Raw genomic sequence first — 72089 nt, forward strand, 5'->3', positions numbered from 1 at the left:
ACATGGATAATTTGGGTGGATGTCCATATATGAGAACCTTGCTCTAATACCATATTAAATTGGGTTAGAGGCCCTATCCCAAAATGACTAACCACTTAGGAAACCTCTTCTACCAACTAATAAGCACAAGATCTTTGTACTCACTAATGTATGTGGAACTATCTTTAACATAATGGTAGTCTAATTGTAATTGGACTCTACTACTTTCCTCTATTATAAATAGAGGTGCATGTACTCTTATTTGTTGGAAGAGTACAAGAGTGTTGGGATGTACGTTACTACTTCCTTTGAAAGTGTTTGGATGTACGTGTTTTGTTCATGTTACATCCCCACATAAAAATAAACTTGATCCTCGGTCTATGAAGTGCATTTTTTTGGGATACTCTCGCACCCAGAAAGGTTATGTTTGTTACAATCCTACCCTTTGGAGGATGTTTATCTCTAGGAATGTGACTTTCTTTGAGGACACTCCCTTCTACTCCTCCCATGATGCTCCTCCAGGATGGACTTGCCCTTCTACTACTCCTTGTCCGCTTGTGCCGTTCAATCTTGAAGTGGATCCATCCCCTGATGCACCGGCCATACCTTCACCTGTGGAGTTGTCGGATCCACCTGAGGTAAGTCCTTCTCCTCCTATGTATGGGCTTGAATTTTATACTCGACCTATTTCTTTAAGAAAAGAACGTCGCTCCTATACTACTTCGCATCCTATCTCAAATTTTATGTCCCACCATCGCTTGTCTTCCGAGTGTTTTCAGTTTCTTGCATCCCTTTCTTCTACTTCCGTTCCGCAGTCGTATCAGGAGGCCCTGAGACATCCAGGATGGAAGGCGGCTATGGAAGAAGAAATGCACACGTTATACGAAAACCAAACCTAGTACTTAACATCACTCCCGAAAGGTAAAAGACCGGTTGGTTGTCGATGGGTTTTTTCGGTTAAACATAATCCGGATGGATCGGTTACTCGTCTTAAAGCTCGACTAGTTGCTAAGGGCTATACGCAGTGCTATGGGATAGATTATGAGGAGACCTTCTCTCTTGTTGCAAAATTGAATTCGGTATGCATCACATTATCTATTGATGCTAACTCCTCATGGCCCGTCTATCAGTTGGATGTTAAAAATATTTTTTTAAATGGTGATATCAGTGAGGAAATTTATATGGTTCAACCACCTAGTTAAAAAAGTCTTTTTATGGGCTTAAGCAGTCCCCTCGGACTTGGTTTGATAAATTTAGTCAAATACTCATACGGTTTGGTTTTCATCGATGCTCAGTTGATCATTCCGTATATTATAAAGATACGGTCAAAGGGAAAATATTATTGGCCGTATACGTGGATGATATTATCTTAACCGGTGATGATGCTTTGAGCATACAAGAGGTGAAGCAGATGATATGCCAGGAATTCAAGACTAAAGACCTTGGTATGCTTAAATATTTTTTGGGTATAGAAGTTCTTCAATCCAAACATGGGATAATATTGTCTCAAAGAAAATATGTCTTGGATCTCCTTGAAGAAACATGAATGAAGGGTTGTAGACCAGTTGACACACCTATGGATACAAATGTAAAATTATGTGCCACAAATGAAGAAGATATTGATATTGGCAAATATCAAAGACTTGTGGGAAAAATAATTTATCTCACGGTAACTAGGCCAGACATATCATATGCTGTAAGTGTGGTGAGTCAATTCATGCACAAACCACAAATTACCCACTGGCAGGCTTTAGAGAGAATATTACGTTATCTAAAAGGAGCTCCAGGAAGAGGATTGATGTATAAAAAACATGGGCACTTCAACATAGAAGGCTTCTCAGATGCAGATTGTGCTGGATCTCCTGATGATAGAAAATCTACATCAGGATATTGTACTCTGGTTAGGGAAAACTTGGTTACATGGAAAAGTAAGAAGCAAAATGTGGTTGCAAGATCTAGCGCCAAAGCAGAATACAGAGCTATGGCCCATACCGTTAGTGGACTTTTATGGATCAGGACCCTTCTTACCGAACTAGGTTTTTATAAAAAGGGGTCCATGAATTTGCATTGTGATAATCAAGCAGCTATTCATGTCACTTCAAATCCAGTTTTTCATGAAAGAACTAAACATATTGAGGTGGATTGTCATTTTATACGGGAGAAGTTTCAAGCAGGAATAATCTCTCTCAAACATGTGTTATCTCAAGAGCAAGTAGTTGATATTCTCACTAAACCCATTACATCTAAAATCCTATCATTTATATGTGGCAAGCTGGGTATTTATGATGTCTTTTCTCCTCCAGCTTGAGGGGGAGTGTTGGAAGATGGGTTCAAGCCCACGAGCTCAAGACAAGAAGCCCATACGTCAAAGGAGTGGCATAAGTGTAAAATATGGTACTTTCCATAAAGATGGCATAAAAGTGTAAATATGTGTTCCTTTTATGTCTTTTATTTTATCAAGTTGTAGCCCTAAGGGCATTGGCTAAGAGGTAGGGCATTGAAGCACTCTCCTCTCTTTCCACAAATTCGTCCAGCCCTCATTTTTCTTTTTGACACAACCCTCTTCTCCCTTAATCCAAACTCTATCCTTCCACGTTCTTCTTCTTCTCTTCTCCTTCTCTCTTCTTCTTCTTCTTCTTTCTTGTTGATCTAAAGTTTATTTCATGAGATCCTAAATTCTACATTATTATAATAAGTCAATGAAGTATTTCTTTTTTCCATAAATTCAACATCGTATCAGAGCAGGTTCTTTGAGTTAACTCGGTCAACCCAGAGAGATAGTGTGATCCTTTTTCTGATCTATTATCTCTAGCAGCTTAGGTTCGTATTTATCTACTTTTCAATCCCTATATCCATTATTTGTTTTACATTTTCACCTCTATAATGAGCTTTTTATATTGAAAATTATATATTTAAGGAAAGATATTCGTGTCTAATTTCCAAGGAAAAAATATTTTTATCTAATTGAAGTTATCTATAAAGAGAAATCAATATTTGAATCAATGAAGGTCAGATTGCAAAAGAGGTTCTAGCAGCAGTAGAAAATTTTAACTTCCAAGCTATTTTATGCTATCAAGAACAAGACTTTATATGGAGAATTATATATCACAAGAAATATTTGTAAGTATATTTTCTTACCTATTCAACCAATTCTCAATCTGAGTTTTTTTATATGAATATATTGATCTTAGAAGAGTCAATTGTCATGCTAGAAAAAAGAGAAAAAATACTTAGTTCGACAAAGACCGAAATCTATGAGATTATATATGTCAATAGAAGCATATTTTATGAAGAGAATTTATACTTGGATGAAAGGTATTTAAGTCTAGTTTCAAAAGGAGAAAATTTCATGTCAATTTGATCTATATTTAAGGATATATTCTTATTGGCAGAAACAAAGGTCATACCGGTATCCTATTGCATTGAAAAATCCGAATTTAAGCCGATTATTTTTCGTTACTTTTTGAGTTGCTATTATTGATCAACTGTATCAGGAAAATATTTCACTTACCCCTTTTACGGTTACTACATCTATGTTATTTGGTTCAAGCTGGGAACACTGCCATTACCTCCCAGCTTGAGGGGGAGAAGTAGAAGAAGTACAAGAAAGAGGAATTTTATTCCATATGTTGTGCAAAGAAAATTGAAGATCAAGAATCTTGACTCGGCTCGACTCGATTCTATTTCTCTGGCTGGATTATTATTTTGAGGTATTCACAACATATTCCTTGGTCAACATATTATTTGGTGCAGATACTCGCATCTAGTTATTTCATGGGTCCTTTTACAAGGAATTTATTATTTTGGTTCGTGTTATATGGGCCCAGGCGCATCTCAATTGCAGTTATTGTATCTCTTTGGATGAGACATTATTATTGAAGAAGTAGTGGCCTCAACATCCTATCTTCCTCTTTACTCATTACCCATTGGTTATTTGGCAGCCTTTCTCCTACCATCTTTTATTTGACTCTCACATACATCTTTGGGCTAACCTTTTGCGTGTTGCTTCGGTTGGGAGTTTAAGTCCCTCATGTATATGGGTGTTTTAAGTCCATTGAGACTTATATATACATACCCATGGTCCCACTTGTCACGTCTTTTATCGCCGTCTTGTGAATTATAAGCATTTATAATGTATCACGTCGTCGTCTTGTGAATGACAGACATTTATCACCCATTTTTACTTGTGAGAGTCAATGCTCGGGTTAGGACACCGTGATGGAGGAACTTATTACTACATATATGTTACCCCCCTTAATTGGCAACTATTAACCCTACCACTTGAGAGTCGTTGTCCTATGGAGGGACATGGTGATGGAGATTTTTTTACTACACTTCTGAGCATTACGTATAGACCCACTACCTACGAAAGATACGAGTGTCACTACCTGAGAATGATAGGAGTGTGACCTACATCCTACATGGGTTATGACTGGAGTACGAAGAGATGTCATACGGCTTGAGTGATTTTACGTTCACTTATCTTATGCCAATTGTGCCTCATGGAAGAGAACACCAGCGTGAGGGGGAGTGTTGGAAGTTATGGAGGACTGCCATTTTATACGGGAAGATCCTAGACATCATTGGTAGCATGCTAGGAGTTCATGATGTTCTCTCACCCCTAGGTTGAGGGGGAGTGTTGGAAGATGGGCCCAAGCCCATAAGATAAGGAACCACCATGATCACGTGAAGTGGCATAAGTAGTTTTACAGAATAAGAAGTCTAACAGAGCCACAATTATTATGGAAGTAGGTCTCACAGAAAAGTTTCAGTTTAAAGGTGTTTTAGTCATGTTAGTCTCATGTTTATATTGGGTAATTTAATTATGCTAGGACATATCTTTAAGTGCTAGAGTTTGGGTGTAATTGGGGCAAAGGTAATTTAATTTTAATTGGACTCTGCTACTTTTCTCTATTATAAATAGAGGTGCATGTACTCTGATTATAATAAGATAGTGAAGTATTTATCTTTTTCATGAATTCAACAAAATAGTATAAATAGGGGTCTTGGTTGAAGAGTGTTGGAAGATGGGCCCAAGCCCATAAGATATGGAACCCATCATGATCACGTGAGGTGGCATAAGAAGTCTTACAGAATAAGAAGTCTAACAGAGTCACAATTATTATGGAAGCAGGCCTCACAGAAAATTTCCAGTTTAAATGTGTTTTAGTCATGTTAGTCTCCTATTTATATTGGGTTATTTAATTATGCTAGGATTTATCTTTAAGTGTTAGAGTTTGGGTGTAATTGGGGCAAAGGTAATTTAATTATAATTGGACTCTACTACTTTCCTCTATTATAAATAGAGGTGCATGTACTCTAATTATAATAAGTAAGTGAAGTATTTATCTTTTTCATAAATTCAAAAAAATAGTATAAATAGGGGTCTTGGTTGAAGAGTTCAATCAAGTTCTCCACTTCTCAACACGTGAAGAATCTCTCTCTAGCCTAAACTATTTTTACCTCTTTTCTCTTTTCTCCTCTCTACTCGAGTTGTCTCTCTCTCTTTGCTCTTTTTCTTCTCCCTCTTCATCATGTTCGAGGTTTCAATCATGGGGTCCTAAATTCAATAATGCATGAGTCAAGCATAATGTCACCTAGTTTACATATAGACAGGGGTGGCATCGAACCAAGCCGGTTCGCGAATAGATCGAGCTCGGATCGGTCCCTGCTCGATTTGGCTTGATAAATCCCAAACTCGAAGTGAATTTAAGTTCAGGCTCGGGCTCGTTTAAGTAAACGAGTCGAGCTCGAGCGAACTGCAGTTCTGTTCAGCGGCTCGTGAGCCGGCTCCTTACTTAACGATCAATTTCGGAGAATCAACATGATTTTTTAAGGCTATCTGTCTTCGGGTTTCAATTTCGGGGAATCCACGACAAAATCATAGGAAAATTAGAAGGAAATGGAAATGAAATCACTGATGGCGATGCGAAGTTTACTCAGCTGGATCTTTCCCAAATCTAAACAAAGAAAGAAGAGGTATGCAGTTAGCCCCTTTAAGTTAGTTTTTTAGTTTTTATTTGATTTCTTCCTCTATTTCTACGATTTCTTCCTCAATCTCTTCGTTCTTCAATATCAATTGATTTTTTGTAATCGAGGAACAAATTACTGAGGTGATTAGTTGAGTAACGCTCTCAGATATCTGTCAAAGGATGATTTTGGGGTTCTAAACTTCGTTGAGATGGGAAAGAGATTTGTAAATGCGGAAAAATTTTACCTTTTCCATAGTTTGTATGTTGGGTAATCCCTTTCGAGTTCCTTAACAGTAAGATGCCATTGTACTTTATCTAGATTGATGTTTTCAAATTTATGCATTTGATTCGTTTCTTCACAATTCGTTCTTTGAATTGTAGCATAAATTATTCCTGCTAAACTAGTTGATTGCATCACTGAACTAAAGTAGATTCAGTAACTCAACCAGTCCTTGTTCCTTTCTTCTTCTTTTATTTTTTATTATTTTTATTCGAGTGCTCGTTAGTCACTGACATTGCCTTCAAAAAATTTCCCCCCTAAGACCATATGGGAACTCGATTGATCTGTTCTCTGTTAAGAGAGCTAGTGGTAAGTATCATGGCAGAAGTCGGGTAACTTATGCCGAGTCAAAAGAGTAATTTATACTCTCTTTTTCTGAGGAAAGGGTAGTGAAAGCCTTTCTAAGTCGGCTAGTTTTCTCGAAACAAAACTTAGATGAAAAGATAATAGAGTAAAGAAAACAATAAACGGATCTGGGACTTTAAAAAAGACTAATTTTGTTGTCTAACCAACTCTATTGATTTTATAAAATTTTACCTTCCCTTTATTTCACCAAAGATCTGGAGTTCTACTCCTAGCAAGCATATAGGACTTGCACTGAGGGATGGATAAAGGATATGAAAGTTGTTCTGTAAATAACTAACATTTGGACTTATGCTGTGAATCTTTAAATTCACATATTCAATTTCATGAAAGACCATCTGTCCATGATCATTGTCATCATTGTTAAATCAGTCAGATTACATATTGATTGGTGGCTCAAATTACACCATTTCGATATCGTGATTTGCTCATTCTAACTAGCCTACTATATGCCAAGATGTTTCATTCTTTTGCCTCTTAGTTTTGTGTTAGATAACATGGATTCCCTCTTAAAATACTTTTTTTGCCTCTCTAGTTATGTCTTTAGTTTACATGGATTCCCTCTTAAAATGCAAGTACATACACTCACATGCATTTTTTTAATCTAAGTTGATACTGACTCTTTCTAAATTCAGGCATGGAGACACATACAAGGTGTTGAAGAATTTTCTCAAACACAAGTTGGTGCATCATGACTCTTCAAAATGTGGTTCTCTGCATTTGTTTGGTACTTAATTGTATTTTTAGAAGCGTGATATTGTTATCTCATGACTATACTTTTGGTATATCTACATATGATGGATTGCGATTGACCTATCTAGGATATGATTTTCTTGCAATAAAAACTTTGGTTAATAGGGGCGTATTTGCAGCTGTTGTTCGTCAAATAGGTGTTGGAAAAGAGTCAGGTGACCATGACTTAAGGTCTTATTGATGTTGTCTAGTTTCTTTCCATTCATTCAATTTCTCTTCTTCTATCTTGCTCAAAATAATTCCTATGTTTTTATCTGTTGCATAACCTTGACCTTTTTTTTCTCTTTGAAGACATTTTTGAGGTTGCAACAGAATATGGTATAGTTTTGGCAATGAAACCATCGAATGCATATCCGACTAGTTGCCTAAGTGTCCATCTTTCTGGACGAGTTCATCTTCCACAAAAGAAACATTAAAAGTAAGAGCTAGTTGGGGTTTGCGATTTCGTCAAGTTGGATTATGATCCTTTTTAGTAATACGCTTTCCTTTCATGATACGATCCTTCTATTTACCAAAAGTACGAACCCGTACAATGGAAGAACCGGTTTCAGCAACCCCATTTCTGCACCGATCGCTATCCGTGTTTGGTATATCCACTTCTGGGAAACTTTCACAGACCCCGATCGTAATCACCATAAAGCTGCTACAGATTCAGCCAGATATTGCTGCAAACTTCCACGGATTATAAAAACAGCAGTTAATTTCTGTCACTCAACCGCTTTTACAGAAATGGCTTTACCCAGAATTGAACTTTTCAAAAGGTTTTCAACCAGAAACTAACAGAGATTATATGATCACTGGTTCAAAACAACTTCCTCGGTTCGATCAGATCGATGAAGGAAACCCCACATGGAGATAGCTTCCCCTACTTCGCACCGTTTTGTGTGTTATTCCCTTTTAGGGACCGTCGCTTTGGAGAAGAGAATCTTATCAAGTTCACATATCGGGGGATTTACTTGCCGTTCTGGAACTCGTAACCTTCCTTACCCGCCGGAAACTGTGATATTTACTGCTAAGAGTTACGTTAGGGAAAAACCTTACTATGTGGGAAATGAAGTTCACTCGTCAGATGTGAAACATGGGAAGAAAAAAACAAAATTTGGAATGAGACATTTGAAAGAGCTCGATTCGAGTAATGATGCATCAGCTTAAAGGCTACCAATATCTGCAAGAAAAGATAACGTGGAATGCAGCCACTGGCACAGGTAAGCAATGACATGGGTCTCTCTGGTTAGGTTTGCAATGGTCTGGCTATCATCAAATGGATCACCAATGGTTGACATTTAGTTGCGATGATCACAGTTAACCACATTCTTTCATTGGAGTTATCCGGTTCATGAAGCATCTTTTAGAGTTCCCGTCCTGTACATTTTCGTCACAAGATTGCTTGTCATTGCCATACGTGCGAGCTGTGAACGATATGCCGTCGTAACAGAAGCAGAAGACCGGTTAGCCAAGAGGAGAAAAACTCGATCAACAATTGTAAATTTTATGTATAAATTCCAATGTAAACTCTGGTTATAGTTCGTGGTGAATAAAGAGATTTTTAACAAAATCTTACACGGTATCACGAGCATCTGAAGCACATATTTGAAGGCTATGGTCTTCTTTTAGTAAATATTTCGAACACGAGAAGAGGATAAGAAAGGTTCAAATAAGTTGTTGCCAGTTTGACCTGATGCTCAGTATCTGCTTTCAACGAGAAGATTGAAGCTAAGAGAAGATGATGAAACCGCTTGAATCATTTTAAGTCCAAGGTCCTCCTTCAAGGAAACCAAGTTGAAGAAGGAAGCCATAGAAAAATGAAACGGAGGAGGTGGGAAGTTCTGAGTTTGGTAAGTAGTTGAATAGATTAACAAGGGGTTTGTTAAAAGGAAGACGCTTGTAAATGGATCGAATGAGGTAAGGAAAGAAGAAAAACACAAAGCGAATGCATCTTTTTGAACACGCCATTTGACCTCAGGAAGGGTCTGATGTCACTGTATACGCTGGTGCAGAAAATACCCAGAGAGAGCCGCTGCTGGAACGAACCCAACAAGTTTCAAAACCAAATCAATCAATAGAAAACAAAGCAACAGTTAATAGAAAAACATTGTTCAGTAATGTTTAGTAGATGGTTTTTTGGACTATTTCATATCTTTTTATTCCCAGCAAAGCAATGATACGATGACAACCCACAAGGATTCTCGTTGAAAATGTCGATCGATCTAGGAGACCAAATTCTTTTTGTCGATTTTATTAGTGCTTATAATCTATTGTTATAGATTATGTATTTTAAGAAAAGAATAAGTAGTTTCATGATGAACATTGTTCAATATGGAATGCAATTAGGGAGACAGGAGATCGACAAGAACTCTGATACCATGTAAGATTTAATTTAAATCTTTGTAATCACCACAAATTGATGGTGAGGATTTACATTTAATTTATACAGGTTTTACAATGGAAAAATTACAACAGTAATCGGTTTTTCTGCTTCTCGGCTAACTGGTCTTCTGCCTCTAATTCCATTAAGGAAACCTGCTCTTCGGGCTTCTGTTATGGCTTGATATCCTTCACACGGGGTTCTTTAGGACACGTTACATGAATGGATGACTCTGATTATCATCTCATGCAAAGACGTAGGTCCCAGAAAAGCTCAAAAGACTATTGAAACATGAGTTATGTTATTCTCCCTTGGTTTAATGGTGAGACTAACAACTTGCCCTATTCCAGGTATGTCCTAATACCTGAGAGGCTCAACTTAAAATATCTTTTCTTTTAGTAAGGGATTACTCTCAACAAAATGGTACAGGTGAGAACAAGTTTTTTTTTTCTTATAGGCATAAAAGCAAAATTGTTTGCCTTCAATCTTGAGGCAAACAGAGCTAGCCTTACATAGATTTGACCCTAAACTAGATGGTGTTAACAGTTATCTATTTTTAGGTTGAGCCATGGGCAATTGTAACAACCCCTTCTTTTGATGGGAAAATAGTTTGTGACTTATCCATTATGGAGTTTCTAACAAGACAAGACATTCTTCTGCAACTTCTGGAATTTGATCGTCATAGCTAAAGGTAAGCGTTCATGCTTCCATTTACATTCTGATTATGAATTTCATGTTGTATGAAAGAAATTAGTTTTCTAACAAATGGTGGATGATCGTACCCTCGTGCAAGGTAGGACAAGGCTGTCCTCAGCATTCCTCCTATTATGTTTGGTGGACTTATCTGGGACCTCCTTTCCTTTTTACTCAATCTATACTAAACAATATGATACATGAACGACAAGACATCGATTGTAAACAATAATAGTTGTGCATGTTATAAAACAAAGTCTAACCAACCGCTATCAGCTTTCAGGTTTAATATCCCAGTTTCATCGTTACATATTTTTTATTGCTGCACGAATCCCTTTTTATATTCTTCAGTTGCTGAAAAAAGTAGGGCTTTAAATTGCATGGTCAGAGCTCGTGAGCTCTGCTCATTGATGTTGGCAGCCATTATCTTATACTCAGTTTGGTGCAGGGGGCTGAACTGTAGTATCCGTGTGCAAATGCCAATAAGAAAATTTGTAACTTTAGAATCAAGAATGTGAAATCGAAGCTAATATTCTGCTAAACTTACCTCAAATAAGCAAATCTCCTGTTTGACTGAAAATGGTTTTTCACTAATCTCTCCTAATCAACTATAACCCAAGAAGATGATTATGATTTTCATTCTCTTTCTTTATCATAAGCTTGATGCAGGAAGAAAGAGAGAACCGAATGCCTGCTTTGCTTATTTACAGAGAAAGAGAAACAAACGAATCTGTGAATACTCGACCTGCTCTAGACTTGATTAATGACATCTTTCTGAGGGATCTTTCCAAACAAACTACTAACATTTGATCCTAAGATTATTACTTCAGCTATTGTTTCTGAGATTTTACTGTGAATCCAACAGTTTGCCTCTTAAGAGTTTTTTGTTTTTGTTTTGCTTATTAGAGTGTAAAGGAAGAGAAAGTAAGCATTCTTGTTCTTCGGGAAAAGACGTTTTGTTGATCATAATGACGAAGATCTTCGCAGGTTTCTTCTATGGGAGGGAACTACTCCCTCAGTTCAATGTGATTGATCAGTTTTGACTTTGATAATATATTTTGACATCAGAATCTATAATTTCTTTCAAGTATTCAGTTTTGCTGGTTAATAGAAAACCGTGAGATGTTTTGAGCCGCCTCTAATTATCAAATGGAATCAAAGTGTTTATCTGGAATCAGCAAAAATGGACGATCCTGAAAAACCTTGTAAAACAACCATTAACATTGATTTACCCAGGAAATCAATAGACACGATTTATTCTAATTAATATTAAACAGTTTCCATATCTGACCCATCATCGTCCGGTGGTTTCTCTGGATGATGGTGTAGTTGTCGGTTGTAACTGGTAGCAGTTATAACCTCTCCTCTTCGATAGAAAAGAGGAGTTTAAGTAAATGATCTGGTCTAGCAGAGGGTCCATCAAATAGACGAGACGAGACATTCTGATCATCACGGGAAATTGAGATATATTTTCCGTTTACAATTTAATGAATTTCATTTCATTCAAAGCTTTCAATTAAAACCCATCTAACTTGAATTTTTCTTCTGAAAAATCATATTCAGTCTCTAGTTTAATCAAATTGAAAGTAATCATCGAAAGGAAAGAACAGAGCCACGTCCTCTCGGTTTGATTGGGGTCCCACGGAAGACTGCCAGACTTTTGCGTGTCTTCCTGCCTAGTTCTTACCAAGAAAAAATGCAAGGAAATTAAGGTTTCGCCTTTCTTCTTCTTCAGCCTTTCCACTGCAAATTCAAACCTTTTGACCCTGTAACTTTTTGCCACGTGGCACCACTCGACCTAAGCTGGTTCTACTCGTAGTGCCGTGTCTCACCTCGTCCTCAAAACCCCTACACATAGCTACGTTCCCTTGTTCAAGAAGGGAGACCGTTTACTGCAAATAGTCGCTAATACCCCTTAACCAAGAAAGCTGTAATATGGAATCAGTTTAATAAGTTATAGTTGTTAATGTTGATAAAATACAATGAATTTCTAAACACAATGAAATTCATAAACTATAAACGGAAAAATTTACCTCCAATCATGTCGATCAATTTCTAGATATCAGAGATCAATTCGTCTATTCAAAGGCTCGTTGATGGAAAACACAGACATTCTACTAAACCAGATTCCGTAACCTTAAACTCCTCGTGAGAATCCATACAGTCACGTTCTGGTTCTGGTTCTTCAATTAAGATAGTTGAGCTTTGTTTCGTCTTTTCATCATTTTATGCCAAGAAACTCAGGCCAGTGGGTAGAAAATGGTGCTAAATCACTTCTCCTACTGAAACCAAATGCGGTTTGTAACTCTCAAAGATGGTACCCCTCTGTTTAATTATGACATGGGTAAACTGGAGAAAGCAGAGCATGGATTCTTAATCTGGAATAAGATAATGGAGAAAGGAGGGACAAGAGAAATGAGTATCCCATACACAAACTTCCCTTATCTAACTGCCTGCAGAACCTATAAATACTCGTGGAGCTCAAGTGATTCTGCCGATCTGATTCTTGCTTCCCTCTATCCAGATCCTCAGGGTCATCACAGCTTTGTGGCCTTTGATTAAGGTTCGTCCCGGAAAAGCTAAGCTGAAGATGATTGATGATTTCTTTCTGTTTTGGAGAATTTTTCAGTACCTTAATCTGTGTCCGGTTTTGTAGGAATAATGGGCAGGTCTCCTTGCTGTGACATAAATGGCTTGAAGAAAGGTCCGTGGACTCCTGAAGAAGACGAAAAGCTTGTGGAGTACATCAGACAGCATGGTCATGGGAGTTGGAGAGCTCTTCCGAAACTTGCTGGGCTCAACCGCTGCGGGAAGAGCTGCCGCCTTCGGTGGACAAATTATCTGCGGCCTGACATCAAGAGGGGCAAATTTTCTGAAGACGAAGAACGAACAATTATCAATCTTCATTCTGTTCTCGGGAACAAGTAAACTTTCGCCACCGCTTTATACTGATTTCTTTGCTTCCTTTAAGAAAGTGGTGCTGATTAGAGTTTGTTCCTGTGCTGCAGGTGGTCGGCGATAGCGACTCGTCTCCCAGGAAGGACAGATAACGAAATCAAGAATCACTGGAACACCCATCTGAAGAAGAAGCTTCTTCAAATGGGAATTGATCCCGTAACCCACCGGCCGAGAGCAGATCTTAATTTCCTAGGAAGTCTAACCCAGTTGCTCGTCTCTGCTAATTTGGGCAATCTGATCAATAATCCCTTGGAGAATGCTTTAAGACTTCAGGCTGATACTGCACAGTTGGCCAGATTGCAGTTGACACAGAACCTGCTTCAAATGATATCTGCAACTTCTCATCCAAACGTGGAAGGACTTAATCACTTGGGTTCACCGGCATTGCTTGACTCTCGTCTTGACGAGTTCTTCCGCTGCAGCCGCCAATTCGCCGGGCAAGTCAATGGCTCTCTCGACCCCCTCGCCCCTCTGTCCAACAATTCACATTTAGGAGTTTCACAACCAGTTGATGACTTCGGAACTCTGCTTGAATCGTGTGTATGTGAAGGACTGGAAGATGTTCGACGCGATGGCTGCTATGGTCATGACTGTATCGCTACAAACAATAACGTCGAAAACTTCAATTCTTATGCCCAGGAAACTTCAAATGCTGTTCCTGCACTGGTTTCGGCCTCTCCAGAGCATCCCAGTGCTGATCAAATAAACCCAACAGGCACTACTCATTCATCAGCTTCAACCAGTTTTGAGCCCTGGGCGGAGTTCAATTTAGACTATCAAGGAAACGACTGCTACTGGAAAGAGATAGAGTAAGAAAATTATCCTTCCTCTTTAACGTATAAAATTAATGTTCTTTTTTATGTTTGGTTCTTACCCTTTCTTCGTCTCTGGCTCAATCTCACCTTGCTTCGTTTAATCATTCTCAGCAGGCAAGTGTCTTCATCTTCATGGCCGATCGAATCGTAAAACCATCTTCAGGTTAACGTTAGAGTACTGAAGGAGACTATTGTAAATTCAAAACTGTTCAATATTCATGAATATTTGTTTATTATAAGATTTCTCTTCTGGTATTGTTAATTACAATAATATTTGCGAGTTTCACAGAATGAAACGCTTCATGTTCGCCGTGTTTCAAAATCCCGTGCCGGGTTCTATTTCTCCCATTTCGTTTCAGAAACCGTAACTCCATTAGCTGTTTTGTTATCATTAACACACGAAATGGCCATCGAAAGATGGGTAGAAAGTGAGATGAAACATGAAAACCGGATTATTATTTGAAAATTGGTTTGTTGTGGGCTCTGACACGGAAGAGAAGCTGAAAAAGACCAGTTTCTAGAATAAGAAGGTTTTCATAAATGAGTAAAGGGAGGTCTGACCTGAGGCAAGAAGACAAATCTTAAAGATGGACAGTTTGAAAACCATAAGGTATCAAATCTCCTGTGTGTTTGAGATATTCCTCTCCTAAATCCTAATTCTCCAATAAGACGATTTTGCAAGCAGAGGAAGATCCAATAGAAAAACCTGTTAAAGAGCTGCTCTTTTTTTATGTTATTTGCGCTTTACAAGTCAGATTATTTGTTACTTAGTAGGTGAGGATGTTCACTTAGATCACAAGCCATTGACTGTTGCAGAGGCTTCTGTCTACCTAACAGCCTAACATCTCTATAACACGATCTAGAGAGGGAGTCTCCTTCTCGATCTTGACTACAGTTTGCCGACACTTGCTACAGATAAGTTTCGGCTGGAGCATTTGGGAGCTTTTCTTACAATTCAGAAAATATTTCTGCTGATAACTAACTGCGACGAGGTCGAAGTTTTCGAGTCCAAATCTACATAAAACCACAAAACTGGAAAACGATTCTCAGTTATATTACGTTTGCGATTCACGGCTCTCATCGTTGCGGATCGTGTAAATCCCATATATGAAAGCGCTTTATATCGTGATTTTCCGATTTACAGATCCAATTAGAACGATAAAGTTGAGAAATTGAGCGAAAGAGAGAGAGAGAGAGAGAGAGAGAAACTTGGTTGTGCATGCTCTATAAAGTAGGCAAAAAATGGTTGGAAGCTGCTTTGGATTGGGAAAGAAAGTCCCAACAAAAGGGAACAACCGTTGGAGAAGAAGAAGATGTTCTTCCATTTTTCTAATAGTATTTCAATTGGCTTCTTCTCCTTGCTCTAACAACCTTGGCTGCCTTCTATCTTTCTCTTCCTTAGAAAATTTATTTTATTGACATGAATGTCATTTCCTGCATCATATTCACAACAATACTACAATCTTTATTTTATTAATATAAATAAAAATTTAAATGAATATAAAAATAAAAACATGTGATAATAAATAAATATAGAATAAGAATAAAATAAAATTATAAATGAGAAAATTGAAAATTGAGTGCACCTATGCTTATATGGATTCAAGACCATACTCCTTTTTTTCATATAGAAAAATTGAATGAAGTGTGACTCAGAAGGCAACTCTTACTTCATTTGTTAGAATTAGTAAAGTGTATTTTATGTTCAATTTATCGATTCATCGCTCGTGGGTAAACAAGTAAATCAAATATTTGAGAATTAAATCTAAAAAATAAAAAAAAAACTTACATGTTAAAAATCATATAAAGTTGTTAAAGCTTTTATGCAGATGCAATTAGGTCATCTTTAGCTAGATATCGTAATATCAACTGAGGTATCACATAAAATAAAATACAATATAGTTAAACCTACCTTCATGGAGACCAAATTACTATCAATATAAGTTTAAGTTATAAACAAGGCAACCATATTAAGATTATCAAATTAATTAGTTAAAAAATATTTTTTTACCAATTCTATAAAATTTCATTGACCCAAAGAAATGACCATGTCTAGTACAACTAGGTCAACTAGGTCCTCCCCCTCTTTTGGTGGTCCTTGTCTTCATAGAGATACAAACTGAGGGGGAAGCATAGACTAGTGCTGCCCTTTCCAGCCACCCTTTTTGCATTTACAAGGGGAGGAAACCCCAATATCCTTTGTCATTTGATTAATGAGATGGTGGATCCTCCTCTTTGACAACATGTCATCTTATGTTTCTTAAACTTTCTTTTTAGAGAAACTAAATTCACACTTTCACACATTCTTTTGGGTTGCTCACTTTGTGTTATTGATACTAACAACAAGTGAAAAGGTGAACAACATTTCTTTATGGTCTATCTTATATATTTTTTATTTTGTTAAGAAAGTGATTTTTTTTATCAGCTTTCACTTTGCATTACTCATATCAAGAAACTAATTACCCAATCAAGCCTCTCCATATAGTCTTTAGTATTTGAGTACCTGATCACCTAGCAATATTTTGTCTAAGAAGGAAATAGAGTTAACCTTGTTTGACCAAAATCAACATAAGCACAAACAACTTGAAAAAAAAATTGAACATATTATTTTTGAGAAAAATATGTGAAATTGAACGTATAAAGAATAAAAGTCACAAGGGAATTTTATGTGGTTCTGCCCTAGGAGCCTAATCTCTCTCTCTCTCTCTCTCGAGAGAGAGAGAGAGAGAAAGAGAGAGAGAAAGAGTGAGAGAGGAAAAATAGGAGATTCTGAATCTCTAAATCAATTATTTAATGTGCTTAATTTATATAATTTTCACTAATCTCTTGATTGATTGAGAGAGAGAGAGAGAGAGAAAGAGAGAGAGAAAGAGTGAGAGAGGAAAAATAGCAGATTCTGAATCTCTAAATCAATTATTTAATGTGCTTAATTTATATAATTTTCACTAATCTCTTGATTGATCGATTGTCATTGATTTGAAAATTTATTTTATTTCTAATTTTTAAAATATTTAAAAAAATATGTCTCTTAACTTCCCCCCTAAAGTTGAATTGGGGTAAGAGTAAATTCAACTTTCAATTTTTTAGGATAAGAACTCCAACTTATGAAGGGGAGCTTCTTGTGCCTAGCATTATTGATGGCACGATAAAATGACATATGAGGTATCGAAGAATGCTTGATGATGGGGAAATGATGGTAGAGTAGCCCATCTGACTAGCACGTCCTATCTTCATCTTATGGAAGAAAACTTTATACAAGAAAATGACACAAATAAAAGGTGAGAGAAAAATTTAGGTGAAATAATGATGAAAGTATTTGTTGTATGGATATTTGTTTTTTTGAAAAAAAAAAAAGGTATAGGATGTGAGGTTGTGTACCTCACACAAGGTATAAGCACCTATTCAATGTGACCGCTATTTGAAATAAGAAATATTTATTTTTTAGAAATTAAATGGTGAAAACTGCATAAAAATAAAATGAGGTTAACCGACTAGTTTTTATTTGAACCAAATTGCATCGATTCAGGTTAGAAAATGGCCAAGAATTACACTAAACATTAAGAATATAGGAAGAATAGGTCGAATCCATTATGTGGATCATGTCGTGAACCTACAAGTCAGATCCAAATCCATAAGTTGGTATGCCGTCACAAATAGTAGAGTCAGATGCAGGTAAGAATCGGTTTTTGTGGTAGATTACTGATGTAGATCCAGAATTATACATCAGATTGTGCTGTGGATTAATGACTTGGATACAAATTTACTCGTTGGATCAACCTGTAGTTGAGGATCGTGGACAAGGTACCCTCCTATCGAGTCTATGCGCAACTCCTACACCAGGGCTAGTTTTTTAAACCAGATGCGCCAACGTGGCTATTAGGGTGACCCATGCAGGCTCGGCATCTTCCTCTCGATGAACCATGAACTAATGATGAAAAATGACAATTGTGAAGCCATTTTTTATGTTTCTTGACAAAATAAGTTGGTAAATAATCGGATTCAAATTTTTTTGAATGGTTGACTCGATTTGAGGGGAAACAACATATTGCAAAAACATATTGCTTCAAAAGATCTTTCCCCTTTTGTCAAAAACTTGAAATTTTTAGCCATTTCTCAATGGTTTTTTTTATGAAATAAGATGCAAAATATTCAAACTAAACAATTCTATCTAATAAGTAAATCAATTTGAATCAAGAATATTAAAATTGATAAAAAAAACTATGCAAAAAATAATAAAAATGAAAATAGGCCAAAATCAAACCTTCAACTTTGGTAGCATGTGAGAAACTACGCAAAAATGAAATTGGGCATACAAAAAACAAACGGCACAAGAGAATTCTAAGTGTTTCAGCCCTAGGAGCTTAATCCATGGAAGGAAAGAGGGGAAGAATTTTCCATTGAATTAGAGAATAAATTCTTATAGGAATTCCACACCTATTTATAGGCAAATAAAAGGATTTGAATCCTAAAACCAAGGGTTCGATTTTCCTTGATTAATATAATTAATTTTTAATTTACATTAATCAAGCAAATCAAACAAATCATTAGATTTTCTCTTGATTTTTAAAAATCAGGACAAATCAATCTCATTACTTTAAAAATTTTTTACATAAATTTTATTTCAAATTAAAACATTTTTCTAACTCGAATTTCATACATAAACTAGTCTTCACTTGTGAAGAAATCAAGCTAATCAATTATCAATTATATTTATTTTCTACAAAATTTTAACTCAAATTTCATAATTTTAGAAAGATATGATGTAAATAGGGTGACACTGAGGTAATTAGTTTATGATTTATGTCTTTTATTCACTCTTACTAAGGTAAAAGGTATTCTTATAATATTCGTACTTTTCTCAGGTTATCTTTCGAATGACCCACCGATATTGTGTCATTCGTTTTCACAGAAAAAAAATGAATCTTAATTTATAAAAGATTTTTTTCTATTCTATTAATTGTTGTAAAAGGTAAAATGTGTTTTTGGTTCTTTTTCCCCCTAAGTTAGGAATTAAATAATTTGTGATGATAAGTAAAAAGTTGATTTCTAGGCATCAATCAAACGAAACCCTGAGTGAATTTTTATACTGGCTAGGTCACTTTAGTTACACTTCCACAAAATCTGACTTGGTCATTAAATTAAAGCCTGAATACTGGTCTCATATGCTCAGTGAAGTAATTGGTATTATCATCAATTACTATTTAAAAGTCTTCATTGTCTTCTTTCTCTACAGGAAGGGAAAGAGATTAACCCAGTTCTTAATTAGGGCTTGGCACAATCATCTCTTCCCTCTCGAGAGGGAGCTTTCATGATCACTAGCTATTAGCTATATTGACCTTTCATAAGACAACAACTAACACACCTACCTCACCCAAGATGTGGGATTCCAACCTAAAACGTCACGTCGTTACATCATTTCTTTCAGTTCAAACACTACTGCAAGAAAGTTTCTACCGATTCGTCCCTTTCAGATTAATATTATATATCATTAACGTCGGATATTTGAGTGAGAAAAAAAAACGAGAATGCACGAACGAGAAGTTTAGTTGCTGTTAAAATGCTAGAAACCTCATAGCCTGTGATTCGGTAGGGAAGGTAGAGTTCAAATGGTGACTGAATTCCCAATCTGGGAACGTTTCTTTTAAAATGACGAGTTCTCTATCCAGATCTTTTGAAGATCTTCTGCGCGAGGTCAATGAGGAAAGTATAATACTGGCTTTGTCCGTATGAGCTTCAGTTTAATACATATTGGTTGAGATATTAAGCGGGGAGTTGAATTACTGTAACGACTGCAAGAGAAAATTGGACTTGGAAATTACTGTTTCGTACGAAAGAAGATTCAAGATTATTCACGCGGTTGTCGGCACTAGTGTGAACGCCGGAATGTTGGTGTTTGTTGGACTTAGAGAGCCTTTGTTTTATATAACCAGTTTAAGTTCCGTTAATGGCTGCCATTGATGGAGATCCTTCCGAATGAAGGTCTGGAGGCGCAAAACCAAATTACGACGAAAGATAAAAAGGAAAATGATACAACAGATCTTCTGTTAGTTTGTGTTCTGCTGAGAGCTTCATCGCTTGATCTTTGGCCAAAAAAACGGAGTCTTCTTTGTCTTACGCCGAGACTCTGATTCTCACAGCTTTTGGTGTTCATTGGTTCCGTATGGTGCTGAACAAGCTGTTTCTGTTGTAATTCTATAAATAGTTTACACCTGATAGATCCAAATCATTTGATGAAAAAATGAAAAAATCAACAAAATAACTTTTGCTGCAAATCGTTCTTTCAAAGTGTAGCTTCGTATTGGTATATATATTCGGATGTAGGTCGTTGATTATATTCTTAATTAAAAGTTTTAATAATAAGATTAAGTTTTATGTCATTACACTTCATTTATTGTTTCTGGATTTGGCTACGAATTGAAGCTTCTTGGCAGGAGAACAAGTTTGATTCAAATTAATGGAAAAACGGATTTTCAAACCTGTCATAAACTGGGTTGGATACAATCAATGAAGGATACATATTGTGTGCCTAGGACAAACCGTGACAAACCCAAAACGTATTCCAAAACCTCTAAAATTGATGAAGGCCAGAAGTCTGGTCTTTGAACTTATCATAAATTAGGTTAGACTGTGATGAAATGGATAATTATGCTTACATGAAAGTCTACAAACAGTTAATGCATTGTCGATCATAATATATTAGACGAAAGCATTTTTTTTTTTTCATTTGATCCAATTTGGCTTTTCTCTTTATTTTACATAGCCAACCTAATGCCAAATTGAACCTTCACGGCAAGATCCCAATAGAAATGGAGCAGTTTTTTACATTGATCAATTGGTTAAGAAGCATGTGATAAATCAATACAAATGTCATCACCTCAGCTATTTGAGAGTCACTTAGAACATCCTCTTTTTCTCTGGAACTTACAATGTGGTGAATAACTACTCCTCATACATAATTTATATTCACTTTGAATATTTAACAATTTCTTTTTAGAGCTCATTAGTGCCTTTTATAAAAAAAATTATGGCTATTTGTTTCCATGTAGAAATAGATTTTCAAGGAGTGCTAATTACCCTACATTTCCTGGAAAGAAGTATCTCACTAGATATCCTTTCTTGGAAAATAGGATTGTTTTCCATGGGGCCATTTTAACTTCAAGTATAGGTTTCCAGACAAGAGAGGATAGAGGACACTTGGAAAATATAAAAAGAAAAAAAAATTGAGGATAGAGTTATGTTTCTCTCTCATCTCTTGCCTTTCCTCAACTCTTTCATCCCTATCCCTTGAGAGATTGATGCAGTGGTCTTTTTGTTGGCAGGTACCCCCACCACCATCACCACCACCACCAAAGTAGAAATAGGGAAGGTATTGGGTGGAATATGTCTCATGATGCCCATTCCACTTAATTTTGATGACTAAAAACATAAATGACCTAATGTGTGGTTTAAAAAAAAATTGAATAGGTTAAAAAGTTATAATTATGCCTCAAGAGCTCAGAACATTTGAATGATAGAAGCCAAAATAGACCAATAGAAAAGCAACAATAGAAAATCATTCAAATGAAGCATGATCATTTGAAAGATTTCTCCATTGAAGACAAAAAATGCCTCAATAGCCCAAGTTCATTCCAATGAAGTTGTTCCATTCTAATGTTTGAAGTTAGAGATAAAAAGGAACATGCAAAGAAGAAAATTTATTAAAATGAAGAAGGCCCACATGATTGCATCTTTGTAGTTTGAGCCCCAACTCATTTGAATGATATTTGCAACAGAAGGTAGCCAAAAGTCCTCAACATTTGAATAACACTGTCCCAAATGTTCAAGCAAAAAGAAATAGAATGTTGTTGGAAAGAATTGATTCCAATGAAGTCAATTCATTCCAATAAAGTTGCTAGAACAAAAGTTACAGGAGAAGAAGAACATTCAAATGTGACAAAAACAATGACGCAACAGAGAAATGGAAGATGTTTTTGAGTGTTGTATATTGAGCTGAATGAAAAGATTTACATCAATACATCTAGTTATAGGAAACAAAAAGCTCAAGATTTTGTTAGATTCTAGGGTTTCATGTCTAAAGGATGCTAGGGTAAGAGAGAAGAATGGGGAGAAGAGAAGAGGCTTAGTGTGAGAGCACAAGCTTATGGGTACGATTTAACACACACCAAGAGAGCTTGTTATTATTTGATTCTAATTTAAAGATGAGGGTTAGAAACCCTAGTGCAAGTGGGAGAAAAGAGGAGCTTAAAGTCCTAAAAAATTACAAGTAGTGCAATATATCTTCTTAAATACTAGTTATGCCACTAATGTTTCTTAATACTCCCCCTCAAGCTGGGGCAAACACATCAAATATTTCCAACTTGAAGCAAGAGGTGGAGAGAGGTCCTACTGCAGTAAACTTTGTGAAAATGCCCATCAATTGATTTTTTTTAAGGAATAGACTGCATGGATATGACACCAGCTTGTAACTTTTCCCTAACAAAATAGGCAGTCTATCTCAATATTTTTTATTCTTTCATGGAAGATTAGATTGGTTGTGATGTGAATTGCCACCTGATTGTCGTAGTGGATTTGCATGGGCATGGTTATTTTGAACCCAAGTTATGTCGTTAATGACTTAAGACATAACAAATCACTTACTACATATGTCATGACCCTATATTTTGCCTCAACACTTGATCTTGCCACAATACTTTATTTTTTACTTCTCCAAGTGACCAAATTTTCACTTGTTGTTGTATAATAACTAGAAGTTTATTTTTTGTCATTAGGCAAACCATCCCACTTTGTATCTACAAACCCTTGAATATAGATATGCCAATGACACTTATACGAAAATTCTTTACCATGATTTTTTTTAAATACCTAAGAATTCTCTCAAATGCCATCCAATGAGCCTGTCGAGTCTGATGCATCAATTGACTGGTGACACTTATAAAATACGAGATATCCAATCTTTTAACCATGAGATAGATCAGTTTTTCAACTAACTATTAGAATCTTCTAATATCAACACTATCACCTAATTCAACACAATGTTTAATATTGGGTTCCATAACTGTATCAATTGGTTTACACCCAAGCATTCTAGCTTATTTTAATAGATCAAGAACATGCTTAGTGTGAGACAAAATTATTCCGTAAATGGATTGTAAAACTTCTATACCAAAGAAATATTTGAATAGTCCTATGTCTCTGGTTTAAAATTCCTTATTCAAATCTTTCTTCACTTGATAAATCTTTCAATGTTACTCCCTCTTATAATAATGTCATCAACATAGATAGCTAAAGAATCATACCTTTTGTAGTTGTTTTTATAAACACCAAGTGATCACTTTCACACCTAGTGAACCTAAGGTTATTAAAAATTGTTGTAAACTTGTCAAACCAGGCATGAAGGGACTATTTTAACCCATAAAATAGCCTTTTTCAGACGGCACATTTTCCCCCACTCAACCACATAACTAGGTAGTTGAATCATATAAACCTCTTCTGATAAATCACCATTCAAAAAGGTATTTTTAACATCAAACTAATAGATAGACCATTTAAAATTCATTGTTAGAAAAATAAGAACATGTATGAAATTCAATTTGGTCACTAGAGAGGATTTTTCTTCATAGCTGATACCATAGGATATTGTACGGCCTTTAGCAATTAGTCTTACCTTATATCTAGCAATGGTGCCATTAGGATAATATTTTAGTCTAAAGACCTATTTACAACCGATTATTTTCTTAAATTGGGGAACAATGGACAAGTACCACGTATGATTCTTATACACAGCTTGTATTTCTTCATCCATGATAGATTTTCACTTTGGATCGTTTGAGGCCTCTTCATAATTGGAAGGTATGATGGATGATGGTATTGTAGCTAAGAAGGAAGCACAACTTGAAGACAAATAGTGGATATAAAATTTGCAATAGGGTGAGATGTGAATGAGCAAGGTTCTTTATGAAGGACAATAGGTATAGTGTCAAAAGGAGATCCATACACAATTGAGAAAGTGGAGGATAGTGTGTCTCGAAAACATCTGGAGACTCTACAAGTAAGTGATCTGCAACATGAGTGAGAGAAGTCTTAGGAGCTTATGTATGTGGTATTGCTTCTTGTGGAACAATGTGATCCAATGAGATAACTGATCTAGGAATCCTTGCAGAAGATGGAAAACCAAGAGGGGAAGTAATTGATTAAGATGACTGCTCTTCAAAGAATATAACTTCAGCCAAACCAAAGGTTTTTCTCAAGCTAGGGGAATAACACTCATATCCCTTTTGGTTTGCGAATAACAAAGAAAAATATATTTGATTGCCTTGGGGCTAAACTTATTGCTGAAACTTAGGATTCCATTATGTATAATCACAATAGAAGAGGATTAAGGGTGAGAAGACGAAGAAGAAGTGTTGTGGGGAGAAGGTTTAAGGAGGAGAAGAGGAAGAGTGGCAAATTTAGGAAAAATGAGGAGGAAGAATAGGGTAATGGACTTACCCAAACCCTCCCCCTTAAGTTGTATTTATAGATATTAGAAATAGTAATATTACAAGAATACCCTTCACCCAAGTAAGAGTGAATAAGAGACAAAAATCATAAACTAATTGCTTCAGTGACACCCTAAATACATTATATCTTCCAACACTTACTTTGGTGGAGATCAAAGGTATGCACAAATGACACACACCCAAACACAAGAGGAGTCAAAGGTGTTGGCCTAGGTGGCTTCTCAAGAGGGAGGGTGAATTGAGTTATTCAAATTAAAACTAATTTGCGCAAGTAAAGAAAATACAATGCATATAAGCAATTCGATATAAGTATAGACATGCACACACCATAAGGACATAAATATTTTTATGTTCTCGATGTTCCCCTAGTGGTACTCACCGCCGAAGAACCCTTGCTTTGGGAAATTTCCTCCATTATGCTCTAATAGCTAGAAAATTACAAAGAGATTTCGGCTCTCTTCATTCACATGTAGCTCAATACCCGATTTCGTACAACCCAATCTCCCCAAGAGATAGTTGCTAGATTCTAGCTCTAGCTAGACATTTCTATCTAGATTAATAAGTTCTAGATAACCTTTCACAACATCATAAAAGAAAGGGGAAAATTTACACCCTTACTTGGAGAGACGCTTCTCCTTGAGAGATTTCATGCTTCCTCGTCCTTTGTAGCACATTGTAGAATGATCAATGAGCTTTTACTATTATACATGCAAGGATGATTGAAGGAGATGAAAGTTTTTCAAAGGTAGGAACGCTCTCTTTCTCTTTAAAGCACTTTTGAAAAGGAATTTCAAGATAAAGCTTGGTATCTTGAATGTATGCCAATAAATCTCATGCCTCTCTTTACTCACGGTTTGATGGAGTATTTATAGCTTCCCCAACTAAAACTTGCCCTGACAAAAATTAGACCGTTGATTGATCGATCAATGGTAAGTGATTGATCGATCAATCAATCATAACAACTACTTTTTGTCAAACAATGACTTATTGACAGATGGACTAATAGATCAATATGCTATTGTTGTTCCAAAAAAGTTAAGTTGATCGATCATTTCAAGTGGTTGATCAATCAATCGAGATTCCCTCTGGTTGTGCCATACAAGTATGATCGATCGGTGTAATTTTATTTGATCGATCATGCTTGAAGTCCCTTACTGGAAAGTTTCTGTTTGATTGAACAATATGGAGGGATGATCGATTATTCCATGTTAATTCAGCTTGCCTGGACAACTATGATCAATCAATCTCTGTAGGATAATAGATCATGTGTTATAGAATGAAATGGCCATGTCTTGGATGATCGATCAATTAATGGTTCACAATCACTCTTTTAGATTGCTACTCCACTCCTAGGGATCTCTTACCTTGGAGTTAAAGGATCCACTATGTAAATCCAAACAAAATATACAAATCAAAACCATAGAGGTTCAATTACAACATGTGCCCAAATAGTTAGGGACTTATGGTCAGCCAACTCTAAGTACAAAACATAGAACAATACTTACTCACACATGTACTCATAGCAACAATAATACTTTCCCACACACGGACTTATGGCAATAACAACACCTACCTACATAAAGACTTTTGGAAACACTAAGTAAAGATACTTAGCAAGTCAAATGACTAAGTAACATGGATCTCTTACTTTTCAATCAAGCACAACATGCTTCTTGATAGGCAGATAGATCAATGTGACAATAAAGTACAATCTCACAAATACGTAAGTGGTTCTACTAATAAGATTACTAGAACTATGTATAAAAGATTAAGAGTATATGCTAATCTTTTCAAAGAGTTTTGATGAAATTCAAAGCTCAGACAAATCAATTGATCAAAACTTAAATCAACCAATCAAAGTATTGAAATAACTACGACAGTAAAAGGAGATACTTAGCTTGCTTGACAACTCAAGTTGAGAACCTCAATTCTTTAATTTAAAATTTCAGGACAAGAGGATCACTTAGTATGGGTGTAAGGTACTTCAAATTTTGTGTCTAAAATTTATTTTTAGGCTAGAGAAGACTTGGGTATTTATAGGTTTGAAATCCAATTCAAAAAACTATTTTTTAATAGTTTAAAGTCATGTTTCTAGTTCTTGTAAAAAATGCAATAAATAAAATTCATAAAAATAAGAAAAAACACTAACAATAAACCACTTGTGCTTCATGTCATCTTGTCACTTTGTCATTTTGGATGTCTGGAGAAAAAGTTGCTCTTGATATGCTTGAAATTTTATTACAGAAACATGGAGTCAATGCTCTAGGGTCAAATCAATTTGCCCCAATGGCTCTTCTCAAGGTCAAGTTCACCTTATCTTTCCCTACAAGGTGTTATGCACGTAATAAAATTGTTAAGTTATTTAGAGTCTAATTAATTATTTTTCTTTACTTTACTTTATTTTATTTCAGTTAAAGAATTAATATGTCATAGGGGCATTTTTGTAATATTTTATTTTGAACCTTGTAAGGGTGAACCCTATTTAAGGGGTAAGAGTAATGAGAAAAAAGGCAAGTATTGATTTAGAGTAAACAAGGATTTTGAGTTCTCCTCAATGAGCTGCATTCTCCTTAAAGAACCTAGGGTTTTCAAGCTTCCCTTCGCTTGATTTTCTTATTCTCTTCTTCTTCCCTAAGAATCGTTGTGTTAGATCCGAGACCATAACAACTGGTATCAGAGCAGGAACACAATGATCAATTCTTCAACCCGTGAGGAAATACCGGCCATACTCCAAGAATTGCACACAACAGTATGTGAGATGCATCAGGATTTGCGCACAGAGGTTTTAACATTGCGTGATGGAATGTGTGAATCTTCCATTAGAGTGTCTGAGGAATGGACCGCAATTGAGAGGCATGTTGCAAAGGTTGTAGAGAGGAAGTCATGCGACCTCAAATCTCCGAGCAAGAAAAATTCAAAGAACGCAAAGCCAATTGCTCGAGCAGATGCTGTCTTGAATGGGAAGAAAGGCCACGGGCCAAAACAATTCAAGGGAATTTCAGAGGCGCAGTCCAGAGCCTGGAAATCCAAAATGAGGGACCCAAAAAATCTAAAATCGGAGGGGTATTCAGCACAATCCTCGTCGGTAAGGACTGATTTGGGTTCGACATCAACAACCCCCTTCTCATTGGAAGCAAAACGACTCCCAGAATAGGAGACGAAAAAAATCCAAGCTACATCTGTCTCGAAAAAATTTCAATCTAAATTCCTCTCAGACCAGGGGACGAAAAAATCCCCAAGTGGAGAAGCCCCAAAGGGCTGTTATTCGCCATCAAAAAAACGTAAGGCTCTGTTGAAAAAAGGTCTGGTTGGGACTCTCAATCTCACTCTCGGTCTCGGTAGCACAGCGGGAACCGACTTCAACGAATTTTGGGGTAAGCTTATGAGATGATTTTCTCCAAATTTCGTTTTCTCATTTCTCCAGCCCCTCGATATTTAACAAAATACTTCTTCAATGGCATTGGGATTGTTTCATGAAGTAGAGCAACAGAGAGGTTACTCCAATTTTGACAGAGTTCCAGTTTTTCTATCTGCAATGCAAGATGGGAATTTTTTGGGTATTCTGGAAATGATTGAGAAATTTCTATGGGGGATAGGAAGAGGGCTCCTCTATAAAATTCATGGACACTTCAACATCGAAGGATTCTCAGATGTAGACTAGGCTGGATGACAGAAAATTTACTTTGGGATATTGTACTATGGTTAGAGGAAACTTAGTTACATGGAGGAGCAAGAAACAGAATGTAGTTGCAAGGTCTAGTGCAGAAGCAAAGTATAGAGCCATGGCACACACAGTCAGTGAACTCCTATGGAATAGATCTCTCCTAACTGAACTGTGTTTTTACAAAGAAGCCCCTATGAATCTATATTGTGATAATCAGGTTGCAATTCACATCACATCAAATCTAGTCCTCCATGAAAAAACAAAGCATATAGAAATAGACTGCCACTTCATACGAGAAAAATTCACTACCGATATCTTAGCTCTCCAACATGTATCTTCACAGAACCAGCTTGCAGACATTCTCACCAAACCAGTCACTCACAAAATTGTGTCCAACATTTGTAGAAATTATGGCATGTACGATGTTTTCTCACCCCCAACTTGAGGGGGAGTGTTATAACGTGGGACCCACCATGGCCCCACATGCTGGTGGGACCCACCATGAGCTCGAGAGGTGTCAACAAGAGTCCTCATACAAAGTGGCTCTAGCTAAGAGATAAGGAACATGTGCTGGAATTAAATAGAAGATTTGAAGATCAAGTGGGATCCACAAAGATTCCATGAGTTGGTATTTCTATCTACATGAGCTAGAAGATCATGTGGGACCCACAAGATAAGGCCAAGAGCTGGCTCTCTAGCTTGATTCACATCCTTAAAGAAGGTGTTTGTAGTTGAGTTAAATTAGTTTCTTAAATAGATAATGTAATCTTATCATGATAGGCTTATCTTGGAGAGTTCTAGTTGGAATGTAATTAGGAGTCCTAAAAATACTTGTTCATGGACTCTATCACCTCCTCAACTAGAAATAGAGGTGATTGTAACCCGAAATTCATAAAGCAAGTTTCTTATTTTTTTTCTTCTCTCTCGTGTGAAGTGTTCTCTCTCTGCTCTCTTTTATTTTTCTTCTCTTCTCTCTCAACCCGAGACCTCTTCTCTTTTTCCTTTTTTTCTCTCTCACACCTTGCTCGAGGTATTATTCCTAGGATCCTAAATTCAAAAGCCACACTATAGATCAATGCTATTACAAGGATTACAAGGCATGCAGTTACTGTGGACAATATGGTCATTATAAAGAAATATGCTATAAAGTCAATGAATAGTTAGAATTGACAAAGGCTAATCAAGCCTTTGTAAGTAATACAAAAGAAGAATAGCTCACAAAATTTGTAGCACATAAATTTTTTACTGATGAAGAGTATGAGCTATTTCAGAAAATGAAGACAATGTTGGGTTCTTCTCCTAGTTCCTCCAAAACTACTATTGCCACTATTGCTTCAGGTATGCTATCTGCCTCATCTTCATCCTGGATAATTGACTCAGGAGCCTCCTAGGATCTTACAGGTAACCAAAATTTATTACATTCTCTATCTCCAAGTCTTTCACACAAGTTTGTTACCATAGCTTACGGTTCTCAAACCGAAGTCCAAGCGAAAGGATCTACTTCTATCACACCATCACTTTCACTAACTGATATTCTTTTTGTTCCTACTTTCCCTTTCAATCTATTGTCTGTTAGTCAGTTGACAAAATATTTTAATTGCTTTGTTACCTTCTCACCCACCTCATGTGTATTTCAGGATCTTATAACGAAGTAGGTGATTGGTGGAGGCCATGAACAAGGGGGGCTTTACTACCAGGAGTGCCAAAAATGAATATGGTTTCCACTACTGAAAAATGAGACAAGGTTATGGCACAATTGGTTGGGACATCCATCTGCACAGTCTCTTCCTTATATATTTCCTTCTCTTAAAGTATGGTCAGAATTTCATAGTGAGGTTTGTTAATTGAGTAAACATCAAAGGAGTACATACTCCCCTCATCCGAAAGTCAAAAGTGTTACTCCATTTTCTTTAATTCATACTGATGTTTGGCGGCCCTTGAGTGTCTCCAACTTTTCTCAAGCAAAATATTTTATTACATTTATTGATGATTTCACTCGCACAACTTGGTTGTTTATATTTAAGGAGCGTTCTGAGATACCATTTATTTTTAAGTCCCATGCTATGGTACTCACACAGTTTGGTCAGAAAATAAAAATTCTCTTATCTGATAATGCCAAAGAACAAGTGTCTACACTCCTCAACAAAACGATGTAGCCGAACGGAAAAATCGTGATATTCTTGAGGTAGCTCGATGTTTATTATATGCCATGAAAGTTTCATACTTTTATTGACCGTCTGCAGTCCTTACGGCTTGCTTTCTTATAATCATCTACCTTCTTCCATTCTTGGTAATAAATCTCCTTACTAGATTATTACCAAATGATGATCCATTTTCACTACCTTTGAAAGTCTTCGGATGTCAATGCCTTGTTCATAATTCATTTCCTAGACACACCAAACTTAATCCTTAATCTATCAAGTATATCTTCTTGGGATACTCTGGCACACAAAAGGGTTATGTTTGTTATAGTCCCACTTTTCAACATTTATTTGTGTTAGGGGATGTCACATTTTTTAAAGACTCCTCATTTTATTCTGATAATGCTCCTCTTGGTCTGTCCTCGGTACCAAGTTCCCCTCAACCAGTTGTGCCCCGTGATACAGAGATTATTCAACCCCTAGAGCAAGTGGTCGACACCACACCTGCCGAGTTAATAGATCCAACAGAGGTAAGTCCTTCATCCCTAGTTATTTTTGGCCCTCAATATGATACTCGTCCTATTGTTGTAAGGAAAAAACCTAGATCATGCACTAGACATTCTCCTTCTCATCCCATCTCAAATTTTGTGTCTCATAATTGCCTCTCACCTTATTGTTGTCAGTTTCTTTCTTCTATTTCCTCCATATATGTTCCACAGTTCAATTAGGAGTCTCTACAACATCCATGATGGAAGGCAGCATTGGATGAAGAAATGAAGGCACTTAATGACAATCAAACACGGTCACTGGTTCCTCTTCCAATAGATAAAAAACCCGTTGGTTGCAAGTGGGTTTATGTTGTGGATTCCATAGCACAATGGGTAGTCTAGAGGCAGCGCAGACGAGTCAGAGACTCAGGACGTGACTCGGTGGAGTACACAAAGCTTAGTGAGTTCAGGAAGTGACTCAGAGCTTAGCAAGTTCGGGACTTGACTCAGAGGAGTAGCGTTAGTGAGTTTATGTTGTTATTTTTATTGATTTTGTCAAAAAGGGTAGTCGGGATGGCAGAGTCGTAATAATCAGAAACAAAGTACTTTAGCCTTGGTTTATTAGGCATTGAGAAGGAATGAGAAATCAAGAAAGAACTTACAGGGATTTGCGTTCTTCTAAAGGAAACAGGGTCGGCGTTCCCCTGGAACCCAAGGTGAAGGATCCCTTTGACGAGCCTTAATCCCTTCCTTCTGTTCCAATTTCTAATCTCCCACACACTTCTAGTTTGTATTACATCTCACCGACAACCATAGGTCGTCCAGAGAGAAGTCGAAAACCAGAAACAGGTTCGGAAGCTTCAGAAAATCTCTCCCTTCATAGGATAACTCGATCCATGGTCAGAGGCCACAACACATTGGTATCAGAGCGGGTCAATATGGGAGAATCATCAACCAACGCTGATTTGCTGGCTGGGTTTAGAGAGATGATGCACGCTGAGAGGGAGCACAACGACGCCAGAGCTGAGGAAACCGAAGAACGTCTGATTGCATTACTGGACAGTCGGGTCGCCCAATAGGTACAAGTTCAAATTGAAAATTTATCACAAAAACTATATGATATTGTTGGGGGAACAAGCTCCGACCCACGGGATGGGGCGAGGAGCCCTGGCCCAAACAGGGGCCTCCATATGTGGACGCATAGAACCTCCAGCAACAGGGGGAAATTTTAGTCCCGGTGGAGGGGCAATCCCAAGGTACACTAAATTGGAATTTCCAATTTTTAAAGGATCAGAGGACCCACTGATATGGCTTTATCGGTGTGAGAAATTTTTTTCTCACCAACGAACTGCAGATAGTGAAAAAGTGGGATTGGCCACCTTCCATATGCTCGACGAAGCGCAGCTATGGGGCCATCAGCTAGAATTGGAATATTCCGACTTGAATTGGTGGGAATTCAAGGAATTGTGCTCCATCCGGTTTGGGCCCCCGACTCAAAACAATCCCCTAGGGGACTTGGTGATGTTACAACAAACGGGCACAGTAAAACAATACCAAAAGACCTTCCAAGAGCAATTAGCCAGGGCCAGCAAGGTCATCAGAGTAGACCAGCAAGTTAGCTTGTTTACGGCAGGCCTGACAGAGGCCCTTCGCCTAGAAGTGGAGCTCCTGGCTCCGACAAATTTGGCTAGAGCGATAAATTTGGCAAGAGCCCTTGAAGCCAAGCACCGATTTCAGTCACGCAGACCTCCATGGCAGGGAGGCCGACAGTCTATAGCCACCTTCCACACAGCACCCCCATGGAGAAATGCAGCCATTGCCAGCTCCCCTCAATTGCCCAAAACAAGCCCAGCTCAACCTACCTTCATCCGGAAATTAAACAGGGCAGAAATGGAAGAATGAAGGTCCAACAGCTTATGCTACAATTGTGAAGAAAAATATACCTTCGGACATCAATGTCCGAAATTTTTTTGGTTAGAACTTGACACTGATGAAGAGCCAGTGGCAAACAAACAGAGCCCAGAGCCAGTGGGCGAAGAACCAGATCCTGAAATATCCCTTCACGCCATTACCGGTCTACAATCTACCAAGACAATGCAGTTGTGCGCCCTCGTCAATGATCAACCACTCCTCAGTCTAGTTGACTCTGGGAGTACCCACAATTTTATTAGCTTCAATGCAACCCATAAATTGCAATTACCAGTGCAGACACGCTCAACCGCTTCAGTGTTAGTGGCTAAAGGTGAAAAACTTCTGATTTATGGGATTAGCAGGGCAGTGTTAGTTTCCATTGAGGGTAGTCCGTTTGAAGCAAAATTTCTGATCATCCCCCTCGCCGGCTTTGACATTGTTCTTGGGGATTAAATGGCTAGAAACTTTGGGGCCAATTTTATGGGATTTCCAGGCATTAACTATGACCTTTGATATTGAGGGACAAAAGTACACTTTTCTGGGGAGCAAGACTGAAATCCCTCCACACCTCCATCTCATACAGCAGCAGCAGCCATCGGTGTCAAATTTGCAAAATTTGTTGGAAGCTTATGATGATGTCTTTCAGCTCCTACAAGTCTTCTGCGTCTAGACAGTGTGACCACAGAATTGCATTGAAGGCTGGGTTTGAGGCCGTAGTGGTGCGCCCCTACCGGTACCCCCATCTCCAGAAGGACAAGATAGAGAAGCAATGCAAACATATGCTGGAGGAAGGCTTAGTACGCAGAAGTACCTCTCCCTTTTCTTCACCGGTCTTGTTAGTCAAGAAACAAGACAACACTTGGAGATTTTGCGTGGATTATCAGGAATTGAACTCCAAAACTGTTAAAGACAAGTTCCTTATTCCGGTTGCTGATGAACTTCATGGAGCTCAAATTTTCAGCAAGCTCGATTTGTGCTCAGGCTACCACCAGGTCCATATGTCTTCTCAAGATATTTATAAAACAGCCTTCCAGACACACCATGGCCACTTTGAATTTTTGGTCTCCAACGCTCCGTCAATATTTCAAGCCTTAATGAACGAGGTATTCATTGACTATCTACGCAAATTTGTGTTAGTTTTTTTTTTTTACGACATACTGATTTTCAGCAAGTCATTACCTCAACATTTGGAGCATCTACACATGGTTTTTCAACTCATAAGAGCACATAGACTTTATTTGAAGAGAACCAAGTGTACGTTTGGGCAGCCACATGTGGCTTATTTGGGCCACATTATTACTGCATCAAGGGTCACAGTGGACCCGGGGAAAATTACAACAGTGAATCAATGGTCAACACCACAGAATGTCTTAGCCTTGTGGGGGTTTTTTGGGCTTAGCCAGCTACTATCGGAAATTCATCTCGAACTATGCGGCCCTACCAGCGCCCTTATCTAACTCGCTGCACCGAAATGCATTTGTATGGAGTGCACACACCAGCACCGCCTTCCAAACGCTGAAAACTACTCTTGCCACCGCACCCGTCTTATAGTTGCCAAATTTTGACGAGCTCTTCGTGGTAGAATGTGATGCCTAGAGAGGGGTATCGGCATAGTATTACAACAGTCCGGCCACCTTGTTGCTTATTTCAGCTGAAAACTCGCCCTTCATCAACACAAGTTACCCGCATACGAACGCGAGCTGATTGTCTTGGCAAAGGCAGTCCGGCATAGGAGACCATATCTATGGGGTCGAGAATTTCTCATCCGCATGGACCATTACAGTTTGAAGTATTTGCTGGATCAGCGTATTTCTACGTCTCCTCAGCAACAATGGATTATTAAGTTGCTCGGATTTGATTTTTCTATGGAACACAAAGTCGGCAAGTTGAATGCAGCAGTCGATGCGCTATCACGCAGGTCCGAGGACTTACCACAATTAGCTGCCATAAGTCAACCGAGGCCAGGCCTATTAGACTCCATCAGGGAGGCACACAGCCACACTCCAGAACTGCAAGTCTTACAGCAGAAAATTCACGCTGGCACTATGGGCTCACCTAGATGGTGCAGAACTACAACTGCATCATTCAGTTTCAGCATCGCATCTGTTTGCCATAGTCTTCTCCTCTCATTGGCCGGGTAGTATCAGCGTATCATGACAGCCATCATGAAGGGATTCAAAAGACCCTATTTCGACTACACAATGAGTTTTATTGGGAGGGTATGAGTGTCAAAGCTAGGTGGTTTTGGTCCACCTGGGTTAGGTTATGTCCGCCCTTGGTCCACTGATGGGTTAGGTACTTGGCTTTCCGCACCTTAAATGGCTAGTCTTTTCGGGTTGTATTGGCTAGGTATCTGACTAAGAATTCTGAATTTAAGTGAGCATGAGCGAGAGTAATCTTAGGATGGGTGACCTCCTGGGAAATTTCTAGGCGTTTGATATGGTATCAAAGCTGGGTACGCCAAGTCTGTTGTTCGAATCCCGTGAGAGACGACTCTAGAATAGGCGGGGTGGGTGTCAGAGCTAGGTGGTTCCGGTCTACCTAGGTTAGGTTCTGTCCACCCCTGGTCCACTGATGGGCTAGGTTCTTGGCTTTTCGCAGTTGGGTGTCAGAGCTAGGTGGTTCTGGTCCACCTGAGTTAGGTTCCGTCCGCCCCTGGTCCACTGATGGTTTAGGTACTTGGCTTTCCGCACCTTAAACGGCTAGTCTTTTCAGGTTGTATTGGCAAGGTATCTGACTAAGAAATTTTTAGTTAAGCGAGCCTAAGCGAGAGTAATCTTAGTATGGGTGACCTCCTGGGAAGTTGCTAGGCCTTTGACAATGAGAGCCTCCATTACAACCAAATCTTAGGATGGGTGACCTCCTGGGAAGTTGCTAGGCCTTTGACAATGAGAGCCTCCATTACAACCTATGTCACTGCATACCAGGTCTGTTAGCACAACAAGGTGGAGCATTTATCTCCTACAGGGGTACTCCAATAGCTACAGCTTCCCACACAGGTATGGGCAGACTTATCTATGGATTTTATTGAGAGTCTTCCCAAGTCTTTGGGGAAATCCATTATTTTGGTGGTAGTAGATTGTTTCTCCAAATACGGTCACTTCATTCCCATGGAACATCCGTACATGGCAGCGTCGGTAGCCCACCTCTTCTTCCAACACATTGTCCGACTCCACGACATTCCGGAGTCCATTGTCAGTGACCGAGATGTTGTTTTTACAAGTCACTTCTGGCGGGATCTCTTTAAATTTTGCGGCACCACACTGCACTTCTCTTCAGCTTATCACCCACAATCCAATGGCTAAACTGAAGTACTTAACCGCATCTTTGCCATGTATTTAAGGTTCTTGGTAGGGGACCGACCAAAAAAGTGGGTGGATTGTCTTCCCTGGGATGAGTATTCATACAACACTTCCATCCACACAACACTCAAGGACACTCCTTTTCGGATAGTGTATGGCAGAGACCCTCCATGTCTCCTTTCCTATGACCATGGCTCCACCAGAGTAGACGTAGTGGATAAAGCACTCCTGGATAGAGATCAGTTATTGGAGGTTATTCGCTAGCGCCTCAGCCAAGCTCAAGCATGTATGAAAACTTATTACGATAAGGGTTGCCGGGACATTCATTATAATACCAGTGATTTTGTGTGGCTCAAACTCCAACACTACCGCCAAGCTTCAGTGACGAGCCGTCGGCACAAGCTCTCCAACAAATATTTTGGGCCCTTCCATATTAATCACAAAATTGGGGACATTGCATATAGGCTCCAATTGCCTCCCGATGCCAGGCTACATGACGTGTTCCATGTGTCTTTACTCAAGCCCTTCAAGGGCAGTGCCCCTACTCACCGTCCTGCTCTACCCCCCATGGAAGATGGACAAATTTCTCTGCTGCCATATAAACTCTTGCAGGCACATTAGAACTCATAGGGGCGAGAGTTATATATTCAGTGGTCTCCCAATGACTCCACCAATGCAACGTGGGAGGACTTTGATGCCTTCCAACAGGTCTACCCCACCTTCGAGCTTGAGGACAACCTCGTTTTCTAGGTGGGGAGTGATGTTGTGGATTCCATAGCACAACGGGTAGTCCAGAGGCAGTGCAGACGAGTCAAAGACTCAGGACGTGACTCAGTGAAGTAGCACGGAGCTTAGTGAGTTCAAGAAGTGACTCAGAGCTTAGCTAGTTCAGGACTTGACTCAGGGGAGTAGCGTTAGTGAGTTTATGCTGTAATTTTTATTGCTTTTGTCAAAAAGGGTACCCAGGATGACAGAGTTGTAATAATCAGAAACAAAATACTTGAGCCTTGGTTTATTAGGCATTGAGAAGGAATGAGAAATCAAGAAAGAACTTACAGGGATCTGCATTCTCCCAAAGGAACCAGGGTCGGCGTTCCCCTGGAACCCAAGGTGAAGGCTCCCTTTGACGAGACTTAATCCCTTCTTTCCGTTCTGATTTCTACTCTCCCCTACATTTCCAGATCGTATTACGTCTCACCGGAAACCATAGGTCGTCCAGAGAGAATTCAAAAACTAGAAATAGGTTCGAAAGCTTTCAGAAAATCTCTACCTTCATAGGATAACTCGATCCATGGTCAGAGACCACAATAGTTTATACTGTCAAACATAATCCGGATGGGTCAATTGCACGAATGAAGGCTCGACTAGTTGCCAAAGGTTATACTCAGAGTTATGGAATTGATTATGAAGAAACCTTCTCTCCAGTGGCAAAAATGAAGTCGGTATGTATATTATTATTTATGGTGGCAAATTCATCATGGTCGATATATCAACTTAATGTGAAAAATGCATTAATGAATGGGGATATTAAAGAAGAAATTTATATGCAACAACCACCTGGGTATGTGATTGAGGAGGAGTCAGTACTGGGTATGTGGTTGAGGAAGAGTCAGTACTGGGTATGTGGTTGAGAAGGAGTCAGTATGCCACCTAAAAAAATCTTTGTGTGGTCTAAAGCAGTCCCTTGCGGCATGGTTTGAGAAATTTAGTCAAGCCCTCATACGGGCTGGCTTTTATATATGCTATGGAGATCACTCAATATTTATTGAAAACACACCGAGAGGTAAGATAATTCTGGCGGTATATGTTGATGATATCATTTTAACTGGTAATGATTCCGAGGGCATTCAGAAAACAAAGGAAAAAATATGTGTTGAATTCAAGACGAAGGATCTTGGACTACTCAAACATGTTTTGGGTATTGAAGTATTACAATTCAGACATGGGATTGTGCTATCCCAAAGAAAGTATACCCTTGATCTACTAGAGGAGACAAGAATGATGGGATGCAAACTAGTAGACACTCCTATGGAATCAAATACAAAATTATGCGGAGGCACTGGAGAAGTTGTAGATATCGGGAAATATCAATGGGAAGAATTTTTTACCTATGTGTAACAAGGATGGATATATCATATGTTGTAAGTATGGTAAGTCAATACATGCACAAGCCACAAATTAGTCATTGGCAAGCACTTGAAAGGATACTACGATATCTGAAAAGAGCTCCAAGAAGAGGGCTTCTCTATAAAAACCATGGTCACTTCAACATCGAAGGATTCTCATATCCAGATTGGGTCGGATCCCCGGATGACAGAAAATCTACTTCGGGATTTTGTACGATAGCTAGAGGGAATTTGGTTACATGGAAAAGCAAGAAGCACAAGGTAATAGCACAATCTAGTGTAGAAGCATAATACAGAGCCATGACACACACTGTTAGTAAACTCCTATGGATAAGAACTCTTCTCATTGAATTGGGATTCTACAAAGAAGCTCTGATGGATCTATGTTGTGATAATCAAACAGCAATACACATTACATCAAATCTAGTCTTCCATGAAAGACAAAGCATATTGAAGTGGATTGCCATTTTATACGAGAAATATTCCAAGCATGTTTTTTATCCCTAAGGCATATATCCTCACAAAGTCAAGTTACAAATATTCTCACCAAGTCGGTCACTCACAAGATTATGTCTACCATCTACAGCAAGCTGGGCATTTATGATGTTTTTTCACCCCCAGCTTGAGAGGGAGTGTTACAATGTGGAAGCCACCATGGTGCACAAGCTGGTGGGACCCACCATGAGGACGTGGGACACCAAGAAGAGTCCTCACCCAAGGTAGCACGAGTTAAGAAGATAAGAAGCACAAGCTGAAATGAGTTAGATGACTTGAAGATCAAGTGGGACCCACAAAGATACCACGAGCTGGCAACCTTATCAATATGAGTTTGAAGATCATGTGGGACCCACAAGGATAAGGCCACGAGATGGCCTACTCCCTTATATTCACGTTATTGAAGAAGAGTTCTAGTTCAACTCATATTAGACTTCTAGTAGATTGTGTTGATAGACTTATCTTAGAGAGTTAGAGTTGGAATGTAATTAGGAGATTGAAAGACTAATTGTATAAGGACTCTATCTCTTCCTCTACTATAAATAGAGGTGTTGTAATTCAGAATTAATCAAGTTACCCATCTCCTTCTTGAGTAAATCTCTCTCTCTCTCTTTGGTTGGCACACATCTCTCTTTTATTTTTTTCTTCTCTCTACCCAAGAGCTCTTCTTCCCTTTTTTTTCTTTTTCTTTCTCCTTTCTCTTGCTCAAACTATTGAAAAAGGGATCCTAAATTCAACATGGTTTGAGTTGGCCCGAGTTAACTCGGCAAAACAAAAGCAATGCTTAAGTCGGCAAGTTCACTAGGTTAACTCGGCCCGGTACGAGTGGGTAGAACAGGCTCGGTCCAGATTTAATCCAGCGCTTCCTAACCAAGGAAAAAAATTAATTTGGCAATTGTGCGTCTTCTTCCCCAATGTTGAAGTCCAGATAACTAGGTTTGACTTTCCTTTGACTCAGGATGACATCATTTAGTATCATAGTTTAAAAAACAAACTTTCTAACTACTTAAACACCTCTCTCACTTACTTACAAAAGTTTGTGGCCTCTATTCACATTCAGCAGAAGTATTAGTTAGGGCACCACAAAGAACAAATTAACTACAATTATTTAATAACAAGTATTGAATTTCTACATAAGAGAAATACTTCACTAACTTGTTGTAATTTGAGTACAATGAACTGTTGAATTTAAGGAACAATGAAATTCTTAATTGACTTGTTTTAATTAGAGTACATGAACCTCTATTTACAATAGAGGAAAGTAGTAGAGTCAGGTTGACCCAGACCGAAGTTGACTCACTAAGTTGACCCAACCCGCTGGGTTAACCCGAGCGAAACAAACTGAGTATGATGCCCGCCCGTTGGGTTAACCCGGCGGAACAAAACCGGGTTGTACGGTAGAACCAGAGAGCCAATTAAATATTTCCTAACTTAGGGAAACATTTAATTCTTCAACAGTGCCTCTGTCCTCCTCTCGGCGCCAAACAGAGTGGCGGTTCAGAATTTTTTTTTCTTTTCAGATTCTGGACTCTCTTAAAGGAAACGAAAAACAGAAAGCAGTGATCTAGAAATGCAGATAAGTATGCACGTGCTGGAATCATCAATAAGTTCATGAATAATAGCATCAAACGAAACTTCCCAATATCAACGGCAACAATATCATCTTACCCGAACAACGCGGGACATCAGAGTCGACCCGCGGTGCTGGCTCCCGATTAGCCACCGATGAATCAGCGAGAAGAAATAAGTTGGAACATAAAGTATAGCAGTGAATTAAAACAATCAATCACCCCTCACTTCCCTCTTGTTTTTTCTGTGGAGCAACGATCAGAATAAAAAAATTGGAGATCGTCGAGTCTCCAAAAACAGCAACGATAAACCAGCTCAAGATTCTAAAAAAACAGCAATGAGAATCAACAACAACAATGGCAGATTACTCGGCGTGATCAATCATAGATAGCAGTCGTCTGTGTCCTTCAGAAATAGAACTGAAGAAAACACTCTGACTGGCAATGTTTAGCAGCAGCGAGTAATCAACGAAATCCAGCAGGAATGCCAGAGCGTAATATGAATCCAAAGATCAACACTCTGTTGCAGCAATTCAAGTAACCAGAACTATACAACTGCAACTGTCTGATTGATGTAGGAGCTGAATAATCAAATAATCAATGGGAAATCCAACTCCTGGCAATTCTTCCAAAAATAAATGGCACGAATGAGACAAGTGTTGCAATTGGGATGCCAAAGACCTAGAGATTGCAACTTTTCGGCAGATATTCACAGTAGTAACGACAGATCAACAATGTGAGGAAGCCTGAATAATAGAAATTAATCTAGAAATGGAGACGTCCAAACTGTAATATATATCTTCCCACATATGGTGCCAAGGAGGAGAAGCTTCAGAGACAGAGAGGGATTGTTACGGTCGGCAGACATGAACCAGAAACTCCCAGAAATAGAATAGTAGTATAGAGGTGAAAACTGTAAAACAGAGTAAGCTCAGCCCAGGAACATCTAAACAGTAATCAAGAAGAAAGCCAACACTGATCTATTACAAATACGATAAGAAACTTCGTCCCACCACACGCTCTAGAAGAGCTTCAATGGTTTCTGGACTGAACAGAAATTACAAGAAGAAACTAAACAATAAAACAGAGTAATGAAGAAGGAATAGCTCTCATTTTCTGGATACCAATGCACCTGAAGAACACCTCGATTTATAAGTGTTTTTCATCTAGGAAGCTTGTAGAGCAAGACATCTAGGACACTTGTAGAGCACACTATTTAGGAAGCTTGTAGAGCAAGCCATCTAGGAAGCTTGTAGAGCACACCATCTAGGAAGCTTGTAGAGCAAACCATCTTGTTGTCCTCCACGTTGGCACTTGGTGATGCAATCGTGACACGTGCATACCGTGGGGTCAGCCCCCTTAGACCCCCGTCGGGGCTGACGCCCCGAACCCTAATATCCGTTTTACAGTTTCTTCACAAGTAACCATTGCGGTCACAGTTTGACCTCATCAGCATCTAAGCTGGAACCGTTAACTAATTACTCACTATCGACATTGGCGCTCCTCATACTTGGGGGCCAATGAATACATTACATTAACGGTAACTTGAGAGAGGTGGGCATTGATACACTAACACCCCCCCCCTCAATGTTCACCTCTGTTGGACTATGTTCTTGGGCCAACACCCAAGCCACGAAGATGCTTGTTCATCTGAGCACTCCCTAGTGTTTTGGTAAAAATGTCTGCATGGTTGTCTTCTGTAGGGCAGTACTCCATGTATATGGTCTCCTCTTCAATCAGTTCTCTTACATAGTGATACTGAATCTCTATGTGTTTAGTTCTAGCATGGAACACTGGGTTCTTCGCCATAGCTATGCAACTTTGACTGTCACAATTTAAGGTAGTTGACTCAGTCAAAGGAATACCTATATCAGTCAAGATGCGTCGTAGCCACACAACTTCATAGGCTGCTACACAAGCAGCTTTATACTCTGCTTCGGTTGATGACAGTGCAACTGTTTGTTGCTTCTTACTAACCCATGAGATGATACCACTTCCAAACAAGAATCCGTAGCCAGTAACGGATTTCCTCGTGTCAATATCTCCAGCCCAATCTGAGTCACAATACCCAGATAAAATATCTCCTCTTGTGTAAGATACTCCAAAAGTTAAAGTACCTTTGAGATATTTGAGGATTCACATTCCAGCTTGCGAGTGCGTTTTTCTTGGATTGTTAGAAAAACGACTGAGCACTCCCACACCATAGCTAATGTCAGGTCTTGTGTTACAAAGGAAGATTAAACTTCCAACTAATTTTCTATAAAGCTTGTTGTCAACCTTTTCAGAGGAGTCATTGATTGACAGGTTGGTATTCACTTCCATTGGGGTGACTACTAGATTACTTTCGGTCATGCCAAAAGTAGATAACAGTTATCGAGCATAACGTTCCTGAGAAATAAAGATATGATAAGATTTTTGCCATACCTCAATTCCCAAGCAGTAATGAAGAAGGCCCAAGTCTGTCATGTCGAACTCTTGGCTCAACCATTCCCGAGTCTTCACAATGTTGTCTTCATGGTCACCAGTGATTACCAGGTCATCTGCATAGAGTACTACAATGACTCTTTTCTCATGTTCACAAAGAACATATAAGTTTGCTTCAGATTTGCTTCTACAGAACTCGCGCTCCAAAAAGAAAGAGTCGATACGTTTGTACCAGGCTCGTGGTGCCTGCTTTATACCATACAAGGCCTTTTTTAATTTACATACCTTCTCCTTTGCATTTGGTAGTTCAAAGCCTTGTGGTTGTGCCACGTAGACTTCTTCCTCAAGTTTCCCATTCAGAAAGGCAGATTTTACATCCATTTGATGTACCGTCCACCCGTAATGAGCAGAAGCTGCAAGAACTACCTGAATTGTTGTCATCTTTGCTGTCGGAGCGAAGGTCTCATCAACATCAAACCTTCAATTTATGAGAATTCCTGAGCAACAAGGCATGCTTTGTATTTTCCAAGAGTACCGTCAGCCTTGTACTTTGTTTTCCAAATCCATTTGCTGCCAATGATCTTTCGGTTAGGAGGTTTGTCAACAATCTCCCAAGTATCATTCTTTATGATACCATAATACTCTGTTTGCATTGCAGATCTCCATTTTGGATCTGACATGGCTTCCTGCACACTTACTGGTTCTTTTACCGTCTCGATGATTTGAGTCATCAAAGCCATGTTCAAAAGTTGTTGTCCTGCTTTGTTCTGCTCCTCTATTCTCTTTGATCGTCTAAGCCCATCAAAACAAGGGCTTTTATCTTCAACTTCTGGAGTTCTGTCATCAAAGAGCTGGTGCAACCACTTTGGTTGTGGCTTCCGTGGGGATGCACTAAGTTGGCTTGTTGTTTATTTTTTAACAGAAACATCTTCTACATCACTTACTAGCTGTTCAGCAGGCACTTGGTGAGTTACTTCATCGGTTGGTGACAAAATGGCAGGATCATTATCCTCCATTGAGAGTGGTCGCTCATTAAACACCACATCTCGGCTTATGACTAACTTCTTGGCCTCTACATCATAGAATCTATATGCTTTAGACTCTTCACTATAACCCAAGAAGATACATTTCTTGCTCTTGTCATCTAATTTCTTTCTTTTTTCTTTGGGAATGTGTACAAAACACTCACACCCAAATTTTCTTAAATGAGACACAAAAGGTTTCATACCTGAGTAAGCCTCATTTGGAGTCTTGTCATTCAATGCTTTTGTGGAGCATCGATTTAGGACATATACTGTTGTATTTACTGCTTCTCCCCAGAACATATCTGGTAGCCTAGTACCTTTTATCATGCACCAAGCCATTTCCACCACCGTTCGATTTCGACGTTCAACTACACCATTTTGTTCTGGTGTATGTGGAGCAGTAAGTTGGCATTTGATGCCAACTGAATTACAGTAGCTAGAGAATTCAGCAGAACAGAATTCCCCCCCACGATCTGTATGAAACTTCTTCACAGTTGCTGCGTTCTCATTTGTCACTTGCTTATGCCACACCTTGAATTTTGCAAGAGCATCAGCCTTGTCCCGAAGGAAGTACACCCACATCTTTCTACTGTAATCATCGACTAACAGCATTAAGTAGAAAGATCCTCCTAACGCCATCGTAGTCATTTTCCCACAGAGATCAGCATGTACCAACTCTAGAGGAGCCTTTGATTTGTTTTGACTCTCTTTGGGAAATGACTTTCTTTGTTGCTTGCCCAGCATACAAGCTTCACAAGGTTCTTCAATTACATCAATTGAAGGCAAATCTGTCACCATATTTTTCTTCTGCATTTCCTTCAACACATGAAATGAAATGTGTCCGAATCTTTCATGCCAAAGTTGACTAGTTTTGGCATCAACAATAGCAGAAAGTGAGTTGATTTCATAAAGGTTATCCCTACGAATACCTCTTGCAACAATGTTCTCATTTTTATCAAGAATAAGAGATTCATTTTTCTTGAACCGTACCTCCAAATCTTTGTCTGTAATTGCAGCTACGGACAACAAATTTCTTGAGATTTGGGGAACAAGTAGAACATCCGCTATCTTCTTACTTTCTCCATCATCAGACTGAATGGATATGGTGCCTATCCCTTCAACGGGACATCTCGCATTATTCCCAACCACCACATTCATTGGTTGTTGTAGAGGATTTAAAGAATAGTATAATTCTTTCTTGCTGGTCATGTGTCGGGAAGCTCCAGAATCTAACACCCATGTACTCTTTTGTTGTACATGAGCACTAGAGTATGATTCCTCTGTGACAGTGAACAGAGGAAGCTCAATTTCTGAAGAATTTGCAGATTCTCTATTCTTCCAGTTTTGTTTCACCGTGTCGTTCTTCTCATCGTGGATTCGTGTTCTACAATCTTTGACAGCATGGCCCTTCTTGTTACAGTAATAACACGATCCAAAGAACTTCTTACTCTTTGGTTTCTTCTTTGTTTCATTGCTAACCTTTGCTTTTGCTGTGAAGGCAGAGTCAGACTGATTGTCTCGACCTTTTAGCCTCATCTCCTCCTCCATCAATAAGGCAGAGAAATCTTCAAGGTCAACGGAGGATCACAAACTTGTGTATTGAGTGCTGTCACGAGGCCGTCAAATTTTTGCGGCAACACTCGAATACATCTTCGAGCAAGTTCCTCTGTTGACTTGGCTATACCAACAGAAGCCATTTTATCACGTAGGTTTTTCATCCTAGTAATAAAAGACTCTACTGCCTCATCTTCACTTAATCTTTCAGCAGCAAGTTGATTTTCCAGATTTTGGATATGAGTCTGGTTCCTCATTTCATACTGATTTTTTAGTATGTTCCATGCTTCATTCGCCTTCGAAGTATGTTGAATCAGGGTGAGGACAGAATCTTGAATACTTGTGACAATTGCACAAAGTGCATCAGCATTCTTCCTTCTCCAATCTTTGACGAGCTGAGGATTAGGAGGAGTGATCTTTTCACCATTGGTGACAGCAACAGGTTCAACATCAACTCCCAGAACTATATCAAGAAGTTCATAGGAGTCCAGAATCGTAGTGATTTTGAACTTCCACAGGAGATAGTTCGTGCCATCAAGTTTGCCTTCTGTGAAAGCTGGGGGACGAATACGTATTGCTGGTACAGAACCAGAACTAGCAGAAGAGCTACTAGCCTTAAGATCAGTCATGATGTTGTGCTTTACGACAGATGATTGTTGTTAAGAGTCCCCTAGAGCTCTGATACCATGTAAAATAGAGTAAGCTCAGCCCAGGAACATCTAAACAACAATCAAGAAGAAAGCCAACATTGATCTATTACAAATACGATAAGAAACTTCGTCCCACCACACGCTCTAGAAGAGCTTCAATGGTTTATGGACTGAACAGAAATTACAAGAAGAAACTAAACAATAAAACAGAGTAATGAAGAAGGAATAGCTCTCATTTTCTGGATACCAATGCAGCTGAAGAACACCTCTATTTATAAGTGTTTTTCATCTAGGAAGCTTGTAGAGCAAGCCATCTAGGAAGCTTGTAGAGCAAGCCATCCTGTTATCCTCCACGTTGGCACTTGCTGATGCAATCGTGACACGTGCATACCGTGGGGTCAGCCCCCTTAGACCCCCGTCGGGGCTGACGCCCTGAACCCTACTATCCATTTTACAGTTTCTTCACAAGTAACCATTGCGGTCACAATTTGACCTCATCAGCATCTAAGCTAGAACCGTTAACTAATTACTCACTATCGACATTGGCGCTCCTCATACTTGGGGGCAGGTGAATACATTACATTAACGGTAACTTGAGAGAGGTGGGCATTGATACACTAACACGTGAAGCAAATAACAGGTGTAGTGGCTGAAAAAAAAAAAAGATAAATACGAACCTAAACTGCTAGGGATAATAGATCAGAAAAGGATCACTTTATCTTTGTGGGTTGATCGAGTCAACTCAATGAACCTACTCTGATACCATGTTGAATTTAAGGAAAAGAAAAATAATTCATTGACTTATTGTAATCTAAGTACATGAACCTCTATTTATAATAGAGGAAGGTAGTAGAGTCCAATTACAATTAAAATATATTTGTCCCAATTAAACCCAAACTCTAACACTTAAAGATAAGTCCCAGCAAAATTAAATAACCCGATATAAATAGAAGATTAACATGACTAAAACACCTTTAAACTGAAACTCTTATATGAGACCTACATCCATAATAAGTGTGACTTTGTTATACTTTTTATTGTGTAAGACTTCTTATGCCACCTCACATGATCATGGTGGGTCCCATATCTTATGGGTTTGGGCCCATCTTCCAACACTCTAGGATATGTAGGCTTTCCTGAGTCTTATGGGCTTAGGCCCATCTTTCAACACTTGGATATGTGGGTTTTCCTTGGTCGTGTGGGCTTGGGCCCATCTTCCATCATGAACCTCCATTTATAATATAAGAAACAAGTAGAATCCAATTAAAATTAAATTGCTATTTTCCTAATTACATGTAAAGCCAAACACTAAAGGCTTGTTTGGAACCCATAGAAAAGAAAAGGGGAGAGAAAAGTATTTTATGTTATTTGGCAACAGAGAATTATTGAGAGAAAAGAAAATAAGGCCCTCTTAGTGCACTCTGAAAGTGAAAGTGAAAGTACTTTTACAAGTAAAAATAACCCAAAACCTATTAGTATGCACTGTAAGCAGCAAGTGAAAGAGAATTACCACATTCTTAAGAAAAAAGAGTGAAAGTCAAATCATTCCCTAGGGCTACTGATTCATGTTCACTCGCATGCTTACTCGCTCTCTCACTCTTGTTTTGTTCATTTCGCGCTCTCACTTTTGCATTTGGATATAATAAAATTAAACATCTTGAATTATTTTATTTTAAAATTTTAAAAAATATATTGCAAATTAATTTTTAATAATTTATTAATTTAAACAAATAGAAATTTCACTTATTTTATTAAAACGTATTTAAATAAAATTATATTATAAAAATTAAATCTATGATATTAATTTTATAAAATAAAATACACACTTTTTTATTTATATAAATTCATGATTTTAGTACAATATTTGATTTCAAATTTAAGAGTGAGAATTTAGAAATTAAAAAAGAAATAATTTGTTTAAGTATTTTTATATTATAAAAGTAAGCATTTGTTTGATAATATTATTTATTAATTTAAAATAATTTAAAATTTATTATTAATTCAAAATAAGTTAAAATTATTTATTAATTTAAAAAAAGTTAAAATTATTTATTAATTTAAAACAAAATAAAATTAATTTTATTTTATTCAAATAAAAATATCTAAAATAAAATTTAAATAAAATAAATATATAAAATAAAATACCTTTTTTATATAAATTATTTATTTTAAATATTATATTTAATGAGTATTTTAAGAGTGAAAATTTAGATATTTTAAAGTAAAAATTTGATTAACATTTAGATAATATAAAATTTATGATTATTTTAAATATTTTAATTTATATATTTAATTAAATTAACTAAAAAATCAATAGTTTTTTAGTTATTTATTAATTTAAAACAATTTAAAATATTTTTATTTTATTTAAATAAAACTATCTTATAAAATTAAATCTCTAAAAATAATTTTTTTAATAAAATACCAGCTTTTTATTTACATAAATTTATGATTTTAATATTATATTTAATATTTTAAGAGTGAGAATATATATATTAAAATTAAAAATTTGATTAATCATTTGGATATTATAAAAGTAAATTTTTTTAAGTATTTATTATTAATTCAGACAAGTTAAAATCTTACTTAACTTATTAGTAGAATAGTTAAATAAAAACTATCTTATGAAAGTTAAATGTATTAGATTATTTTATTACTAAATTTCTTATGTACTTTCCTTTACACTTTTTACTATACACTAACACAAAAAATTATTTTCCACTATACTTTCCGTTGCACATTCTAATACAAAAAATTAATTCATTTTCACTAGGTAATTTACAACCAAAGCGCACTAGCAACCCCCCCCCCCCTCTAAGAGTCAAAATCACTTTCTCTTATTTAAAAAATTTTCTCTCATAAAATGATTGAAGTTTGGGAGAAAAGAAAAGAAATAGAAACTTGAGATAAATTTTTAATCATCGAAATTTCAAAATATTACTAATTTTATTTTAGTTTTTATTTTTTATATTTATCCAAACAAGAGAAACTATATTTCTCTTCCATTTTCTCTCTCATTTTCTATGTGCATCCAAACAAGAGAAAAGAAACCTCTTCTCTTTTCTTTTATTTTCTCTTTCACTTTCTCTTCTCTTCCTTTTCTTTTCTCTCCACTTTTTGTGTTCTAAACACGACCTAAAAGATAAGTCTTAGAATAATTAAAGAACTAAACATAAATAGAAGTCTAACATAACTAAAACACCTTGAACTGGGACTCTTTTGTGAAATCTCCTTCCATGAGATTCCTCTTAGACCCCAATTTGAATATAATTATACATTATAACATTGGTACAAGTAGAATGATATGGAGGCTAAAAGGAGAGAAATGCCAAAGTTATGGGGAGGTGGCTCAAAGTGTGTTTAGAGTGCACTGACCATCTTCAAAGCAATTAGGATTGATGGGTGTGTTAGAATCAAACATGACTTAACCTATTAATACAATATAAAACAAAGTTTTACAAAGCTCTCATATATTTTTAACTGATCTCAATAGTGTCAGTGGGGCCATGAGATGACTTGCTGAGTTTTCAAACCATGCTTCAATCAATGATCAATGGATAACTGATCCAATTTCCTCAAGTGCAGAGTTGGGATATGCTGTGTCGCCATATTTGGGTATGATCCCCCTGAAATTATTTTTCCCAGCTTCTTCCTCGGTTGGTCACATATGGGAGGCATTTCCTGAGTTGGTCACATACGGCAGGCAAAGACAAATAGTAGCAATTAAAATTTATTATATCATGTGTATTCATTATTCATTTCAATAAAAACAATTAGTAAGTGTTGAATTTATGGAAAAAAGAAATACTTCATTGATTTGATATAATCAGAGTACATGCACCCCTATTTATAATAGAGAAAAGTAGTAGAGTCTAATTACAATTAAACTACCCTCGTCCCAATTACACCCAAACTCTAACACTTAAAGATAAGTCCTAGTATAATTAAATAACTCAATATAAATAGAAGACTAACATAACTTAAAATACCTTTAAACTGAAACTCTTCTATGAGGCCTCCTTCCCTAAGACTTCTTATTGCGAGAGTTATGTAAGAGGCTTTCATATTTTCTCTACAACACTCCCCCTCAATCTGGAGTTTATAACTCCAGCTTGCAATGAAAAGGATTCTAGGTCTTCAACTTTCTTTTGCTGCAAATTTTTTTTCATAGATACAAAAACTTCATCTTTGTGCTCCCCCTTTCTTGAATATTTTTTTCACATTAAAATTACCACAACATATAAATTACATCTTTCTTGTACTTCTTCTACTTTTCCCCCTCAAGCTGGGAGGCAATGGTAGTGATCTCAACTTGAACCAAATAACATAGATGTAGTAATAAGCTCCTCCATCAATGTGTCCCAACCTGGGCACAGACTCTCAAAGGTAGAAATGGGCGACAAATGGGTAATGCTTGTCATTCACAAGATGGCGATAAAAGACCCACGGATCATATAGAAAGTTTCAATGGACTTCAAACACCCATCTATATATATATATATATATTTGTGTGTGTGTGTGTGTGTGTGTGTGTGTGTGTGTGTGTGTGTGTGTGTGTGTGTGTGTGTGTGTGTATAAAGGTAAACCAACCGAAGCAACACACAAGAGGTATGTGAGAGTCAAACAAAGGATGGCAAGAGAAAGGCTACCAAATAACTAATGCAGTAATATTGCAGTAGATAACAGGTAAATAATGAAAGTCCTTAAGAGTAATAAGGACACATGAAATAGTCCGCAACGAGTTCATCAATAAATAAGGAAGTTGCATCAAATAGTATGTTGGAACCGAGTAATAATCCAAGATAATAATCCAACCATAGATAGAGAATTGACTCAAGCCGAATCAAATAGTAGAGCAATATAATTGAGTTGTGGAAGAAATAGGTATAAAATTCCGGACCCTGACACATATAACCAAGGTAGAAAAAAGTGAGCCGAGTCAGGTTGACCCAGACTGAGTTAACTCGGCAGAACAGAAGCAACCTCTGTTAGGTAGGTTCACTGGGTTAACTCGACCTGGTCCAGGTTGGACTGAATTAGCGCTAGATCAAATTTTTCATAAATTTGGAAAATATAATTCACCTATAGTGATCTTCTTCCCCGACGTCGAAGCTATAATGGACTCGACGGAAACAACCTTCATCTAGAAATGGCAACTCAGCGGTGCTGGTGATTCCTGAGCACAGTGGAGAATCGAGTAATCTTCTAGAAATGGCAACACGATAGCGGAGAGATAATTTCGCCTAGCTCAGTATGGAAGGGCCAGCGAAGAACAAAAACTTCTGAAAAATAGCAACGCAAAACATTCCGAACAGAGATGACAGCCAAACCGACAAACCAGAGAACAAAAACGAAAAGAAAGTTTTGAAGGGTTGACAGATTTAATAAAACCGAAACAAAGTCTTCTTCTTCCCCACGGAGCTGAACAAAGCGGAATCATAACCAGCTCAGTAAATCAGTCGGGCAAAACTCAAAATATACAATAACGCAGTAGCGAAACACCATGAAAATCCATTCGATCCATTTCCAACAAAGATAAGAGCCATATAAGAAAAAAACACCAGCGAAGGGTCAGTTGTTCCAGCCGCAGCCTGTTGTCGTCGTGATATGATGATAATGGAAATTTTCCAGTTCAATGAAGATACGATGATAGATGCCATATTTTGACATGAGAACTAGGTTAATTATAATAGAATAACCTTTATAATTGTGTTATAGGTGGTTACTTATCGGTTTTCAAATGAAATGAGCATTTATTGAATTTGGCATTAATCACTGTCGATATTGCATATTTCTCTCTCCTGAATTATATTTCATTATTTTTTAGTCTTATTTCTTCCTGAAATGCTTTTTATAGATTCAATTATGGAATTTCAGGAGAATTTGGGTGGAGAAGAAGATATTTACCAAAATGCCCTTAGTGAAATGGAGGTAATTTCTAGGGCAAATCGTTTTAAAATAAGAAAATCATATTTAAAGAGAAGGGGGAGCGTGAAGAGAAGAGGAAGAGAGACCAAAAGAGAGGACTTTGACCGAAAACAGGGGAGGACCCGAGAGGAGTTCCCCACCGCTGTTCGCCGGCCAATACCTTTCGCCGCGCCACCGTCGTCCATCGCCGTCCACCGCCGTCCAGCAACTGAGAACAAACCCGAGGAGAGCTCGAGAGAGTCTTCGTCGAGGTGAGTTCGACAGTCGCTCGCCAGGCCGAGAAGTGATCCGAGAGGGCTTCTCCGGTGCCACTTCCGCTTTCCGACCATCATCCGGCGTCGTTTACATATTCCGACCAGTCCCGGAGCCATTCCGACTCCAACCGAGACTCGAGAGAGCCGGTTAGAGAACGTCAGCTCTGTTTCGCTCTTTGCCGGACGTTACCTCCGTCCGTCGGCTTCTAACCGTCGTCGCCGGCGTCGTCTCTACCTCCGGCCACTCACTATTGCTACCCGACGCCACCAATTTCCGGAAATCGCAGCACCCGTGAGAACGAGTTGCTGCCCGAGCGAGAGGAGGAAGAAGGGGAGTAATTCGTCATTATTGAATTTAATTTTTCATATGGTTTGAACTTAGGTTTTGAATGTTAATTGAATCTGATTTGATAATTAAGGTTTATTTAAGATTTGTTTTCTTGATATTTGATTAAATTAGCTAATTAGGGTAAGATTATAATTGAGGTTGGATTTTGGTATTTTAATCCGATTTCTGTCTTTAACTCTAGGCGCCCGAGAGGGGCTAGACGCAAGGATTGAGAATCCGGATTCGTGGTTACGTGGCGCTCGAGAGAGGCACGAATCACGGTAAAATCCAGAGTTGACGTTTCCTGTTGTGCAAGTAGTTAATTAAATTATTGCTTGATAATTTAGGATATAATTAGTGTTTAGTTCAGATTAATTCATCATATGTGGTTAGGCTAGTTGACTGAAGAATACACGAAATTCAATCCTCCCTGTGGATATGACCCTCGCTTACTGCTAGATTACATGAACGATTCGTACGCTTGCGAGGTATAAAAGTCGATGTAACTAAAATTCTACATCAAGTTTTTGGCGCCGTTGCCGGGGAGGCACGTATTAAGCGTATATCTTTGTTCTCCATAGTCTTAGGTTAGATTTTATTTTATTTTATTTTTGTTTTTATTTTTATTTTTTATTTTTTTTGCTTTCATAATTTTAGTTTGGTATTTTTTATGAAATTATTTTTATTTCTTCTAGTTAGTTCATATTTTTAGTAGCGAGTTTGTTAGCTTAATTTGATAGTTCATTTCGTTTCTTTTTGTGTTTTTATGCACGGGCTCCTCTCCCTAGGTGGACCATTAGCTCCCTTTGTTGAAGAGGTAGAACATATTTGTAGGAAAACACCCGAAGTCAAGTTAGGAGCTACCATGGCCAATCAGGGCGAACCATTACAGTTACCTGCAGCAGGTGACCGTAGAGCCCTGAGGGATTATTCTATCCCATCCCACTTCACATCACCTTCTTGCATTATATTGCCGCCCACTACTGCCGCCAGTTATGAGTTGAAACCGGGTGTGATCCAACTCCTCCCTACATTCTATGGGTTGGATAAGGAGGACCCATATTACCACATCAAGGAATTCTTAGATATTTGTGCAACTTTTAAATTCCAGAATTTCTCAGATGACTCTATCTGGTTAAGACTTTTTCCATTTTCACTTAAGGATAAGGCCAAGTCTTGGCTTAATTCCTTGGAGGTGGGCAGCATTACTTCATGGGACACGTTAGTCACAAAATTTTTGTCCAAGTACTTTCCCATTCAGAGAACTACAACCCTCAGGAGAGAAATCTCCAACTTTATGCAGCAGGAGGGTGAACACTTTTATGAGGCTTGGGAGAAATGGAAGGATTTGATTCGTAGGTGTCCGCATCATGGGTTTGAGAAATGGCATTTAGTGCAATACTTTTATCAAGGTCTTACACCCCAGGTTAGATCCATGGTAGATGCAACGAGTGGTGGGAGTTTGATGGGTAAGAGTGCTAGTGAGGCGTGGGACTTCTTTGAAACGTTGAGTGATCAATCTCAGCAATGGGGTTCGTCATTTAAGTTGATAGGAGATCCCACGAAACCAAAAGAGGGGTCTCTACGAGGTTAGTGAAACACCTATGCTCATGGCCAAGATTGAGGGGTTGACTAGAAAAATTGATGCCCTTATGGTGTCCAAGAGTTCACCTGCTCCTAACCCATCTACTGTCTGTGCCATATGCTCTGGTTCATCTCATCCCACACAAATGTGTCCATCTAGTTCATCCTACCCAGAGCTCATTGAGGACTTGAATGCAGTCCAGAATTTTCATAGACCAAACCGGAACGATCCTTTTTCAGAAACATATAATCCGGGTTGGGCTAGGCACCCAAATTTCTCATGGTCCAAGGGCCCACAGGTTGGGGGTCCTCTAGGGTTTACTCAACCCCAAGCTCCGCGCCCACACTTCACCCAACAACCATTGATTCCACAAAAACCTTCACTTGAGGATACACTTCAATTATTCATGCAGAATACACAGTCCTCCATTGCCAAACTTGAAATGCAAGTGAGTCAGTTGGCCAGCCACATGAGTGAACAAGCACAAAATAGACTCCCGAGTCAAACCATTCCTAACCCCAAAATCACACATGAGAGTGAGTTGAGTTCCAAACCCCACCATGAGCAAGCAAAAGCCATAACCACCCTTAGGAGTGGTCGTGAGTTGAACAATGGGGTAGGGACCACTAAGTCTAAGGAGTCAAAGGATGACAATGGGGACACATCATTGAGTGACGAACCTCCAAGTTCTCCACCAACAGCCAAGCAGATCCCTAACCAAGTCCCACTAGCTCCTTATCCGCAGAGGTTATCGGGCCCACCTAGGAAAGGAGATAGCATGCATGAAACGTTGGAACTGTTTAGTAAGGTTCACATTAACATTCCACTTCTTGATGCTATTAGGCAAGTCCCTGCCTATGCCCGATTTTTGAAAAACCTTTGTACACAGAAGAAAAAATAACATGTTAACAAAAAGGTCTTTCTTACTGAAAATGTAAGCTCAATTCTGAAGCACAACACTCCTCCTAAAGTTAAAGATCCTGGATGTCCCACAATTTCATGTGTCATTGGTGAACATACCATCCAGAGAGCTCTTCTTGACTTAGGAGCAAGTGTGAATTTGCTTCTTTTCTTTGTGTACCAGCAATTAGGTTTGGGGGAATTGAAGCCTACCCCCATCACACTTCAACTAGCTGACCGTTCTGTCAAGATACCACGAGGAATAGTTGAAGATGTTTTGATAAAAGTGGACAAATTTCTGTTCCCGGTTGATTTCATTGTTCTTGATACAGAACCAGTAGTCAATGTGACCAACCAAATTCCTGTCATCCTAGGACGTCCCTTCTTAGCCACATCTAATGCTATCATTCATTGTAAAAGTGGTGAGTTGGAGTTGTCTTTTGGAAATTTTAAGGTCTCATTGAATGTATTTAATGCTGGGCACCACCCACTTGAGTCTGATGATCTGAGTCCTGCATTTAATATAGAAACTGTTATTCTTGATAACGAATCCACTCTTGAATCTTTTGAGTCTTGCATAACATCTTTAGACATGGACTATTTTGATGAGGAAACATATTTCCGAGAGGTTAATTCTTTACTCAATTTTGTACCTCTGTTGGAGGAAGCTTATGAGGTTATCACAACTGATCATCCACAGGATCTTCCTCTTGACTTGGACAAACCTCTCGAAACTTCCAAGCTAGATCTTAAGCCACTTCCTCCCACGTTGAAGTATGCGTTCTTGGGACCCATGAACTCATTACCAGTCATTATTTCCTCTGATTTGAGTATTGAGCAAGAGGAACAATTGACTGAAGTTTTACAAGCACACAGAGAGGCATTGGGGTGGACTCTTGATGCCTTAAAAGGGATTAGCCCCTCCATATGCATGCATCGTATTCATTTGGAGGAGGGGACTAAAGCCTCACGTGAGATGCAACGTAGGTTAAATCCCCATATGCTGGAGGTTGTGAGAGAAGAAGTCATCAGGTTGCTTGTGACAGGAATCATTTACCCTATTTCCGATAGCACCTGGGTGAGTCCAATTCAAGTTGTCCCTAAGAAAGGGGGGATAACAATAATGAAAAATGAGAGTGGTGAATTGATTCCCACAAGAACTACCACCAAGTGGCGTGTCTGCATTGACTATAGAAAACTTAATTCCGTCACTAGGAAGGATCACTTCCCACTACCTTTAATTGATCAGGTACTAGAGCGATTGGCCGGCCACAATTTTTATTGCTTCTTAGATGGATACTCCGGCTACAATCAAATTCCCATTGCTCCAGAAGACCAGGAAAAGACCACATTCACGTGTCCGTTTGGCACCTATGCTTACAGACGCATGCCTTTTGGTTTATGCAATGCACCCACCACTTTCCAACGGTGCATGATGAGTATTTTTTCTGACATGATTGATGACTTTTCTGTGTTTGGCTCTAGTTTTGATACATGTCTGTACAATCTTTCACTCTTATTGTCCCGTTGCATTAAGTCCAATTTAGCCTTGAATTGGGAGAAATGCCACTTCATGGTGAAAGAAGGAATTGTGTTAGGACATGTAGTGTCTGAGAGGGGTGTAGAAGTGGACAAAGCCAAGGTTGACCTAATTGCCAATCTGCCACCACCTACTTCTGTGAAGGGAGTGCGTTCTTTCCTTGGCCATGCTGGGTTCTAAAGGCGTTTCATTAAAGACTTTAGCAAAATTTCTCGTCCTTTGACTAATTTACTTGCTCAAGATGTTGCTTTTGCCTTTGATGATGCCTGTATTCATGCTTTTGAGACACTGAAGAAATGTTTGTCCACTGCACCCATTGTCCAACCCCCTATTTGGTCTTTGCCTTTTGAGTTGATGTGTGATGCCTCTGACTATGCATTGGGGGCTGTTTTGGGGCAAAAGACGGATAAAATGCCCTGTGTCATTCAATATGCTAGCCGAACTCTTCATGATGCTCAATTGAATTACACTACCACTGAGAAGGAGTTGCTAGCTGTTGTGTTTGCCTTGAACAAATTCAGATCATATCTGTTAGGGTCAAAGGTTATAGTGTTCACTGATCATTCTGCTTTGAAGTATTTATTATCCATTAAGGACACTAAACCTCGCTTGATTAGATGGATCTTGCAATTGCAAGAATTTGACCTTGAGATTCGAGATAAGAAGGGTTGTGAGAATGTTGTTGCTGATCATCTATCTAGGATATGTGTAGTACCTCAGGAAGGATTCCTTCCTTTAAATGATTCCTTCCCTGATGAACAACTTCTCCAAGTATCCCAGTTGCCTTGGTTTGCTGACATAGTCAACTATCTTGTAACTCATAAGATTCCTGATTATTGGAGTAAACAAGATAGGTTGAAATTCTTTTCCCAAGTCAAACATTTTTTTTGGGATGACCCTTATTTGTTCAAGGTGGGTTCTGACCAAGTCATTAGGCGTTGTGTACATGAGCAAGACTTTGCCAACATTCTTGAATTTTGTCATTCCCACGCATGTGGTGGACATTTTGGTGCTAGAAAGACCGCGGCTAAAGTCTTGCAATGTGGTTTCTATTGGCCTTCATTATTTAGACATGCCCATGAATTTTGTCAGGTGTGTGATAAATGCCAACGAACTGGTTGTTTGTCTAGGAAGAACATGATGCCTCTTAACCCCATTCTTATTGTTGAATTGTTTGATGTGTGAGGTATTGACTTCATGGGTCCTTTTCCTGTCTCGTTCGGCTATCAATACATCCTTGTTGCTGTTGAATATGTCTCTAAATGGATTGAAGCTATATCATGTAAGACAAACGATCACAAAGTGGTGGTAAAGTTTTTAAAAGAAAATATCTTTAATCGATTTGGTACCCCGAGAGCGATCATCAGTGATGGGGGATCTCATTTTTTTAACAGAGCATTTGAGGCCTTATTGAAGAAATATTCCATCACTCATCGGGTGTCCACTCCATACCACCCGCAAACTTGTGGTCAAGTGGAAATCTCTAATAGAGAGATCAAATGGATTTTGGAGAAGACGGTTCGCTTTGATAGGAAAGATTGGTCCACTCGATTGGACGATGCCTTATGGGCCTATCGAACCGCTTATAAGACTCCTATTGGGATGTCTCCATTTCGCCTAGTATTCGGCAAAGCATGTCATCTACCTGTTGAGCTTGAGCATAGAGCTTATTGGGCCATTAAGGCTTTAAATTTTGATTTAACTCAAGCGGGTGAGGAGAGAAAGTTGCAATTGAATGAGTTGGAAGAGATACGTTATGATGCTTATGAGAATGCCAAACTGTATAAGGAGCGAACAAAGCTTTTACATGATAAATCTATTTTTCGCAAGTCTTTTACTGTTGGGCAGAATGTTTTACTTTATAACTCACGATTGCATTTGTTTCCAGGGAAGCTAAGATCCAGGTGGTCCGGTCCATTTGAAGTTACACCGGTGTTTCCTCATGGCGCTATTGAGATCCGCAATCACGGAGACGGGTCGATCTTCAAAGTTAACGGTCAGAGGCTCAAACCGTATCTTGAGAATGTCCCCACACCAGAGGAGGTGATGGTGATTTTCTTGGAGGAACCTGTCATTTCATCTTGAATGCGTCAGAGTCTTGCTTACGACTATAAACTTAGCACATTGTGGGCAATCCCCACGTTTCTATCCCTTTGTACATTACAGTTTTATTTTTATTTTTATTTTTATTTTTTATTTTTTATTTATTTTTTTATTTATTTATTTTTTTATTTATTTATTTTTTGGGTTTATTCATACTCTCTTACCGGCTGAGAGCATAAATGGTTCCGGTAGTCGATGACCAGACTTTTGGTCCCTAGTTTGAGAGGTCTGTACTCAAACAACCGTTCTGGGATTGACCAGTTCGATCTTGAAGTATTGAATGAAAACCTTATGGTGAGTAACTTAAGGACTTGTGTTCAGCGCGTGATTCCTGCTGCCTTCAGTGGCCAGTCACATGGAGATTTCTTCAAAGTGTGATGTGGGATAGCGGTTTCATCTACGGATGATTACCTACGGGTACGGTTGATACGAGTAAACCTTCTTCGAGGGAAACTATGTATCATTCCTGGGGGTCTTTATTATTCTTTTTTTTTTGTAGTCGTGATAGTGTTTTAACTTTTCCCCATTGAGGACAATGTCAGGTTTAGGTTTGGGGGGGGGGGGGGGGGGGGGGGGAACGACTCTTTTATGTCTTAGCAATAATTTTCGTTCGATTTTTGTTCGTGGTTTTCAAATTACTCCTCTTAGTATGTGGTTAACATTAGTAGAGTTAAAATAAGTTGCTCAAATGTTTTTCAAAAAAATTTCGTAAATTTGTGTAGAATATGCCTATTAGAAATCTGATATCATTTGTTGTGATTCATGAGAATTCAGTGGGATAGCTTCCTATTGCATTAGACTTGGAACTTAGTTGCAAAAGAGAACATGTAAATCTAGTGTTGATCTATGTTAGTTTGAATAGTCTTGTATGCCTGTTTGAACTCATACCTCAGTAAAATTCCTTGTTGTAATGTATAAATGCAAATGGAAATGCTCTTGCTTGCAAAAGACAGATAACTTCAGAAACAGCCTGGGCAAACCCAGGGACATGCACCGGAACAGTCGGTTACTTAAAAATAAGTGCATGTGCAGTGAAGACGAATACAAAATGGTGGTAATACCAAAAGTATTCAGTGAAGAAAAAAAAAAAAAAACAAAAAGTACGCTGGTAATAGCAAAAGTGCGCTGGTAATAGCGAAAAATGGTTTTAAATCTGGAAGCAATGAGTTTCCTTAACTTTGATGATGAATTGTAATTTGAAAGAAGTTACAAGTCAAGATTGAAATTGGTATATTTCTTTGGTGATTTTGTAAGACAACAGGCTTACTTTACTATTTTCTCTTAATTGTGATGTGACCAAGATTTTATTGTTATTTGCTGCCTCTTTGTTCTATTGAAGTAATAGCTTATGGGTCACATTGGTTCAGGTGGAGTAACAATGAGTGTATTTGGATTGATAATAGGCTATCTTTTACACAGGTTTTAATATTTCGCAAGATCTCATATGAATTTCAGATATTTTACGATACTAAGTGTTAGTCATATGCTAATGAGGAGTAAATTTTCTTTAGTTTTCCTTTTTATATTATTGATTTAGATGAATTTTGTGGGTAAATTCCATGCAAACCCTCACGAGACATAACTCGTCCACTACTGCAGAGTAGGGGTTTAACGGCTTGTTCCATGCGCTAAATGCAATCGTGCTCCCTACGAAAGTGGCATTTTGTTTTCCTAGGCTTAATTTTGGTTCGATTGTTGTTTTGCTAGGGACTAGCAAAGATTTAGGTTTGGGGGTGTGATAGATGCCATATTTTGACATGAGAACTAGGTTAATTATAATAGAATAACCTTTATAATTGTGTTATAGGTGGTTACTTATCGGTTTTCAAATGAAATGAGCATTTATTGAATTTGGCATTAATCACTGTCGATATTGCATATTTCTCTCTCCTGAATTATATTTCATTATTTTTTAGTCTTATTTCTTCCTGAAATGCTTTTTATAGATTCAATTATAGAATTTCAGGAGAATTTGGGTGGAGAAGAAGATATTTACCAAAATGCCCTTAGTGAAATGGAGGTAATTTCTAGGGCAAATCGTTTTAAAATAAGAAAATCATATTTAAAGAGAAGGGGGAGCGTGAAGAGAAGAGGAAGAGAGACCAAAAGAGAGGACTTTGACCGGAAATAGGGGAGGACCCGAGAGGAGTTCCCCACCACGGTTCGCCGGCCAATACCTTTCGCCGCGCCACCGTCGTCCACCGCCGTCCACCGCCGTCCAGCAACTGAGAACAAACCCGAGGAGAGCTCGAGAGAGTCTCCATCGAGGTGAGTTCGACAGTCGCTCGCCAGGCCGAGAAGTGATCCAAGAGGGCTTCTCCGGTGCCACTTCCGCTTTCCGACCATCATCCGGCGTCGTTTACATATTCCGACCAGTCCCGGAGCCATTCCGACTCCAACCGAGACTCGAGAGAGCCGGTTAGAGAACGTCAGCTCTGTTTCGCTCTTTGCCGGACGTTACCTCCGTCCGTCGGCTTCTAACCATCGTCGCCGGCGTCGTCTCTACCTCCGGCCACTCACTATTGCTACCCGACGCCACCAATTTCCGGAAATCGCAGAACCCGTGAGAACGAGTTGCTGCCGAGCGAGAGGAGGAAGAAGGGGAGTAATTCGTCATTATTGAATTTAATTTTTCATATGGTTTGAACTTAGGTTTTGAATGTTAATTGAATCTGATTTGATAATTAAGGTTTATTTAAGATTTGTTTTCTTGATATTTGATTAAATTAGCTAATTAGGGTAAGATTATAATTGAGGTTGGATTTTGGTATTTTAATCCGATTTCTGTCTTTAACTCTAGGCGCCCGAGAGGGTCTAGACGCAAGGATTGAGAATCCGGATTCGTGGTTACGTGGCGCTCGAGAGAGGCACGAATCACGATAAAATCCAGAGTTGACGTTTCCTGTTGTGCAAGTAGTTAATTAAATTATGGCTTGATAATTTAGGATATAATTAGTGTTTAGTTCAGATTAATTCATCATATGTGGTTAGGCTAGTTGACTGAAGAATACACGAAATTCAATCCTCCCTGTGGATATGACCCTCGCTTACTGCTAGATTACATGAACGATTCGTACGCTTGCGAGGTATAAATGTCGATGTAACTAAAATTCTACATCATACGACACTAATGGGCCAACTCGGGAATGCTGGCTCCAAAAATAAACTCAATGCCATTCCATATTGGAATTGGAACTTTCTTTAATTAATAATCATAATTTTTTCGAAGATAGTCAGTAGACAAAGTCAAGTAATGAAGATGACAACATACCAAAGATTACCAAGATTAAATAGCAGAGTCATCTTTTTTGGCAAAAGCAATAGGAGTCTTCCCAGAAATAGAATAGCTACAACAAATTTCTTGGAAGAGGAGAATCACCTTTCTCCTCCTATGCCATCACAGAATCGTTATTCTCCAGAAACAACAGCATGTAGAATTTAGGAATGAAGAATAATATAGGGAAGAAGATAATTCTCATAATAAAACTCTGTTAATATATAATATGCAATATTAAAAGCTCAGTAAAGGAACTTAAAAGAAAAAAAAAAGATACAAACCTAAACTGGTAGAGATAATAAATCAGAAAATGATCACATTATCTTTGTGGGTTGACCAAGTCTACTCACTGAACCTGCTTTGATACCATGTTGAATTGATGAAAAAGAGAAATAATTTATTGACTTAATGTAATCAGAGTACATGAACCCCTATTTATAATAGAGGAAAGTAGTAGAGTCTAATTACAATTAAACTACCCTTGTCCCAATTACACCCAAACTCTAACACTTGAAGATAAGTCCAAACATAAATAAATACCTCAATTTAAATAAAAAGAGTAACATAACTAAAAACACCTTTAAACTGAAACTCTTCTATGAGACCTCCTTCCATAATAATTTTGGCTTTGTAAGACTTCTTATTGTGAGAGTCATGTAAGAGGCTTCCATATCTTCTCTTCAACAGTAAGAAAGAAATAGTAAAATGTTAGTGAGCCCTTTTATCCACATAAAAGCTATGGATTGACGTCTTCAATCAAATCCCATCATAGGTTGTAATTTCCATAGAAGAAGCAAGGCTGGCCAAGGCGAGTATAGAAGAAGAAGAATGAAGAATAATTTTTTGATGATTATCTTGAACAGGTATGCAATATTTATAGTATCACTACAAGTGTCGTAGAGTGATCTAAAACATAACCATAGAGTTTACAATTCTTTAGAGTTACAATTTGAGAATATCCTGAATTCTATTAGCCCTTATGTTTATATCTATCATGGCCCCCCAAGATGGAGCTTTGAGAGGAAGGTCCAATCTCTGCCTTCAAGAAGAGGAAGTGGTTTGGTGAGAGTATCTGCTAATTCATCAGTAGAGGAGACATGAGTAACCCAAAGAGTACCGCTCTGAACTTTTTCTCAAATGTAGTGGTAATCCAAAGCAACATATTTCATGCACGAGTGAAAGACTAGATTGGAGCATATACGAATATCACCAACATTGTCACAATAAAGCACTGGTTGTTGCCAAAGAAATACCCCAAGTTTAGTGAGAAGAGAGTAGACCTTATGGATCTCAACTGCAGTGTTTGCAACAAATCGATATTCTGCCTTAGTAGAGGATCAAGCCACAATGCTTCATAGAACTCTAAGAGATAGGATTGTGTCCTAGGTAAATAAGATAGACACTTGTGTAAGTGAAATCATCCTTGTTTCCTACCTTGTCAACACCAGAGAACGCATGGAGAAACAAAGAAGATTATCGATGTAGTACAATACCATGATCCAAAGTCCCACAAAGATAGCGCAACAATCCTTTAACAGTATCGCAATGGTCAGTAGTAGGGCAATGCATGAACTGAGATAACTTATTTATCACATAAACAATGTCAGGGCAAGTGAGAGACAAGTATTACAAAATACCAACAACAATTTGATATTTAGATGCATTAAAGAGTGTCATGCCAAACTGAAGTGTGCATGTAGATGATGTGGCAAGGGATGTAGATACATGCTTTGCATTTTGTATGAGCAAGTAGATCGGAGATATATTACTATTGAGACAAAAGTAATCCTTGAGAATGAGGAATAACTTTGTAGAATTTAGAATCTCATGAAAGGAACTTTAGATCAACAAGAAAGAAGAAAAAGAAGAAGAGAGAAGGAGAAGAGAAGAAGAAGAACGTGGAAGGAGAGAGTTTGGATTAAGGGAGAAGAGGGTTGCGTCAAAAAGAAAAATGAGGGCTGGACGAATTTGTGGAAAGAGAGGAGAGTGCTTCAATGCCCTACCTCTTAGCCAATGCCTTTATTTATAGTTTTACAATGCCCTTAGGGTTACAACTTGATAAAACAAAAGACATAAAAGGAACACGTATTTACACTTCTATCCCATCTTTATGGAAAGTACCATATTTTACACATATGCCACTCCTTTGACGTGTGGGCTTCTTGTCTTGAGCTCGTGGGCTTGAGCCCATCTTCCAACAGGGTGCCCTCGGGTTCACTGCCAATTATAATAATCTCATCAACATATACGGCTAGAATTACCTTGCCCTGTGGTGTGTCTTTAATAAAGACAGAGTAATCTCTAGAGTATCTGTGAAATTTGGCCCATATGAGTGCTTGGCTAAAATTTTCAAACCATGCATGAGGTGACTGTTTGAGACCATAAATAGATTTTTGTAGTCAACATACAGACTCCCCCTCAACCACATACCCAGGTGGTTGCTGCATATAAATCTCCTCTTTTATATCCCCATTTAGAAAAGCATTTTTGACATCAAGTTGATAGACTTGCCAGGAAGAGTTAGCTGCTAGAGATAATAACAAACATATCGAGTTTAATTTAGCCATTGGAGAGAAGGTTTCTTCATAATCAATGCCATAACATTGTATATAGCCTTTAGCAACAAGGCGAGTTTTCAACCAAGCCATAGACCTTTTCCTGGAGCACTCTTTAAGTATTTCAAGATCCGATGGACTGCTTCCATATGTTCTTCACTTGGTGCATGCATGAACTAACTCACCACGCTCATTGCATATGCTACATCGGGCCTTGTGTGTGATAGGTAGATTAATCTTCCAACTAATCGTTGATAATGCCCTTTGTCTTCTGGGATTTGATCTGGAAGAATTTTGAGCTTATGATTCATTTCCATGGGTGTCTCTATTGGTTTACAGTCAAGCATTCCGGTTTCGGCTAGAAGATCCAACACATATTTTTGCTGTGAAAGGAAGACTCCATGTTTCAATCTTGCAACCTCAATCCCCAAGAAATATTTAAGTTGTCCGAGATCCTTCATTTCGAATTTAGTGGCTAAATATTCCTGTAAAGCTTGCATTTCACATGGGTCATCTCCTGTCACAACCATATCATCAACATATACAATTAAAGCTATTACTTTTCCTTCTTTGTGTTTGATAAACAAAGTGTGATATGAGTTATTTTTCTAATAGTCAAACTCCTTCATTGTAGCCGAGAATCTCCCAAATCATGCTCTAGGTGACTGTTTCAGCCCGTACAATGACTTCTTCAATTTATAGACTTTACCTCGACACAAAGAACCATTTTTAACTCCAGGTGGTTGCTCCATGTAGACTTCTTCTAAGTCTCCATTGAGGAAGGCATTTTTAACGTCAAATTGTTGCAGAGGCCAGTCTCGATTTGCTGCTATAGATATAAGAATGCGAATTGTACTGATCTTAGCTATTGGTGCAAAAGTATCCTGATAGTATATACCATACCTCTGCGTATATCTCTTTGCAACTAGCCGAGCTTTATATCTTTCAATAATTCCATCCGGTTTGAGTTTCAATGTGAACACCCATCGACATCCAATTGTCTTTACTCCTTTAGGTTGGGGAACAAGTTCCCAAGTGGCATTCTTTTGTAGAGCATCCATCTCTTCGTTCATCGCCTTTTTCCAGTTTGGATCAGCTAATGCTTCCTGCACATTACTAGGAATAGAAATCCTGTATAATTGATCAACAGTAAATGCATACGGGAGGACACATAGTTATTGATTGAGTATTTGGTCTTGGCTTCAAGATCAGGTTCATAATGTTTTTGATGAACTCTCTTATTCAATTTTTGTGGATATCTAGGGGGTATATTTTCTGTAGGAAGACATGTTCCATTAGACTCATCAAACACAGGATTCGTATTTACCTGAGGAGGAACATTCCGGGTTGATTCTTCAGTTGTGGTGCAGACGGGAGCAACTCAGAGGGTTCTTCAGGAGAAATTACTGAATTACAGTCTTGTTGCACATCATGACATTTGAAAAATTCATTCACCGCTTCTAACTCAATAAACTCCGCACCTCTGTTATTTTCTTGTGGAACATTCTCTTCACTTGAACTCTCCCCCTGAATAAATTTACAAGAAACTCCCCCTAAATAATAAGGTACTGATTCATGGAAGGAGACATCTAGAGTCACATGGAGTTTTTTGTGGATCATAACACCGATATCCTTTTTGAAATTCAGAGCCAACAAATACACATTGCTTTGCACATGGATAAAGTTTATTTCGCAAGATCTTTGGGATATGAACAAATGCGGTACACCCAAAAATCCGGGGTTCAAGGTTCGGAAGATGGGGAATTGAAATCATGGATTGCAACTTGTGTTGAGAAGTTTGAAAATCTAGTACTCTAGAAGGTGTTCGATTGATGAGGTAGGCAGTAGATTTGACAGGTTCGCCCCAATAGAACCGAGGCATGTTCATGCCAAAGAGACTGATGCTTTATCGAGAATACTTGGATGGGCAACATTTTCCGTAGGTAGCTGTTGATTATCTTTCGTGGATGTCATCAATAGCTTTCTGAACAATCTTTTTATGGGGTTTTTTGGAGAAATCCCACCACTCCAGATAGCCAATAATCTCATAACACCGTTGTTACGAATGTCTTTTTTCTCTGCAGTTAGTACATACCCGGTTGTTACCTTTTCTAGAGGATTGAGTGTTCCGACTGCTTGATGATCCTTGTCGGTTTTGGTTGACCAATATCGCCGAGTTCTCTGAAACTGGACGATAGCTCCCCATTGTCTGTCTCTCTTTATATTCTCATCTGATATATGTGTATGTACTCTCCAAATCAAGTTTGGGGTTTTTTCGCAAGATTTTTCCACGAACTTGATCAAATTCAGAGTCAAGCCCTTTGAGAAAAATATGAACTCGAAGCCCAGCCATTGTAGAGTGCAACTGGATTAGCCCTTCGACTGTTCCTTCCTGAGATATAGTTCTATGATCAATTTTCTGATAAATAGCAACCAGTTCATTGTAGTACGTGGATAATGATCAACCATTTTGTTTGGTAGAAAAAGATCTCTGGTTCAGCTTGAATATACAGGTTTCATCGGATCCATCGTAGAACATTTTTTATACTACTTCCCATATCTCCTTGGTAGTGGAGAGGGGAATAAATCGCTGCATTAGCAATGGATTCATGGAGTAATAAGCCAACTTTTGACTCTTTGATTTTCAGTAAGCCATGCTCCAAGATTGGGATCGCCAGATGCTAGTTTTCTCGTTTCACCGGTGAGATATCCAGCTTTGTTGCGCGCGCCAATTCTCATCTCTATGAGTTGGGACCATAATGAATAATTAGTCTCATCGAGGATGATTCTAGTTGGAAATGTAGAATTGTCTTGGTGGACTATAATCTGTGGTGATAGAATAAGTTCGGTTGATGCACCTGTAGTGGTGGCCATCAATTTGGAAATTTGGTCCGGTCTTGTCTGATCCGGTTTTGGTTCGGTTCGGTTTGGTTTGGAGCGATCTGGTCCAATCCGAGTATTGTCCGATTCGGTTTTGGTTCAGTTAGGTTCGGCCTGTTCGGGCGCGATTCGGATCCGCTTGAGTTGACCCACCTGTCAGGGTTGGTTTGGTCCACAAAAAAATAAAGGAACAGTAGTTCCTAAGTTTTTTTAAAAAAATCACCTTTCTTCTTCTGTACCGGCAACGGAGCTTCAGCTTCCTTTGGTGACGACAATGGTCGGCCTAGACAATGGGGCGGTGGTGTGGTCATCGATGTTCGTCGGCACTCGTCGACGATGAGGTTTTGGCTATGGAACCGTCATTGCAGAAAGAGAACGTCGTTGTAGAGAGAGAACATAGTTCTACAAGTCGGCTTCTTTTGGCGACAGCAGTGATCGGCGACAATAACAGGCTGATGGTAAGGTCGTCTTCGGTGATTGTCGTCAATCGTCGATGACGATCTTTTGGCTACGAGAAGACTTGGATATGAAGTTGCAGAAAAAACAGAGTTCTGCAACTCCACGACGAATTTTTTCCGGCTTCCTCCTTCGGCAACTACGGGAGCACTTAGCTCCGACTTTCGACGACGAAAAAAAGAAGATAATTCTCCTGCTCTGATACCATGTAAAACACGAAGGATTTCAAAGAATATTTTTTATGTATTCTTCTCCGTTTAGGATGCAATTTATAAGACATTACATCTTTATTTTAGGTCCAATTTAGATCCTAAAATCAAGGTACTGAATCACATATTAATGGAAATGATTAGTTTCCTACAATTACGCTAATATACATTCCATTACAGTCTGCACACAATGACTGCTGCCATAGCTTGATCATTGTCTCGTGTATTAATAATGTCATCCACATAGACCAGAATATACAACACAGTAGTACACGTGTGAGAGATCAAGCGAGAGGAGTCTGCATGAAGGTTAGTGAAGCCAGAGGTGATGATAAATTGGCACAACTCACAATTCTAAGCACGAGAAGCTTGCTTGAGACCGTAGATAGCCTTGCGAATTTTGAAAACATGATGGGGATTATCACAATCAATGAAGATCGGTGGTTGTACCATAAAGACATCCTCAGATAGGGTATCTTGAAGAAATGCATTATTGATATCAAGTTGTCGAAACGACCAGCCATGACTTACTACAAGGCTAAGAACAATGTGAATAGTGGTAGGCTTGACAACTGGACTGAAGGTTTTATGATAATCAACCTTGGGGCACTAGTGAAACCCTTTAGCAACTAAGTGAGCCTTGTACATGTCAATAGATCCATTAGAGAGATATTTACTATCAAAGATCCATTTGCAACCAACCAAAATTTGTGAGGTATCCAAGGGAACAAGTTCTCATGTCCCATTCCAAACAAGAGCATCATACTCAGTAGACATAGTCTGGCGCCATTTGGAATCGGTGAGATTTTGAGTCACGGTGGTTGGTTCACAGTTGGCAGATGCAAGAAGTTGGGCTGTGAGGTTTAGTTTTTGGATGGGCTTGTAAATGCTATTCTTGGATCTGGTGACAATAACGCAGGGAGGGGAGGAAGCAGGTAGGGATGATGGGTGTGTCTGTGTTACGATATCTTGCATTATAATTTAGATAGAATTTCTGATTATAATTGTTGTACAATTTGGATTATGTAAATAGGGTGTTTAGAGTAGGCATTATATTGGGCCCATGGGCCAGTTTGTAATAACCTCTTAAACCTAAGCTTAAATAGATAATGAAGAGAGAGGAAGGCAAGAGAGATTTTTTGATAAGTGTCGTCCTCTTCGCCGAGAGTCCAGAGAGTGTGACATTCTCCGTCTGGACTATTCCGTCAGTCCCGAGAGGTGGTGGTGGTTCCGTCAACTGCCGTAAGGGCAGAGAGCTCTCACTATACCGTCAGCCTCTGTCCGATGAACATCGTCTTTGCTGCCGAGAAACCAGAGCGTGAACTTTGGCCGTTACTCTGTGGTCTCGCTTCAATGTCGGGAATAATTCTTGACATGGTATCAGAGCTTGCTCCGGCCGTTACTCTGTGGTCGCTTCAATGTCGGGAATAATTCTTGACATGGTATCAGAGCTTGCTCCGTCCAAAGAGTGATCAAATCACCTCTGTCCAAAGAGATTTCCTCTTGACGAACCTCTATCCGACGAGTTGTTGTCTGATGACTCAGAGTTTGGCAGAGCTCTCGGGGGTGGTCAGAAAACAGCGTCTGACCTTGAAGGACTGGTCAGAATCTCTGTCCGAGCTCCGAGGAGTGTCCCTCGTCGGAAAAGGAGAACGGACAGGTTGGTTTATTTTTTGACGTCGGCTGACAATTTTTTTCCTAAGTTTGGAATGCAATTATTTGCATAAGGTAGTTTCTGTAATTTTCAAAAATTGTGGGGGCAAATTTGTAATTTTTTAAATAGTGGGGGCAGATTTGAAATTTTTTAAATTATGGGGGTAGATTTGGAATTTTTGAAACGATGGGGGCGGATTTGGAATTTTTCAAATTGTGGGGGTAGATTTGGAATTTTTGAAAACGTGGGAGCAGATCTAGTAATTCTGAAAGCGTGGGGGTAGATCTGGAAATTTTGAAAACGTGGGGACAGATTTAGAATTTTTGAAATTGTGGGGCTAGACTTGGAATTTGTTGGCTGCAGGGTGGTATTTTTGAAACTCTCAGCAAAATTTTGGCCTTACAATGTCAACAGACAAGTTAGATTTCGCACCTATTCGGTTCACGGGTAAGAACTACAATGCTTGGGAATTTCGGTTCCGACTACTTGTCATGGGAAAAGACTTATGGGGTCATATTCATGGGAGTGATCCATCACCTCGCGATGCTGAAGCATTGTCAAAATGGACTACTATGGATGCTAGAGTCATTACCTGGATACTTGGATCCATTGAGCCTCATCTAGTCCTTAATCTGAGGTCCTAAAAAACTACAGCGGATATGTGGAACTACCTCCACAAGGTTTATCACCAAACCAGCACGGCTCGTCAATTTCAAGTCAAATATGAAATGGCAAATTTCACACAAGGAGGCCGTTCCATTGAAGAATATTTCTTGGGCTTCCAAAATCTGTGGACAAACTACACTGATATTGTTTATGAGAATGTCTCAGTTGCTGCTATCTTTGCAGTACAAGCCGTACATGAAACCAGTAAACACGGTCAATTCTTGATGAAGCTACGTCCAAAATTTGAGATTGCTCAATGACATCTGATGAATCGTCATCCAGTGTTGTCACTGGATGCCTGTTTGAGTGAACTTTTGAGGGAAGAACAGCGCCTTGCTACTCAAGTCAGTGTGGAAGATCGAATCCAGACTGATATCTCGGCTCCAGTGGCTTATGTAGCACAAAGGAAAAATAAGGATCGGGACATTAGTTCTGTTCAATGCTTCCACTGCAAGGCATATGGTCACTTTGCTCAAGAATGCCCCAAGAAGTCTTGTAAAGACTACAAGAAGCTGGGTCATCTCATCGCAGCTTGCCCTACTCGCCCTGAAAAGAAGAAGAATACAGCTTATCATGCCTCCACTGGTACTTCTAGTTCTGCAGCATTGCCAACTGTCGTCCCCGTCACTGCATTTCCGGTTTCTCCAACACATGCAAGTTCAACCACTCTCACTCCTGAAATGGTACAACAGATGATCATATATGCTTTTTCTACTCAGGTAATCAGAAAATCTCTACTCAACCATGGTATTTTGATTCTGGTGCCTCTAATCACATGACCAACAATGTAGTGTCTCTTTCTAATGTCAGAAAGTATGATGGCAACCTGCACATCAACATTGCTGATGGCAACACTCTGCATATCAGTGTTGTTGGTGATCTCTCTCCTTCTTTAGCTGATGTCTTTGTATCACCTGACCTATCGACAAACCTTCTGTTTGTTGGTCAACTGGTTGATAAAAATTGTAATGTTCAGTTTTCTCGCTTTGGTTGTGTTGTGCAGGATCAAGCGTCGGGGAAGGTGATCGCGAAGGGGCCTAAAGTGGGCAAGCTATTTCCACTAAAAGTCTTTCTATTCACCTTTATTCCACGTTCTCTTGTACTTTCTTTTGCCTGTAATGTTCTTGGCTCTGGCACTAAGATTTGGCATAGACGTCTAGGCTACCCAAACTCGAATGTCCTTCGTACATTGTTTAAATCGGGTTTATTAGGCAATCAAGATTGCACTTCTCTTGATACTTATTTTGATTGTTCATCATGCAAACTTGGAAAAAGTAAAGCTCTACCATTTCCTCATCATACCTCACATGCCTCCTGCTACTTTGACCTTATTCATAGTGATGTCTGGGGAATTGCTCATGTTGTCTCGCATGCACAAAATAAGTATTATATCACCTTTATTGATGACTTTAGTCAGTTTACCTGGGTTTACTTCTTACGGGCTAAGTCTAAATTTTTTGTCATTTTTAAGAGGTTTCTTGCACTCATTGAAACACAGCTTTTGTCGTAGTACTCATTGAAAGTACTACGCTCTAACTTTATACGCGAGTACATGTCGACTGAATTCTAGGAATTTCTTCAAAGCAAAGACATTATCTCTCAGCGTTCTTGTCCCTCGACACCACAACAAAATGGCGTTGCTGAGCACAAAAATCGTCACCTTCTTGATATGGTTCGTATCCTTCTCGTTGAATCACCCGTTCCTCCTAGGTTTTAGTGTGAAGCTCTC

At 38.6% G+C, this 72089-nt stretch overlaps 2 protein-coding genes and 1 non-coding gene across 3 annotated transcripts; 2 read left to right on the forward strand and 1 right to left on the reverse strand.

The window, feature by feature from the left end:
- Positions 1-13066: 13066 nt before the first annotated feature.
- LOC137947721 (transcription factor MYB53-like) lies at positions 13067-14176 on the forward strand. The gene is made up of 2 exons (XM_068793492.1): positions 13067-13329; positions 13414-14176. Exons 1-2 carry the CDS (start codon positions 13067-13069, stop codon positions 14174-14176), a joined length of 1026 nt encoding a protein of 341 aa, XP_068649593.1.
- A 19340-nt stretch (positions 14177-33516) lies between these two features.
- Positions 33517-35022, forward strand: LOC137947722 (uncharacterized). Its single transcript, XM_068793493.1, has 2 exons — positions 33517-33984; positions 34561-35022. Exons 1-2 carry the CDS (start codon positions 33517-33519, stop codon positions 35020-35022), a joined length of 930 nt encoding a protein of 309 aa, XP_068649594.1.
- An 18783-nt stretch (positions 35023-53805) lies between these two features.
- LOC137949145 (small nucleolar RNA R71) lies at positions 53806-53912 on the reverse strand. Its single transcript, XR_011111717.1, has one exon. It is a non-coding gene; the product is annotated as a small nucleolar RNA R71 (small nucleolar RNA).
- Between the last annotated feature and the right edge of the window lie 18177 nt (positions 53913-72089).

The sequence above is a fragment of the Aristolochia californica genome, unplaced genomic scaffold, assembly GCF_029961685.1.
Source record: "Aristolochia californica isolate CCGP_79_NKW_82.1479 unplaced genomic scaffold, dmAriCali1.0.hap1 SCAF_13, whole genome shotgun sequence".
Taxonomy (NCBI): Eukaryota; Viridiplantae; Streptophyta; class Magnoliopsida; order Piperales; family Aristolochiaceae; genus Aristolochia; species Aristolochia californica.

Bases quoted from the DNA above. Each gene is read 5' to 3' on its own strand.
- LOC137947722 (XM_068793493.1), top strand. From the start codon at position 33,517: ATGTCTTTCAGCTCCTACAAGTCTTCTGCGTCTAGACAGTGTGACCAC. The intron at 33,985-34,560 runs GTATTCATTGAC...CATCAACACAAG, and splicing joins TTCAAGCCTTAATGAACGAG to TTACCCGCATACGAACGCGA.
- LOC137947721 (XM_068793492.1), top strand. From the start codon at position 13,067: ATGGGCAGGTCTCCTTGCTGTGACATAAATGGCTTGAAGAAAGGTCCG. The intron at 13,330-13,413 runs GTAAACTTTCGC...CCTGTGCTGCAG, and splicing joins CATTCTGTTCTCGGGAACAA to GTGGTCGGCGATAGCGACTC.